Source organism: Odontesthes bonariensis, chromosome 13 (genome assembly GCF_027942865.1).
Source record: "Odontesthes bonariensis isolate fOdoBon6 chromosome 13, fOdoBon6.hap1, whole genome shotgun sequence".
In the NCBI taxonomy this organism is placed as follows: Eukaryota; Metazoa; Chordata; class Actinopteri; order Atheriniformes; family Atherinopsidae; genus Odontesthes; species Odontesthes bonariensis.
Window position 1 is genome coordinate 1,417,487 of NC_134518.1, and position 72,089 is coordinate 1,489,575.

Consider the following 72,089-nt stretch of genomic DNA (forward strand, 5'->3'; position numbering starts at 1 on the left):
GTTATTCCTTTAACTCTCAGCAGTGATGATTTCATGAGCTTCTTTATCAATAAAATTGTTTCTATCAGAGAGAAGATTGATGGAGTCCTTCCCACTATTATCAGTGATGTATCATCAAGTACAGCAGCTTTAGAAGTATCTTTAGAACCTGATTTGTATTTAGACGGCTTCTGCCCAGTTGATCTCTCTGAACTAACAACAGCAATAGTCTCTTCTAAACCATCAACTTGTGTTTTAGACCCAATCCCAACCAGACTGTTCAAGGAGGTTTTCCCATTAATCAATACTTCCATATTGGATTTGATCAATCTGTCTTTGTTGACAGGATATGTACCTCAGATTTTTAAGGTTGCTGTAATTAAACCTTTACTTAAAAAACCTACTCTTGATTCAGAAGTGTTAGCTCATTATAGACCTATATCCAATCTCCCTTTTATGTCTAAAGTTCTTGAAAAAATAGTTGCAGCTCAGCTTTGTGATCATTTACACAGAAATAATCTGTTTGAAGAGTTTCAGTCAGGATTCAGAGTGCATCATAGCACAGAAACTGCACTGCTGAAAGTTACCAATGATCTCCTCTTAGCCTCTGATAGCGGACTTGTGTCTGTGCTTGTCCTGTTGGATCTCAGTGCTGCATTTGATACAGTCGATCACAGTATCTTATTACAGAGACTTGAACATGTTATTGGGATTAAAGGAACTGCATTAGGCTGGTTTAAGTCATATTTATGTGATAGATTTCAGTTTGTTCTTGTAAATGAAGAATCTTCCTCACACACCAGAGTAAGTCATGGAGTTCCTCAGGGTTCTGTGCTTGGACCGATTCTTTTCACTTTATACATGCTTCCATTAGGTAACATTATTAGACAGCATGGCATAAATATCCATTGCTATGCTGATGATACTCAGCTGTACTTATCTATAAAACCAGATGAACCCAATAGGTTGGTCAGACTACAAGCATGTCTTAAAGACATAAAGACCTGGATGACTCAGAACTGTCTGCTTCTAAATTCAGACAAAACTGAAGTCGTTATCTTTGGACCTGAGCGCTTCAGGGAGAAATTGTCTAGCTATATAGTTACTCTAGATGGTATTTCCTTGGCTTCTAGTTCTACAGTGAGGAACCTTGGAGTTATTTTTGACCAGAATTTATCATTTGACTCGCATATAAAACAGGTTTCTAGGACTGCCTTCTTTCATCTTCGTAATATTGTTAAAATCAGGAACATCTTGTCTCAGAGTGATGCAGAAAAACTAGTCCATGCATTTGTTACTTCAAGATTGGACTACTGTAATTCTTTATTATTGGGCTGTCCCACATATTCTCTGAAAAGCCTCCAGCTAATCCAAAATGCTGCAGCCAGAGTTCTGATGAGAACTAACAGGAGAGGTCATATTTCTCCAGTTTTAGCTTCTCTTCATTGGCTCCCTGTTAAATTCAGAATAGAATTTAAGATTCTTCTCTTTACATATAAAGCTCTTAATGACCGAGCTCCATCATATCTTAAAGATCTCATGGTTAGATATTTTCCTAACAGAGCACTTTGTTCCCAAACTGCAGGTTTACTTGAGGTTCCCAGAGTTTCTAAAAGTAGAATGGGAGGCAGAGCCTTCAGTTATCAGGCCCCTCTATTGTGGAATAAGCTGCCAGTAAATGTTCGGGAAGCAGACACCCTTTCCACTTTTAAGACCAGGCTTAAAACTTTCCTTTCTGATAAAGCTTATAGTTAGGGATGGCTCAGGTGATCCTGAAACATCCCATAGTTAAGCTGCTATAGGCCCAGACTGCTGGGGGGCCTCATCTGTCACACCTTTCCTCACTTTACTCTCTTTATGTATATGTGACGTTATTGTGGTCATTAACTCGTGTTTCCCTGTTCCAACAGATATCCTTTGATTGGTGTTACAGTGCCCCCCCCCCCGAAAAAGAAAAAGGTTTCAGTGCAATCTGTTGGTTTCCTTAGCTAGGAAATTGTTTTTGAATTGGCTCTATATGAACGAATTGGATTATTTTATGAATAATTATGATTACAATTAATTGAATTCCAATTGGCTTGAATTGGACTTTATTATCTAAGTGCCTTGAGATGACATTTGTTGTATTTGGCGCTATATAAATAAAAATGAATTGAATTGAATTGAATTGAACTGTGGATCAGTTCCACCTGCTGCTGTGCAAAGGGAACAAACAACAGGTGGAACTGAAACAGGCCGGTACACCAGGAGACAGGCCGGCACACCAGGAGACAGGCCGGCACACCAGGAGACAGGCCGGCACACCAGGAGACAGGCCGGCACACCGGGCTGGTGTACGCACTTTTCTGCAGCTGTTGATTCTTTGGCGACACCTAAGGTCATGTTGGGAAACTGTTATTATAAATAAATGTGAAAACAATTAGACCTCAGGCAGTGATGTGCACATCTGAGACACATGAACAATTAGTAATGATAAATAATTAACACACCCATGTGTCTGCAATTACACGAGTGGATATAAAAGCAGCGCAAAGTGGTGCAATGCATACCATTAAAAACAATGGCTGCTTTAGCAGTATTAGAAGACTTTGCAAATGGTGCAATTCGAAGAGAGCGTGTGTTCAGAGACAGAGAGGATTTGCTGGCACATGATGGCGACTGACTCATTGGCCGTTTTGAGGGAAATCCTCCTGGAACTGTGCGCAGAGCTGCGGCCGGCGTTGGAGCGCAACACAGCGAGGAGCCATGCGCTGCCTGTGCTCACAGGTGATGTGCACACTGGGGTTCCTATAGCAACCGGGGCATTCCAGAAGGAGCTGGCCAACCGATTGGGACTGTGCCAGTCTACACTGAGCCGAGCCATGCCAGCTGTGTGGGACAGAATTATCCGCATCTCAGCCACGTATATCAAATTCCCACAATGCAGTTGAACAGGCCAACATTAAAGTTCAATTTGAAGCGAGAGCCGGTTTTGTAATGGGAGCTATCGACTGGACACACATTGCTATAAAAGCGCCATCACATGATGAATTTGTATGTTAACCGGAAACATTTTCATTTGATCGATGTACAGATCATATGTGATGCGTAAATGCAATTAACCAACATTGTGGCGAGGTGGCCTGGTTCAAAGCACGATTCATACATTCTGAGTAACAGCATTGTTGGGAACAGACTTGCAAGGTGGGACTGTGCGTGATGGTTGGCTTCTTGGTGAGAAACTTTATTGTGTAATTGTCCTAATATTATTCCCCCAATGTGCATTGAGCATGTGCGCCCCCAATTTCTATCCCGTCTTCACAGCATCATAGTCGGTGGTTAAAGTTAGTTTCTTGCTGTCTTTTGCTGGTTAAACTTCAGCTTAAGATCTTTCTAACAAGCCCCTGATCGTCTCTGTGGGCAAATGTTAATAACCCCGTGCCTAAAGTGTGAAATGTCTTAATCAGCCCCACCTTTTCCCCGGCGCACTTCTTCACGTTACTGTATGAACACGTTGTTGGGAGTTACACAAAAACATTGGTATTTACCTTGGGGGTAAGTGGGGCTTGTGCTCACAGCCCAACAGCGTGCAGGGTGATTGTTAGATTCTCCATTGGCGCCCTGTGCTCTTCAGGGATGAGAGCAGGTTCACACTGAGCACATGTGACCGACGTGACAGAGTCTGGAGACGCCGTGGAGAACGTCCTGCCTGCAGCATCCTCCAGCAGGACCGGTGTGGCTGTGGGTCAGTAATGGTGTGGGGAGGCAGTTCTTTGGAGGGCCGCACAGCCCTCCATGTGCTAGCCAGAGGTACTCTGACTGCCATTATTTACCGGGATGAGACCCTCAGACCCAGTGTGAGACCACATGCTGGTGCAGTGGGCCCTGGGGTCCTTCAGATCTTTATTAAAATGTAAAATTTATACTTAAATTCATTTATACTTTTATCAGTATGCCATAGCCTACCATATGTCTTTGTTAACAATATTACTGGGCATGTATTGTTGTAATGTTTTAAATACTTGAACGCAGTTTTTCTAGAGAAGATAATTGTTTTGTATATGGGAGTATCGTCCATTGACTCTTTTGGGCTTTCACATGCGCGCGCATACCAACAACCGGTAAGTGACATGCTGTTTATAAAGTTGTTTTGTAACGTCCCCATGCCAGTAATGTGAGAACCATGCATATGGTTTTGATGGTAAGGCTTGTGACTTTATTGTCGGATGGTTTATAAAGTGGTGTGACGTTTCTGCAGTGTGCAAGTTGTTGTTTTACGTGGAAGGTTTAGCACTTGCCCCTTAGCCACCACGTATTTGGCTAGCATGACAGGCTGCGCAAACAGCGCAATCGCTTCACAGGGAGCGCAGATTTGCACCGGTCTGTGTCCTACTATCAGTATTTGACAACCTCTAGCAATGGGATTGCGCTTCAAATGCCCCGGAGTTCCCCTTTAAGCCTGCTCAGACCATTTCCCCATAAATACATGTAAATAGCAACACTTTGTCGTCACTTTGTCCCATCTACTATTATTACTAAGACGTGTAAATTCTGCACACCATAATATGGTAATAAATGTCTCTTTTCTTGTATGGAATAAGAACTGTGTACACTGTGTACAACAGCACTAATTGAGATGTTTAATCTTTAATTAATAGTGTTAGTCCTGCAGCTTCATCTCCAGCTAATTGTCTTCCTCCCCTCTGCTCTCATCATTTAACACTGTGGCCTTATTTCCCAAAAATTTGAATTTATGGAATTTTAATTTTGTCTTTTAATTTTTTCAAGGAGTATCAAAGTATCTTTTGAGTTTTGCTTTTGATTTAAGCAATGTAAATGGGTCATGGGCCTTTAAAAAATAAAGTTTTATTTTTGTAATCCATATTTTGATGTCATGCATTCCTTCATCCTACCTTTTTCAGCTTTTATTAATCAAGGCTTTCCTCAAAATACCTGAAAAACTGAAACTAAGACTAAAACTAAATAAAAACTAAACTAAACTAGTCAATTCCTCAAAATAAAAATACAACTAAAACTATTTAAAGACATGGTAGGTAATCCTGTTCAGAAACACATTTTGTAATACTGGGTGAAATGGTCCGTCTATCCTGAGAGAAATCTATACAAGATGTATTTAGAAAAAGGGACGAAAATAATCAGACCTCTGTGGCAGCTGCAGGACTGAGAAAAAGCTGACCAATCCGAGATCAGCGCTGATCTCGGATTGGTCGCCTACAAAAAACCAATCAGATGCCTCTGCTTTCTGCCTACGCCCCCCTCTGCCGGCTCCCTGCTCCATGTGCGCATGCGGTTCCACCGGCTTTGGATGAAGCACTGACGGAATGGGGAGGGGGGGGTGGAGCTTAGAGGAGTGGACACTTTCGAATCTTGCTAGCTCTCTTGCTAGCTCTCTAGGATTACCTACTATAGCTTTAAGCACTCATAAAACTAACTAAAACTAAACTTAAATCAAAACAAAACTGAAAGACTAAATAAAAATAAAAACTAATGAAAATTTCAAAACTATAATAACCCTGCTGCAAACGGCTTTTAATCTTCGGTAACGCAGGAGTACTCTAACACGTTACTTTTATTAATAGGTAACGCTATAACGTAACTGATTACTTTTAATTGATAGTAACGTTGTAACCTAATTAACTGCTTTCCAAAGTAACTATACCCAACACTGATTATGTCTATGGTGTGGCCCATGTGAGCCTTTTGAAACCAGGCGGCCATTTTAGGTGAGTTGGCTTGTATGGTCTTGTATTTGCTGACATTTTTAGTGACTGCAGTTGGTGAGAGGCTGGGGTAGCTGGTGGTTGTGGAAAAAAAAAAAGAGATGGTTGTTGTGGTGTGAGGAGCAGTGATGGCTGGCATTAGGGGAGTGACTCTGGGACGCCAGTGATCACTCTCTAGCCTCCTGGAGGTGTCGTGGGCCCAACTAGATGAAACACTGATGAAAGGAGGTTCCCACCTGATGACCCCAATGACATGTTGGTCAGAACTGCTCACTGATCTATATTATAGGGAGTATAGGGAATTATTTACTGAGTATGGTCCTTCTTTTTTTTTTTTAGCACAAGTTTCTTCAAACTTCAAATACAGTAAGACAAACACTGATGAATACAAGTTAATTCTGGAGAAAGTTAGTTAGGAAGTAATTGATCCCGTGTACCATGATGATTCAAACAATTCACCTTTCATTTCTTTCTGGTTCTTTTTGATGTCTATCTCCTCTGTCACTCTTCATGCCTTTATTCCAAATTAAGGGTGAAGGCTCTCATAATCTTAGCACATTGCACACTAATGATCTGCAGGAGGCTGCACCGCCCACCAGAAAAAAGGAGAGAAAGGCGATTGAATCAGTGTCTGTGCACAAGTGCCTTTGTGTAAAAGTGTGCCTCTGGGGGTTGGGTGGGGGGTGATGGGGGGATTGAACAGGATTTGTGAGAAAGTGTGGCTATATGTGAGTGTGGGTATCCCCGATGGAGGATGGGCTAAAAGGTCAGAGGTCACCTGTGGCCTAACAAAGGAGCCTGAGTCCTCAACAAAAAGTCATGTGGCTGGGAGGAGAAAGATTATTGCCAAAGGCACTTGCCTGGCCTCTAACAATGATGGCTCAGCATCTGTACATCCCGACCCACTGACACTTATCCCTCAGTGTGAGAGAGACGGCGGCGGAAGGCACCAGAGGGAGAGGAGGGATTGTTGGACATCTGTAGATATGTAACAGCATGTCGCTACCCTGAGCAGCGCAGGCCGTCGAGCATCAGCAGATTGGCTGATTTAGGCTGCCTCCCATCTGCATCTCATTGAAGCTAGTCATTGAGTTCAATTGGAAAAAATGACCTTTTCCAGTAAGAGGTGAAGGGCGAGAGCGACACGCACCCGCAGATGAACAGGTGCAAAGTGCTGAGTTCAGCCTTTGTTAGTTTGAGTCTGCAGTTCAACACACAACAGGATGCACTGATATTTAAATATTATCCTGAACAACACCATGTATATGCACTCTCTTTGGAGTGTTACAGTTTTTGGGTAACAATGGAAATGGTACAATGAAATACATTTTTTTCACTTTTACTTTAGCATTAAGCTATTTCAATTTCTCAACAGGAGATTCATTCTCTCTCTTTTTTTTTTTCCCTTGTCCTGTCCAGCATTATGGCAGCAGAATTGTAATCTGAATACCGTTTATGCTAAACACATTTGCTATGCCAAGGTAAGCTTTATGAATGTAAAGCTCCCCTTGATGCCCATCAACTCCTCATTTTTATTTATTTATTTTTGTTACAATATTTAACATGATATGATAATAGTGCCGAACCGGACCGGGGGACAGAGAGAGAGGGAAAGCGAAGAAGAGAAAAAAGGAAAGAAAAGAGGAACAGAAACATGAAGAGACAAACATAAAAAACAATGAAAAATCCGACAACCAGCTGCTACACCTGTAAAAACAAAACTGAAGACGATTCACGGCTTTTGTGGGGAATCCAACCTTAGAAGCACCAGGAGCCACCTGTAAGCAGACAAGCAGAGAACAAACACACAGACAAAAAAACAAACAAAAAACACAAGTAGCAGCAATCTCATATAACCAGGGTTGGGGAGTAACGGATTACATGTAACGGCGTTACGGTAAAAGGATACAAAATAAAAGTAACTGTAATCCGTTACAGTACAAGCAAAAACGATGTACTCAGATTACAGTTACATTCAGTGAGAATGGGGGTTACTTAACAGGATTACAATTTGTGCGAGGTTGCAGTGACAGAAGTACAGAGCGGCAGGGTCGGACTGGGGAAAAAAATCGGCCCTGGCAATTTTCCCCGGGACCAGCCCCCCCTCAGTATTAATTAGTATCTCCAATCTAATTAAATAAAAATAAAAAAAACGAGCACAGACCGCTCATACAGTCAATGGCATGTACCCATAGAAAAAATACACACTCACACACACATCACACAACCTGACTATCGACTGCTAACAACCATGATCAGTAACCTACACAAACCCAGACACATAATGGCTCGGCGGCCAGCAATCGGATAAACCAATGAAGTGAATCAATCCTGTGAAAGAATGAAAACAAGTGAATGAAACCTGCACTCACCCATTATGAAGTTAACTCTGCCAGCTTCATACTCTTGCCCCTGCTCAGCCAACTCCTTGACGTCGGGTATGGTTGGTAACGTTACGGCGGCTAGCATTAGCAACGAGGCTGCTAGGCTTGCTAAATCGGTAAGCATTAGGCTACTGAAGAAAGCTAGTCTTTTTAGCTACGTTATATTATCATCTTTCTTCTCGGCTATAAGTTAACCTTTGTTTACGGCCACTGGCCCTAACCTGACGCGCTAGCTGTCAAATCACCGGAAGTTTTCACCGGAAGTACTGGCGCACACACACAAGCAAGGGTGTGCAAAGAAAAATAAAATGTGATGTAAAAGTCTTACTTTGCTTATTTATTACTAAAGTAGAGCACTTCATTGTCATTGCACATGTATTAATGAAATGCAGTTTGGCATCTTATCAAGTGTAATGCGTGCAGATTGTATAGCATGCAGTATTTAGAGATAAAATGCAGTTATTTACAGCTAGTGTAAGGAAAGATGGTTAATAGATATGTGCAGAACAGATCAATTACCTAGGGAAATGCATGTATGTGCAGAGAATGTATAATGTAGTTATGGCAGTACAATGAAAAGAAAAATAGCATGGTATAAATAAATTTGATAAATACAGATGGAATCATACAGATAATAGGCTATACAGATTATCCTATACCATAAATAGGTCAAAGTAATCCAAAAGTAATCCAAAAAAGTTACACTACAATTACATTTTAAACAAGGTAACTTGTAACTGTAACGGATTACATTTTTAACCACCAACAGCCCCCAAGGAGCACAGAACCCGGGAAGCCCACCATAGGGACGACCACGCATCCCCCCAGAAGACAGCAGAGGAAGCCCCCGGACAGAGCCCCCACAAGCATCGGGCAGAGCCCCCCCGGCGACCAGAGGTGGCAGCCTACCAGCCCCGCCAGGCCCCCACCACCCAGACATGGGCCGCGCGCCGGAACCGGCCCCCGCGAGCCCAAGTGCCACCAAACCCCCCGGCAGGGGCCCCGCCCAACACCCGAGAGGGCCAGGCTCCCCAGACAGCCAACCGCAGTGGGCCAGCGCACGCCCCAGTGCCCCTGGGCAAGCACCCCGGGAGTCAAGACGCACCCACAGGTGGGTGAGGCCGCGAGCAGCGGGGAGAAGCAATGCCCCCCATTCTCAATAGCAAACTCGTTAAGATGGAATCAGTCTTCTGAGACATAACTGCACTGGAAATGATTGAGATTTAGTTTGGGATTCTTGTTCAGGCACGCTCAGGACTAGCCTGGGCGAAAGCCGACTGTTGACTCCGTCAAACAGTCTGGAAAAACCCAAGAGGAATCCGTTTCCATGGAGGGTGGGACCTTACTCAGCAACTTAAATTCATTGGAGTTCCCTTAACCAATCAGTAATGTTTAGAAAGGACGTAGGTTATGCGCCGAGGTTCATGCTTACTCTCGCGAGGCTCTAGCTCGTGAATCACGCTTCCCACATCCGCTTTCATTATACCGGTACCATTTGATAAATCAAACTTTTCCCAAAGCCAGTTGGAAGGAGAGCTACGACATCCTTGCCACTAACAAAGTTGACGAGGCATTCCTCTTGCTCTTGTTTTAATTGTGTAATGCTCTCCAGAGTTGAGACAACTTCATGGATAGCTTCTAGCGTTCTTCCGTCGCCATGTTTATTTCCGCTGCGGTTGAACTACAATTACATGGACTACAATGGACTCCGCGCGTGAGTTCTGCGTCACCACTCGCAACTGTTTGCTGATTGGCGAAACACTGAGCGAACCAAGGTAGGGGGATTCGGCCAGACTATGTGCGGAGCCAAAATCTTTGGGCGGAAGTACGTAGGATGGCGTCGCCAGGCTAGCTCAGGATGGGAGATTGGACCGAAAACAAAGTTTCAGTGCAATCTGTTGGTTTCCTTAGCTAGGAAATTGTTTTTGAATTGGCTCTATATGAACGAATTGGATTATTTTATGAATAATTATGATTACAGTTAATTGAATTCCAATTGGCTTGAATTGGACTTTATTATCTAAGTGCCTTGAGATGACATTTGTTGTATTTGGCGCTATATAAATAAAAATTAATTGAATTGTTCGCAAACCTTTGAAGTTACTTGTTATCATTGACCTAATTGTCATGCCATGGACTCATGACATGTGTTTTTTAGATCATGTTTGGTTTTTAGATAATGTCTTTAGTTCTTAGTTTAGATCATGTTTTTGGTTCAGGTCTTGATTAGTTTCATTCACGTCACCTGCACTCATTTCCTTCAGCTGCACCCCATCCTTAATCACCATCCACAGTATTTAGTTTCCAGGTTTCCTTTCAGTTCTGGTGAGATCCTTGCACCTTTTACGTCACCCTCCATGCCACGCCACGCCACGCCACAGCTAAGTTAAGTTAAGTTTTTTTCCATAGTATGCCAAGTGTTTTGTTTTGTTGTAATTTTTCCACAGTTCAGGTTTTTCTATCCGGCTCAGCCGCGCTTTCCTTTTGATACTTTGTTTTTGTTAAATAAATCTATTTTACTTTTGGAAAATCCGCATCCGTGTCCTCCCTTAAAAACCCCCACTGACACTAATATTACTATCTTGGACAAGAAAGATGGTAAATTAAATTAAATAAAATTCAGTTTGTAATAAAATTTGATTATATATGAAGATGTGAGGGTGGTCTTACAGTTCTGACTTGTTATCTCGTGCTACCAATGGATGGATTAGTTTGCAACAGATGTCATTTGAAAAAGGCTCTACAATGGATGAATTCAGTTCTCCCCTTCACTCAGACATACTCATAAACTTCAGTAATGTATGACTGGATTAATGAAGCACTTTCATTTGTCTGCTTCACATTTTCATACTGGCAAAAATTAGCATGTGAAATTCATCACAAACTATGGAATAATTCTTTACACTAAATTTAATTCCAGAAAATGATAATGTGTTTTCTATGAAGTGTGGCAAAAGGAAGAAGTGACTACCACCTTAGCAAGTAGAAATGTGCCATCGCTGAAACAAAGTTTAGTGCATTTAGGTTCATATATTCATGTAACTAAGAATAAAATAGCTGATAACACAATACCATGACAAAGGCAACATCTGGCTAACACTATCCACCAAAGACTACGACAAGGCTGGGAAACAGAGTTAGATCAAGTATCATGTCTGGAACATCATGAACATGTGAACTGTTCTCCAAGCCTCAGTTCTGAACACCTAACCAATACCACAGCAGAAAGTGAGTCAAGAAGAGGCAAAATGGAGAAAATCCAGAGATATGTTTCATTTGTTTTTCCTCTGATACAGAATTTTTAGCAAACCGTGATGAAAATAAATTGCTTCACTGTTTTATGCTTTCCACAGCATTTGCTTACCCCAGCGCTGCATCTGAATCCTCAAAATGAATCCCAAATACAACTCGCAGTGTAAGCTTGGTTTAAACTGCCAACAATCAGCAGGGCATCGAAAACCTGAATCAATACTGAACAGTGGGCATCCGTGAGATTGCATAGAACAAATATGGTGGTCTTTGTGAAGAGCTTTTACTCCCCCTATCCTGCTTTTATAACTCTGGAGGAAGAGTAGAAATGTTAGGGCACACAAAGCTGTGTGTGCTGGGACCATTGAAATCAACGCAGGTGATGTAATTAGGAAGCATTTTCATAAGCTTAAACACAACTGGGCACAAAAATACTTCCGGTTCATCCCTGTCTCTCCAGCCGAACCCAGCACACAATTCCTCCTGGAAGTACTGGATTTGTATGAGCCTTAAAGTTTTCAATAACAAAGCTGCTGGGTGGAATGATTCCAGGTAAAAAGAAGTGAAAAAAAAGTGTCAGGAGAAGCCAAACAGAGCTCACAACACACTAAATCAGATCATCAGGGGATTTTTATTGCGTGCAAGACTGATTCAAAGTGATAATGGATAAGACTGTTAACATGCACTCAGGAACTCAGTCCTGTATGTGCTCACCATGACTGGATGACGAATGCAAATGATCTCCCTCCGCTGTCCCATCCCCACTTTTTAGTCCCCTGCATGGTTTCTGAAGAAGCCTGTCACAAAGTGTCTGTGGCTGTAATGTGAATTTGTGGCAGCTGAATGTGTTCCTCCTGTTCCCATTCTGGCCCTCAGCAAAGCGCTGCATCTTCCCCGTGTTTCAGCCATGTGATTGGACACACAGACTCGTGTTGGCTGTGCCCTCCAGCTGCTCGTGCACTTCCCTCAGTAACTGGAAGTGAGCCTGTCTGGAGAACATTAGCTCAGCTGATGCCAAGAGACTCTTTAGCTGTCAGAAAAGCATGTTTACTTTTCCTTTTTACCCACTCTGGGGCTTTCTCATTCCTGCTCCACACTAAAACTTCTCCCCTGCCTATTTCCTTTAGTGACTCAGACCAACTGGCATATCTGAAAGCCAACTTGAACAAATATACACTTGCAATTGTTTATAAGCCCTACATGTATCTGGGAAGAAATGGTGTGTGCAAGTGTTTGGCAGAGTAATGCTGTGTGATTGAAGAGATTTCTTTTGGATCTTCAGACATCGAGCTGCATTTCCTAAAAAAACGGAGCCTCTAATGGGGCTGAAACAAAATGCAGCAGCATACTGAGTTCATTAGCCAGTTAAATGTAGAATTCTCCAAGTTTCCTCCCTTGGCCAAAGCTGGAATGTGTTTAGATAAAGCACATTGGTCTGAGAATCATTAGGACTGGAGTGCTTATGAGCCGTGTAATAAGAAGAGCAGTCCTGAGGAGCGTCCCCCCCTTGGGCCACCAGGATAAACATAAGCCCTGTTTTCACTGTCTGGACCTTTTAATTAAGCTCATAAAACAAGATCCTGCAGTGATAACTAAAAGAGCTGCAACAGCCAGTAACTGTGAGGGCCGGAGAGGTTACTGTGGCAGGCAGCTTTAAACGAAGCTGCATCAAAGAAGCTGCATCAGAGAAGCTGCTGCAGAGAAGCTGCATCAGAGAAGCTGCTTCAGAGAAGATGCATCAGAGAAGATGCATCAGAGAAGCTGCATCAGAGAAGCTGCATCAGAGAAGCTGCTGCAGAGAAGCTGCATCAGAGAAGATGCATCAGAGAAGCTGCATCAGAGAAGCTGCTTCAGAGAAGCTGCATCAGAGAAGATGCATCAGAGAAGTTGCATCAGAGTAGCTGCATCAGAGAAGATGCATCAGAGAAGCTGCATCAGAGAAGCTGCTGCAGAGAAGCTGCTTCAGAGAAGCTGCATCAGAGTAGCTGCATCAGAGAAGATGCATCAGAGAAGCTGCATCAGAGAAGCTGCTGGAGAGAAGCTGCTTCAGAGAAGCTGCATCAGAGAAGATGCATCAGAGAAGCTGCATCAGAGAAGCTGCTGCAGAGAAGCTGCATCAGAGAAGCTGCATCAGAAAAGCTGCTTCAGAGAAGCTGCATCAGAGAAGCTGCTGCAGAGAAGCTGCATCAGAGTAGCTGCATCAGAGAAGCTGCATCAGAGTAGCTGCATCAGAGAAGATGCTGCCAAGAAGCTGCATCAGAGAAGCTGCTGCAGAGAAGAAGCTGCATCAGAGAAGCTGCTGCAGAGAAGAAGCTGCATCTGAGAAGCTGCATCAGAGAAGAAGCTGCTTCAAAGAAGCTGCATCAGAGAAGCTACATGAGAGAAGCTGCATCAGAGAAGCTGCATCAGAGAAGCTACATGAGAGAAGCTGCATCAGAGAAGCTGCATCAGAGAAGCTGCATCAGAGAAGAAGCTGCTTCAGAGAAGCTGCATCAGAGAAGCTGCTTCAGAGAAGCTGCATCAGAGAAGCTGCATCAGAGTAGCTGCATCAGAGAAGCTGCATTAGAGAAGCTGCATCAGAGAAGCTGCATCAGAGTAGCTGCATCAGAGAAGCTGCTTCAGAGAAGCTGCATCAGAGAAGCTGCATCAGAGAAGATGCATCAGAGAAGATGCATCAGAGAAGCTGCATCAGAGAAGCTGCTGCAGAGAAGCTGCTGCAGAGAATCTACTGCAGAGAATCTACTGCAGAGAAGCTGCTGCCGAGAACCTGCATCAGAGAAGCTGCAGAGAAGAAGCTGCTTCAGAGAAGCTGCATCAGTGAAGCTGCATCAGTGAAGCTGCATCAGAGAAGCTGCATCAGAGAAGCTGCATCAGAGAAGCTGCATCAGAGAAGCTGCAGAGAAGAAGCTGGTTCAGAGAAGCTGCATCAGTGAAGCTGCATCAGAGAAGATGCTGCCAAGAAGCTGCATCAGAGAAGCTGCTGCAGAGAAGAAGCTGCATCAGAGAAGCTGCATCAGAGAAGAAGCTGCTTCAAAGAAGCTGCATCAGAGAAGCTACATGAGAGAAGCTGCATCAGAGAAGCTGCATCAGAGAAGCTACATGAGAGAAGCTGCATCAGAGAAGCTGCTTCAGAGAAGCTGCTTCAGAGAAGCTGCATCAGAGAAGCTGCATCAGAGAAGCTGCATCAGAGAAGCTGCATCAGAGTAGCTGCATCAGAGAAGCTGCATCAGAGAAGATGCATCAGAGAAGCTGCTTCAGAGAAGCTGCTTCAGAGAAGCTGCTGCAGAGAAGCTGCTGCAGAGAAGCTGCTGCAGAGAATCTACTGCAGAGAATCTACTGCAGAGAAGCTGCTGCCGAGAACCTGCATCAGAGAAGCTGCAGAGAAGAAGCTGCTTCAGAGAAGCTGCATCAGTGAAGCTGCATCAGAGAAGCTGCATCAGAGAATCTCATCAGAAAAGCTGCTAACGGGAAGCTGCATCAGAGAAGCTGCTTCAGAGAAGCTGCATCAGAGAAGCTGCATCAGAGAAGCTGCTGCAGAGAAGCTGCATCAGAGAAGCTGCTGCAGAGAAGCTGCTGCAGAGAAGCTGCTGCAGAGAATCTACTGCAGAGAAGCTGTATCAGAGAAGCTGTATCAGAGAAGCTGCTGCAGAGAATCTACTGCAGAGAAGCTGCTGCCGAGAACCTGCATCAGAGAAGCTGCAGAGAAGAAGCTGCATCAGAGAAGAAGCTGCATCAGAGAAGCTGCATCATAGAAGCTGCATCAGAGAAGCTGCATCAGAGAAGCTGCTGCAGAGAAGAAGCTGCATCAGAGAAACTGCTTCAGAGAAGCTGCTGCTTCAGAGAAGCTGCTGCTTCAGAGAAGCTGCTGCATCAGAGAAGCTGCATCAGAGAAGAAGCTGCTGTAGAGAAGCTGCATCAGAGAAGCTGCATCAGAGAAGCTGCATAAGAGAAGCTGCATCAGGGGCACTTTACACGGAAACGAAAACGGGTTAAAAACGCAAAACCTTTTTGTGGATGCACTATATCGTTTAGATGGTAACGGCGTTTTGGAGGCATGAAAACGCAAAAAAGTGAAAGCGCCCTCCAGAGTGGAATTCTTGAAAACGCTCCACTGTCGCGCCACCGTGTAAAGGATGAAAAACGCAAAACTGCGTTTCTCGTCACATAGAAACTACGTGACAAGCATAATAAAGTGCCAGGAAACCGTGGGAAACACATAAGTAGGCTATCAACATGTCCGTCCCTGCGGACTTTCAACTCGCCTTAGGCGCGGTAATTGACGTTCAAGAGTCATTTCATCAGATAACACCAATGATGAGCGAAAGTAGTAAAGAACAGACCAAACTTGGTCTTGGTAGTGTTGCCACCTAGCCATCTGGCATGTTTACTGCATCGATAAATATGAAACGTCACACAATTTTGCGTTTCCGTATGCACGCAGATTTTCACCCTAAAACGCTCGACTAAATGCACATTTAAAAGTGAAAACGAAACGCCACTTTTGCGTTTTGGTTTCAGATCGTTTCCGTGTAAAGATAGCCTCAGAGTAGCTGCTGAAGAGAAGCTGCATCAAAGAAGCTGCATCAGAGAAGCTGCTGCAGAGAAGCTGCATCAGAGAAGCTGCATCAGAGTAGCTGCATCAGAGAAGCTGCTTCAGAAAAGATGCATCAGAGAAGCTGCATCAGAGTAGCTGCATCAGAGAAGCTGCTTCAGAAAAGATGCATCAGAGAAGCTGCATCAGAGAAGCTGCATCAGAGTAGCTGCATCAGAGAAGCTGCTTCAGAGAAGATGCATCAGAGAAGATGCATCAGAGAAGCTGCATCAGAGTAGCTGCATCAGAGAAGATGCATCAGAGAAGCTGCATCAGAGAAGCTGCATCAGAGAAGCTGCATCAGAGAAGATGCTGCCAAGAAGCTGCATCAGAGAAGCTGCTGCAGAGAAGAAGCTGCATCAGAGAAGCTGCATCAGAGAAGAAGCTGCTTCAGAGAACCTGCATCAGAGAAGCTGCAGAGAAGAAGCTGCATCAGAGAAGAAGCTGCATCAGAGAAGCTGCATCATAGAAGCTGCATCAGAGAAGCTGCATCAGAGAAGCTGCTGCAGAGAAGAAGCTGCATCAGAGAAACTGCTTCAGAGAAGCTGCTGCTTCAGAGAAGCTGCTGCTTCAGAGAAGCTGCTGCATCAGAGAAGCTGCATCAGAGAAGAAGCTGCTGTAGAGAAGCTGCATCAGAGAAGCTGCATCAGAGAAGCTGCATAAGAGAAGCTGCATCAGGGGCACTTTACACGGAAACGAAAACGGGTTAAAAACGCAAAACCTTTTTGTGGATGCACTATATCGTTTAGATGGTAACGGCGTTTTGGAGGCATGAAAACGCAAAAAAGTGAAAGCGCCCTCCAGAGTGGAATTCTTGAAAACGCTCCACTGTCGCGCCACCGTGTAAAGGATGAAAAACGCAAAACTGCGTTTCTCGTCACATAGAAACTACGTGACAAGCATAATAAAGTGCCAGGAAACCGTGGGAAACACATAAGTAGGCTATCAACATGTCCGTCCCTGCGGACTTTCAACTCGCCTTAGGCGCGGTAATTGACGTTCAAGAGTCATTTCATCAGATAACACCAATGATGAGCGAAAGTAGTAAAGAACAGACCAAACTTGGTCTTGGTAGTGTTGCCACCTAGCCATCTGGCATGTTTACTGCATCGATAAATATGAAACGTCACACAATTTTGCGTTTCCGTATGCACGCAGATTTTCACCCTAAAACGCTCGACTAAATGCACATTTAAAAGTGAAAACGAAACGCCACTTTTGCGTTTTGGTTTCAGATCGTTTCCGTGTAAAGATAGCCTCAGAGTAGCTGCTGAAGAGAAGCTGCATCAAAGAAGCTGCATCAGAGAAGCTGCATCAGAGTAGCTGCATCAGAGAAGCTGCTTCAGAAAAGATGCATCAGAGAAGCTGCATCAGAGTAGCTGCATCAGAGAAGCTGCTTCAGAAAAGATGCATCAGAGAAGCTGCATCAGAGAAGCTGCATCAGAGTAGCTGCATCAGAGAAGCTGCTTCAGAGAAGATGCATCAGAGAAGATGCATCAGAGAAGCTGCATCAGAGTAGCTGCATCAGAGAAGATGCATCAGAGAAGCTGCATCAGAGAAGCTGCATCAGAGAAGCTGCATCAGAGAAGATGCTGCCAAGAAGCTGCATCAGAGAAGCTGCTGCAGAGAAGAAGCTGCATCAGAGAAGCTGCATCAGAGAAGAAGCTGCTTCAGAGAAGCTGCATCAGAGAAGCTGAAGAGAATAAGCTGCTGCCGAGAAGCTGCATCTGAGAAGCTGCATCAGAGAAGCTGCTGCCGAGAAGCTGCATCTGAGAAGCTGCATCAGAGAAGCTGCTGCCGAGAAGCTGCATCTGAGAAGCTGCATCAGAGTAGCTGCATCAGAGAAGATGCTGCCAAGAAGCTGCATCAGAGAAGCTGCTGCAGAGAAGCTGCATCAGAGAAGCTGCTGCAGAGAAGCTGCTGCAGAGAAGCTGCTGCAGAGAAGCTGCATAAGAGAAGCTGCATCAGAGAAGCTGCATCAGAGAAGCTGCATCAGAGAAGATGCATCAGAGAAGCTGCATCAGAGAAGCTGCATCAGAGTAGCTGCATCAGAGAAGCTGGATCAGAGAAGCTGGATCAGAGAAGCTGCATCAGAGTAGCTGCATCAGAGAAGCTGCATCAGAGAAGCTGCTTCAGAGTAGCTGCATCAGAGAAGCTGCATCAGAGAAGCTGCATCAGAGAAGCTGCATCAGAGTAGCTGCATCAGAGAAGCTGCTGCCGAGAAGCTGCATCAGAGAAGATGCATCAGAGAAGATGCATCAGAGAAGCTACATCAGAGAAGCTGCTGCAGAGAAGAAGCTGCATCAGAGAAGCTGCTGCAGAGAAGCTGCATCTGAGAAGCTGCATCAGAGAAGCTGGATCAGAGAAGCTGCATCAGAGTAGCTGCATCAGAGAAGCTGCTGCAGAGAAGAAGCTGCATCAGAGAAGCTACATCAGAGAAGCTGCTTCAGAGTAGCTGCATCAGAGAAGCTGCATCAGAGAAGCTGCATCAGAGAAGCTGCTTCAGAGTAGCTGCATCAGAGAAGCTGCATCAGAGAAGCTGCATCAGAGAAGCTGCATCAGAGTAGCTGCATCAGAGAAGATGCATCAGAGAAGATGCATCAGAGAAGCTACATCAGAGAAGCTGCTGCAGAGAAGAAGCTGCATCAGAGAAGCTGCTGCAGAGAAGCTGCATCTGAGAAGCTGCATCAGAGAAGCTGCATCAGAGAAGCTACATCAGAGAAGCTGCTTCAGAGTAGCTGCATCAGAGAAGCTGCATCAGAGAAGCTGCATCAGAGAAGCTGCATCAGAGAAGCTGCATCAGAGAAGATGCATCAGAGAAGCTACATCAGAGAAGCTGCTGCAGAGAAGAAGCTGCATCAGAGAAGCTGCTGCAGAGAAGCTGCTGCAGAGAAGCTGCATCTGAGAAGCTGCATCAGAGAAGCTGCATCAGAGAAGCTGCTACAGAGAAGCTGAAGAGAAGAAGCTGCAGAGAAGAAGCTGCATCAGAGAAGCTGCTGCAGAGAAGCTGCATCAGAGAAGCTGCATCAGAGAAGCTTGCATCAGAGAAGCTGCTTCAAAGAAGCTGCATCAGAGAAGCTGCATCAGAGAAGCTGCATCAGAGTAGCTGCATCAGAGAAGCTGCTGCCGAGAAGCTGCTGCAGAGAAGAAGCTGCATCAGAGAAGAAGCTGCATCAGAGAAGCTGCTGCAGAGAAGCTGCTGCATCAGAGAAGAAGCTGCATCAGAGAAGCTGCTGCAGAGAAGCTGCTGCAGAGAAGCTGCATCTGAGAAGCTGCATCAGAGAAGCTGCATCAGAGAAGCTGCTGCCGAGAAGCTGCATCTGAGAAGCTGCATCTGAGAAGCTGCATCAGAGAAGCTGCATCTGAGAAGCTGCATCAGAGTAGCTGCATCAGAGTAGCTGCATCAGAGAAGCTGCTGCCAAGAAGCTGCTACAGAGAAGAAGCTGCATCAGAGAAGCTGCTGCAGAGAAGCTGCTACAGAGAAGCTGCATCAGAGAAGCTGAAGAGAAGAAGCTGCTGCCGAGAAGCTGCATCTGAAAAGCTGCATCTGAGAAGCTGCATCAGAGAAGCTGCTGCCGAGAAGCTGCATCTGAGAAGCTGCATCAGAGAAGATGCATCAGAGAAGCTACATCAGAGAAGCTGCTGCAGAGAAGAAGCTGCATCAGAGAAGAAGCTGCATCAGAGAAGCTGCTGCAGAGAAGCTGCTGCAGAGAAGCTGCATCTGAGAAGCTGCATCAGAGAAGCTGCATCAGAGAAGCTGCTGCCGAGAAGCTGCATCTGAGAAGCTGCATCTGAGAAGCTGCATCAGAGTAGCTGCATCAGAGAAGCTGCTGCCAAGAAGCTGCTACAGAGAAGAAGCTGCATCAGAGAAGCTGCTGCAGAGAAGCTGCTACAGAGAAGCTGCATCAGAGAAGCTGAAGAGAAGAAGCTGCTGCCGAGAAGCTGCATCTGAAAAGCTGCATCTGAGAAGCTGCATCAGAGAAGCTGCTGCCGAGAAGCTGCATCTGAGAAGCTGCATCAGAGAAGCTGCATCTGAGAAGCTGCATCAGAGTAGCTGCATCAGAGTAGCTGCATCAGAGAAGCTGCTGCAGAGAAGCTGCATCAGAGAAGCTGCATCAGAGAAGCTGCTGCAGAGAAGCTGCATCAGAGAAGCTGCATCAGAGAAGCTGCTGCAGAGAAGCTGCATCAGAGAAGCTGCATCAGAGAAGCTGCTGCAGAGAAGCTGCATCAGAGAAGCTGCTTCAGAGAAGCTGCATCAGTGAAGCTGCATCAGAGAAGATGCTGCCAAGAAGCTGCATCAGAGAAGCTGCTGCAGAGAAGAAGCTGCATCAGAGAAGCTGCTGCAGAGAAGAAGCTGCATCAGAGAAGCTGCATCAGAGAAGAAGCTGCTTCAAAGAAGCTGCATCAGAGAAGCTACATGAGAGAAGCTGCATCAGAGAAGCTGCATCAGAGAAGCTACATGAGAGAAGCTGCATCAGAGAAGCTGCATCAGAGAAGAAGCTGCTTCAGAGAAGCTGCATCAGAGAAGCTGCTTCAGAGAAGCTGCTTCAGAGAAGCTGCATCAGAGAAGCTGCTTCAGAGAAGCTGCATCAGAGAAGCTGCATCAGAGTAGCTGCATCAGAGAAGCTGCATCAGAGAAGATGCATCAGAGAAGCTGCTTCAGAGAAGCTGCTTCAGAGAAGCTGCTGCAGAGAAGCTGCTGCAGAGAATCTACTGCAGAGAATCTACTGCAGAGAAGCTGCTGCCGAGAACCTGCATCAGAGAAGCTGCAGAGAAGAAGCTGCTTCAGAGAAGCTGCATCAGTGAAGCTGCATCAGAGAAGCTGCATCAGAGAATCTCATCAGAAAAGCTGCTAACGGGAAGCTGCATCAGAGAAGCTGCATCAGAGAAGCTGCTTCAGAGAAGCTGCATCAGAGAAGCTGCATCAGAGAAGCTGCTGCAGAGAAGCTGCTGCAGAGAAGCTGCTGCAGAGAATCTACTGCAGAGAAGCTGTATCAGAGAAGCTGTATCAGAGAAGCTGCTGCAGAGAATCTACTGCAGAGAAGCTGCTGCCGAGAACCTGCATCAGAGAAGCTGCAGAGAAGAAGCTGCATCAGAGAAGAAGCTGCATCAGAGAAGCTGCATCATAGAAGCTGCATCAGAGAAGCTGCATCAGAGAAGCTGCTGCAGAGAAGAAGCTGCATCAGAGAAACTGCTTCAGAGAAGCTGCTGCTTCAGAGAAGCTGCTGCTTCAGAGAAGCTGCTGCATCAGAGAAGCAGCTGCATCAGAGAAGAAGCTGCATCAGAGAAGAAGCTGCATCAGAGAAGCTGCTGTAGAGAAGCTGCATCAGAGAAGCTGCATCAGAGAAGCTGCATAAGAGAAGCTGCATCAGGGGCACTTTACACGGAAACGAAAACGGGTTAAAAACGCAAAACCTTTTTGTGGATGCACTATATCGTTTAGATGGTAACGGCGTTTTGGAGGCATGAAAACGCAAAAAAGTGAAAGCGCCCTCCAGAGTGGAATTCTTGAAAACGCTCCACTGTCGCGCCACCGTGTAAAGGATGAAAAACGCAAAACTGCGTTTCTCGTCACATAGAAACTACGTGACAAGCATAATAAAGTGCCAGGAAACCGTGGGAAACACATAAGTAGGCTATCAACATGTCCGTCCCTGCGGACTTTCAACTCGCCTTAGGCGCGGTAATTGACGTTCAAGAGTTATTTCATCAGATAACACCAATGATGAGCGAAAGTAGTAAAGAACAGACCAAACTTGGTCTTGGTAGTGTTGCCACCTAGCCATCTGGCATGTTTACTGCATCGATAAATATGAAACGTCACACAATTTTGCGTTTCCGTATGCACGCAGATTTTCACCCTAAAACGCTCGACTAAATGCACATTTAAAAGTGAAAACGAAACGCCACTTTTGCGTTTTGGTTTCAGATCGTTTCCGTGTAAAGATAGCCTCAGAGTAGCTGCTGAAGAGAAGCTGCATCAGAGAAGCTGCATCAAAGAAGCTGCATCAGAGAAGCTGCTGCAGAGAAGCTGCATCAGAGAAGCTGCATCAGAGTAGCTGCATCAGAGAAGCTGCTTCAGAAAAGATGCATCAGAGAAGCTGCATCAGAGAAGCTGCATCAGAGTAGCTGCATCAGAGAAGCTGCTTCAGAGAAGATGCATCAGAGAAGCTGCATCAGAGTAGCTGCATCAGAGAAGATGCATCAGAGAAGCTGCATCAGAGAAGCTGCATCAGAGAAGCTGCATCAGAGAAGCTGCTGCAGAGAAGAAGCTGCATCAGAGAAGCTGCATCAGAGAAGAAGCTGCTTCAGAGAAGCTGCATCAGAGAAGCTGAAGAGAATAAGCTGCTGCCGAGAAGCTGCATCTGAGAAGCTGCATCAGAGAAGCTGCTGCCGAGAAGCTGCATCTGAGAAGCTGCATCAGAGAAGCTGCTGCCGAGAAGCTGCATCTGAGAAGCTGCATCAGAGTGGCTGCATCAGAGAAGATGCTGCCGAGAAGCTGCATCAGAGAAGCTGCTGCAGAGAAGCTGCATCAGAGAAGCTGCTGCAGAGAAGCTGCTGCAGAGAAGCTGCATAAGAGAAGCTGCATCAGAGAAGCTGCATCAGAGAATATGCATCAGAGAAGCTGGATCAGAGAAGCTGCATCAGAGTAGCTGCATCAGAGAAGCTGCTGCAGAGAAGAAGCTGCATCAGAGAAGCTGCATCAGAGAAGCTACATCAGAGAAGCTGCTTCAGAGTAGCTGCATCAGAGAAGCTGCATCAGAGAAGCTGCATCAGAGTAGCTGCATCAGAGAAGATGCATCAGAGAAGCTACATCAGAGAAGCTGCTGCAGAGAAGAAGCTGCATCAGAGAAGCTGCTGCAGAGAAGCTGCATCTGAGAAGCTGCATCAGAGAAGCTGCATCAGAGAAGCTACATCAGAGAAGCTGCTTCAGAGTAGCTGCATCAGAGAAGCTGCATCAGAGAAGCTGCTGCCGAGAAGCTGCATCAGAGAAGATGCATCAGAGAAGCTACATCAGAGAAGCTGCTGCAGAGAAGAAGCTGCATCAGAGAAGCTACTGCAGAGAAGCTGCTGCAGAGAAGCTGCATCAGAGAAGCTGCATCAGAGAAGCTGCTACAGAGAAGCTGAAGAGAAGAAGCTGCAGAGAAGAAGCTGCATCAGAGAAGCTGCATCAGAGAAGCTGCATCGGAGAAGCTGCATCAGAGAAGCTTGCATCAGAGAAGCTGCTTCAGAGAAGCTGCATCAGAGAAGCTGCATCAGAGAAGCTGCATCAGAGTAGCTGCATCAGAGAAGCTGCTGCCGAGAAGCTGCATCAGAGAAGATGCATCAGAGAAGCTACATCAGAGAAGCTGCTGCAGAGAAGAAGCTGCATCAGAGAAGAAGCTGCATCAGAGAAGCTGCTGCAGAGAAGCTGCATCTGAGAAGCTGCATCTGAGAAGCTGCATCTGAGAAGCTGCATCAGAGAAGCTGCATCAGAGAAGCTGCTGCCGAGAAGCTGCATCTGAGAAGCTGCATCTGAGAAGCTGCATCAGAGAAGCTGCATCTGAGAAGCTGCATCAGAGTAGCTGCATCAGAGTAGCTGCATCAGAGAAGCTGCTGCCAAGAAGCTGCTACAGAGAAGAAGCTGCATCAGAGAAGCTGCTGCAGAGAAGCTGCTACAGAGAAGCTGCATCAGAGAAGCTGAAGAGAAGAAGCTGCTGCCGAGAAGCTGCATCTGAAAAGCTGCATCTGAGAAGCTGCATCAGAGTAGCTGCATCAGAGAAGCTGCTGCCGAGAAGCTGCATCTGAGAAGCTGCATCAGAGAAGCTGCATCTGAGAAGCTGCATCAGAGTAGCTGCATCAGAGAAGCTGCTGCAGAGAAGCTGCTGCAGAGAAGCTGCATCAGAGTAGCTGCATCAGAGTAGCTGCATCAGAGAAGCTGCATCAGAGAAGCTGCTGCAGAGAAGCTGCATCAGAGAAGCTGCATCAGAGAAGCTGCTGCAGAGAAGCTGCATCAGAGAAGCTGCATCAGAGAAGCTGCTGCAGAGAAGCTGCATCAGAGAAGCTGCATCAGAGAAGAAGCTACAGAGAAGCTGCTGCAGAGAAGAAGCTGATGGAAAAAGTGTTCACTGTTACAGAAAATAAATCTGGTGATACCCCCCACACACTCTTCAACTGTGATAGAACATTATTTCTAAAAATTTTAATACATGTGATGCCATAACGTGTTGATTGCCTCTGCCGTGCCGTGCTGATAACATTTCAGCCAAAGGCAAAGGGCAACAGTGCACAAGAGGGCAGATAAATCAAGGAATTTCAGAGCAAAGATGAAACCAAAGAAAAAAGGTTTAGAATCCATATCACAACAAAGGGAGGGCGTCGAGAATGCTGATCCAGGCATCTGAAAGTTTCCACTGAAATGGCCTAAAATTGAGAACACGTGGTGCTTTAACAAGACAGATTCTACCCCCACCCAAAAACAAGAGGGAAGTGAGACAGAAGATAGTGCCTGCTTCACATCTGCCAAGACAAACAGAAGAGTAGACGAGGGGGCGGGTGGGCAGCTGGGGGTAGTAAATCTTCAGCCTAATGAATGAGCACTCCCAAAAATATGTCACCCACTGGGCCTGCACGTGGTTAACATCCAACTGCAGCCACACAGGAGGCTTTTGTCTGCTGGCTTCTCCCCCACTGACATTCGGGTGAATGCAGTACAACTACTTTTGTCCTCACTATTGTCCTGCTGGCATACGTCACCAACAACTCTCACACGTTAAAAACCAACAAACAAAAAAAGCCCACAGAGTTGGTACTTTCCAAGTCTATGAGAAAAACATGAATTTAGTCCCCCTCCCTCACCCTCTGCTCATAATCTAGTTCACTCGGTGACTTTTAGCAAATAATCCGTTGCTTTAACGGCCTGCGTACGCCAAGCTGACGTGGCTGTCGGGCTTGTCTGGAGCATTGGAAACTCCTGTCTCTCTTGTATCGTCAGTGCACCGTTGCCATTGTCAGACTTTTTTTTCAGCCAATTCAACATTTACAATCTGTGTAGGATCTGTTAGTGAGAGATCTCACTCTGATTGGCTGTTCAGCATAGAGAAAAATGTAGAAAAAGGCAGACAAAAGTGACAAACAGCTAACTTAACAAGTCACATACTGTCTCAAAACAAGCAACATTTTCACAGCAAGGAGTAAAGAAACCGACTGATTAGCACGATTCAAGAGACACGTGCTGCCATAAGTGATAAAGCAATGTGTTCCTGAGCAGGCATGGCTGATACATCCCAGCCAACAGGTGGAAGGTTGGAATGTGTTGCTGGAACACGAAGGAGAAACGGCTGATTACCACCCATTCTTAATGTAGTTTTGGTGTATTGTAGATCTGAGAGACACTTAAAAACTTGGTTTTTGTGGGGTAAATGTGTAGCAAGAAGAGTTTTCTAAATGGAACCCGGAGTTGGCAACTTTGAAAGAAAAATTGTAAAATGAGGGTGCAGGTAGATGAATGAAACAGAAGATTCAGAAGTTACTACACTGACGAAAACCCATCTTATCCCAGGGATACGAAATCACAAGAGGGCGTGAAGCAGCAGAGGCTACTGTGAAGGTTCCAAAACAAGTGATCGGGTAACAGCACAGCATATGCCAGACGTGTGTCCGTCAGAGTGGAGAGCTCCTGCTCTGCCACAACATTAAAGGGCTTCCGATCATCCAAACAGGCCTGCACTGTTCCTGCCTGAAACTGAACACGTTGTTGGAGGCGAAACACAGAAATCAATTTGCCTTCGGGCGCACAAACCAGCCAGGGGAGTGACTGCAAACAGATACCTTTGTGTTGTTCGAAAGGACAGAACTCAGTCTACTGGGATTACTCGCTGCCTGCAGACAGTATCCAGTAGGTGCTTTTGATTTTGAAGCTCATTAATATTCCATGTATGAAACAATTTCAACAAGAGCCTAGTTTACAATCCGTAACGTCAGAGCCGAGGCCACACATTTGTGTAAGGCCCTCTGTAGGTGTGTATGTCTTCTTCCCACATATAGAGACTGTGTGGTTTCCGTGTGAAAGCCGCTCCTCAAGGACAAGATTGTAGGAACCAACAGCACTTATCTGACAAGACAAGGGCCTTATAGCTCAGAGAGCCCATTACAAAGTTAAGGAGCTCCTTCAAAGCCTCCAAATGTGAATGAGTCCTGAGTGCAGTTTACAGCTCGGATGGATTGGTCATCGCAGTGAAGACGATCAGAGCTGATGGGAGACAACAGGAGAGCAAACCAGCGTTGCAGTACAGAACCGCTCAGCATTAACACTGTCCCAGCACCAGGATACAGACATTACAGCAACCTGAAATATACATGCAGAATCCTTCACTCTTTCTCTTTGCTTCTTTTCCCATATTAGCACAGACACTTTAAAGCACAAATGATTTGACTCTGATTGCTGTTATGAATGATCCTGATTCTAAGCTTTTTCTCTACAACTATGCACATAAAAGAGTACATAACATTCTTTATACATGCATTGGACTGCACTGGTGCATAACTGCCTGCGAACAGAAATATTTTCATTTCTTTTTTTAAAAAGTATTTATAGTCAGGAACTTAATGCAGTCTGACATGAAGCAGAGCACAACTCTGCCTGCAAAGTTTGTTTTTTTATTCTCTTTTTATTGCCTTTCCAACAGTTAACAGCAGTAACAAAAAAAGGTACATTTCAATATGAATATATATATCCAGACAGAGAGTAAACATTTCCATCTTTCACATGGCCGGAGCGCCCACCCTATCCCCCACCATCACATTGTCTTCCGTATTACTTTACTATCAGACATTTGTCTCAATAAAAACATGACATATCATACAGACCATCTACATAATCTTTAAGATAGAGAGACAGCGTCAGTCCCTCATGTATTAGCCATTCATTACTGTATTGATGTAGAGGCCCCATATTTTCAAAAATACCCCGTGTCTATTATTCACCTTCAAGATCAACTGTTCAAAATGAGCTATTTTGGCCATTTCCCCTAACCATTCATTAAATGGAATGTTGCTTCTTGTTTTCCAGTGTCTCAGGATAATCCTATAGTCAGAGCCAGTTCCCACCCTCCGTTATTATACCTAATATACAGAGTGCAGGGCTCCGTAATAACTCTATTCTGAGTATTTTATTGAGGAGCATTATTATATTTTTCCATAAATCCCATGTCAATTGGCATTCATATAGCATGTATTTAAGCGTAGCTCTACTCCTATCACATCGCCAGCACAGATCTGATTCCCTGCCATCTTACAGGGGGTCCAGTACCTCCTATGAATGACCTTATATATAATTAACCGTGTCTCTACTGCTGTAACGGCCTGCTCACTGGGCTCTAAACGGGCTGTAAGACAGCTGCAGTACATCCAGAACGCTGCTGCTCGAGTCCTGACTGGAACCAGGAAATACCACCATATTAGTCCAGTGCTCAGGTCTCTGCACTGGCTTCCTGTCGCTCAGAGAATAGACTTTAAAACAGCTCTGCTTGTGTACAAGTCTCTTCATGGTCCAGCACCAAAGTACATCTCTGACATGTTAGAGCCATATGAACCAACTCGGGCTCTGAGAACCTCAGGGAGGGGTCTCCTGCCCCAGGGAGGGGTCTCCTGCTGGTGCCCAGAGTCAGGACTAAACAAGGTGAGGCTGCGTTTCAGTTTTATGCTCCTAAAGTCTGGAACAGTCTTCCAGAAGATGTGAGACAGGCCTCAACTCTGACAATGTTTAAATCCAGGCTGAAAACAGTTCTGTGTAGCTGTGCATATGACACCTGAAAGTATTTTATCTGCACTCTTCACTTTTAATTTATTGATTAATGATTCTTTTTCATGCCTTCTTGTGATTTTATGTAGCTGTAAAGCACTTTGAATTGCCTTGTGTACAAATTGTGCTCTACAAATAAACTTGCCTTGCCTTTGTCCATTTGATCTGTGGTGCCTTGTGATGAATACAACTTTTGGTAAAATACTCTAAAAGCTTCATTAATCTCCACTTTGTCTGTCACTAAGACCCCGTTCTACTTCTCAACTGTGGTTATTAATGTACGATCATATTGTTGCTTTACCCTCTGGGCTAAAGATCTCCCTGCTGCCTCCCCCTGCTCATAGTACTTCTGTCTGCACTGGCACACTACAAATTCTGCTTTCTTCTGCAGTGTAGAATTCAATTCAAAAAGTTTGTTTAACTGTGAGAAAACCGCTGGGTTTAGCTGGGATGTATTCATTTTTTCGTCCAATTCAACTACACATCTACTGGCATTTTTTTTCAAATAAGAACAATGTTGTATCAGACGACCCCTCAAGAAGGCTTTAAATGCATCCCACTCTAGACCGTGATTAGAAGTTGACCCTTCATTAAGTTCCCAGTATTCCAGAATTTTCTTTTTAATAAAATCACGAGATATCTCATGTTGGAGTATAGAGATATTGAGTCTCCATCGGCATATATTGCCAATTGATGCATTCACAGTCATACCCACTAGTTGTTTCGATTTTAAAAAGTAGTCTATCCTTGAGTATGTGACATGCAGGCTTGAATAAAAAGTATACTTCCTATCTTGTGGATGTAAGAGCCTCCATATATCAACTAGAGCTCTCCCTCCAAAGCATCAATTGCTAATTGGGATTTCTGAATCTGTTTTGTGTTTGTAGTATTTGATTTGTCTAAAGCTGGGTTTCTCACCTGATTAAAATTCCCTCCAATTATTACATATGGATTCCCCATTTGTGTCACACTGTTACAGATGTCAGTAAAAAAAACTGGAGAATCTATATTGGGAGCATATATATTAACAAGAGAACACCTGATGCCACAAAGGCCTACATCTGGTGGAGCCCATTTCCTTACCTAAAACATTTCTGGGATTATGTTGTACATGTGCAACAAGTTGGATTCAAAACCAGAAGATAAAGTAAAGCAAAAGAAAATTAATTAATACACACCCTTTTTTCCTTTTGATATATATTTAGTCCTTACTGTATGTCATTATACTCGCATCGAAACCCAGAACCAAAACTCAAAACTAGATGGGATCATAACATACTTCAAAACAATATTATCCAATTGTTAATCTACAATATACACCTGAGCCTCTCATCTGGGGGTATATAGAACAAAACAAACAGAAAAAAAGGGTAACCTCAAAATGCAGTAGCTTCCGTAAGCAATGTTACTTGTCAACAATGTCATTCAGTCCAATATGAGTAAGCTATCCATTGGTACATTTCAACTTGTAAATTAAAACCACAATGCTAGCCTACCTAATTGTTGAAGTTGCCTAACCCCGGGCAAGACTCGATGATCGATGATCTCCTCTCTAATATACAGACAGTTTTAAGAGGTCCTTATAGAAATAAAGTCTCCCGCCTCCTCTTGCGAAGCAAATGTGTGTCGTGTATTGTCGACCACAACTCTCAGCAAGGCCGGATATAGCATAGCATACCGCATGCAGTCCCTTCTTCTGTAGCCGCTGTTTCACTCCATCAAACTTCTTGCGCCTCTGAATGATATCCAGTGAGAGGTCCTGGAGGAGAGGATGTGTCGGCCTCTGCCACCTCGCTGACCGGTTTTGTGGGCGCGCTTGATTTCGAAATCCCGGGTCCCCTCGATATCCAGTGCTTCAGTAAGAAGCTTCTGCACAAACAACTGCATGTCTCGTTCTTCGGCTCCATCCACTCCTCCCACTATACGGACGTTGTTACGGCGGCCATTACTTTCTCCTGGAGCTGCGTCATGGTTTTTACCGCTGCGTCCAGTGTCCCTCCTCGGCTTTGGCCTTGACCTTGCAGCTTTGAAATTTGTGAGTCAGCTTCTATCATTGGAGCCCATGGCTTCATTATCGCAGATTGTACTGCATTCATGCCCGATTTCAGTCCACTCATATCCGTTGCAATGCCCTGTAGCAACATTTTAATACTTGCTAACTCCACTGCTGCGTCTTTCTGAGTCACCGACGTTTATTGAGACGCCATGTTTTCTTCCATTTCTTCGTAACTCCATCGCTTACTTTGACTTCTCAAACCGTACTGTGTAAGGGTTTTCTGGACTGTCTGCATTATAGTCTGTAGTCAAGTTCCCTCCCGCAACTATTTTTCTGTATTTAAAATATTAAAACAAGTATTTCTCTCCCCTATGCAGCCATCCCGGGTGCTCGCTCCACCGGAAGTGGCAAAGTCCTCATTTATACCACGGTCAGTGCCAAAGAAAAAAAAGAAGACTATTGATTTATATTTGAATGTTTTTTGCATTGACTCAAACATCCATCACAAGCCATAACTCGCTTTTGTTGTAAAAAATAATTAATGAAACTCATTCAGGTACATGCGCAGTTGAGCAAAGCTATGGTTGCAGGTCTTCTGGGCCATTTAATTGGACCACCATCCTTATCCCAATATACATCTATGGAAAGGGAATTGGATGAGTAACTGAATCTATCTGATGCACAACAAAGTGGACTGTGAGAGAAAAGGTTCATGACTTTCTGCTGCTTCTAACTTTCTCTTATGGAGATCATGGTACATACAAGTATAGCTGAATTCACAGATGTCTTTAAGTCACTTAAATAATGATTTTATCTGATAAAATTCATTATAATTGTTTGAGGGGCGAGACTCAGAAAGAAGGATTGCTGGTTGAGGCGGTGGATTATGGACTATGATTCCGATTAGAGAATCAAGGCACTTGGACAGAGAGATCTGATATGTCTTCTTTAATGAATGTTTTTGAACTTTAACATCATTGTGCAACATGTATGTGTGTGTGTATGTGGTCAGAAAATATATAAAAAAGCAATAAAATGTATCAGAAAATATGCTCAGAATATTATTTAACAGTTAAATCAGAATAAACATTCATAAATAAACTGCCATATGATTTAAATGCAATATAATTGGTGGAGGAAACTGTACGAATCAACATAACATTAGCAGGCAAAGCATGCTTAACAGCATTGGAGCCTTACATATCGAAGTAACCAAACAAAATACTTCCATGTAACACAAACTTGAACAGAATCATCAACAAAAAACTTTTTTTATTTTTTGAAGGGATATGTTTCCACCATATGAACTAAGTTTCTGGGGATTGCTGTACCCTAGTGGTGTAGTGTTATACTTTCTAAGTGGGTATACTTTGGCTTCAACCCAACAACTACTTTAACTTTTCAAGAACTGAGCATTATTGTCCAAAACAAGAGTGTTTGTGCTTCTGTGATTCCTGAGGATAGTCTGCGAATATAAATATGATTTGAGTTATGTTCTCCAGAAAGTGGAGTTTGATTCTAAACAACCAACATGAGAATTTAAAGCCTCTCTAAGGAAAGAGCACTTATGTGCACCAATGTTTAACAGTGTCTCATGCAGAAAAAGATGGAAGAATCAAATTTGCAGCTTGCATCGTTTCATATCTGTCACACGTTCTGTGTTAAATTTGACAAAATCTCCTCTTCAATGTCACAAGTTGACAAGGAAGCTATTTCCTCTGGAAGAATCAGGAAAACTGCTCGTGAAACTTGTGAAAAATAGTGAACATGACAGGCTGGAGAGGCATCCCTCTGTCCACAAGGGACATGAAGCTGAAGTAAACCAGTCAGCATTTGGAGAAACCCTCTTTTCTTTCACAGACTGAGAAAATCTCATGTCTGGCATTGAACATGGAGCAAAGCTTGTGAGCCGTTCATAGCCAACATTTCCATAGCTCACTATTTTTTACACTGAAATTTTGATGAGGGAGAACTACCTGGAATAGGTCTACTTCCTGGGGAACAACTGATAGCGGTGAGCACAATAAGGTATACATGTTTGGTGCCGTCATATTTTTTTCTAAACTGATTTGCACAAGCTCTGACATATCTAGATGCTGCACAGAATGTACTTATCAGGTGGATGTTTGCAAAGAAACCGCTAACAGCTGAAATCCAGAGAGCTCACAAAGTCTTTAAATGGGCTCAAATTCTTACTCCACATATCACACTGTATAGGCTCCTTTCGACCTTCTCTCTCGAGCAAGCCAACAGCTTGGTAATGAGATAGTGGCAGATGCTCGCGTGCCTTTACAATTCGTCTGACCTCCCGACGCAGGCCAAGAAAAAAAAAAGCCCTCTGCCTGATGGGATAGAGAACTTCCAAGGGCTGAAATAATCTGTTGGCTGACTGGATTTTATCTGGGCTGCTGCAGAACATTATATGGCAGGTTATATAGTATATATGAAGTATACATTATATTGTAGTTTACACTCCAGTTTTTACTTTCTTTTATCCTACCTTTGACTCCAGTCTATATTTGTGAATTGCGTCTTTTTTTTTTCCTGACTTGAAATCTAAGAAAAATAGGGAGTGTTTGTTTTTCCATGTAGTAAAAATGTGTGCGCAGGACCCCGGCCCCACTACCAGCACGGTGCCCCTCCTCCACCCCTGCCGCCCTCTCTCCACCTGCTACGCTGCCTTTGTCATGAGGATCTCATTTTAATGACAAAGTTGCTGAGACTCCCCCTAAAAGCACGCAGCCCTACACCCATCTCTCTGAACTCCTTTCAGTCATTTTATGGCCCCTAAAGGCAAAATCTCTGCTTCTACCATCACCCACCAACTGGCCCCATCAGATGCTTGAGGTGACGAGGAAGCTCCTTCTGCCTGTTCACACACACGTATACAGACAGATACATGTACGTATTCTTTCTTAGAGGACCCTGACCTTTGAAGTGTGACTGCAGCATCCTCCTCACATTGATTGTGTGCATCTGCGGAGCTGTGTGTGTCAGCCTGCATCAGGATCAGACTGAATATCCCCCGATGCTGCTCCACAGCAGCATTTCTGCCGGGATTAAAGAAGCTTCTTGGCAGAAATCAGTGTCTCGTCGAGCGTTTCCATTTTTACTCTCTTTTACAGAGGATGTTATGGCAGGGCAGCGTCAGCTCCACGCTGTCGGGATGCAGAAATGCTGCGGGACCCTTTCATCTGTCTGCTGTAGACTGGCCGGGGGACCCGCTCTCCTGGGAAACACCAGTGTTGTCGCTGCATTCAAGTTGGCCCACAGCCTAATGAGTCTATGAAGGCGGAATGGGCTGGATCAAACTGAAACTTTACAAGCGCTTCGTGTTAAAAAAAACGCAGCGAAATGTGACACTTACACCATCAGAAATGATATTCAGAGTTTCTGAACTAAAATTGACCATAATGCAAGAGTCTTCTCAGTGAAAAGGGAGGCCTAATGTCAGAGCACAGCATATGATATGGAGGACATAGGTCATAAAAGCATGGTCAAGATATTGATTTCTCCAATTTATATTTTGATTTATATTTCAAACTCATTCTCTGAACTCATTCATGGCGGAGGACCACACAGCTGCACGGCGCTCTGTGTCGAGCATCTTTAAACTCGGTCCCTGTGGACACCCGTCCCGGAGCCATGTGGCGTTAGCATGAGTCCACATATAGGTTAGGGTGCTGATGTCCATGTGTTTGCTCAGGGACAGATGGTGGCCCAGAGAGCCTGTTCCCACGGATCACACAGGAATTTGAAATGCAGAAAAAAATCAATCAAAAAGCGCACCCTGTCGAACAGCCGGTCCAGATCATTAGCTAAGCCCAAACCCAGTCAGCCAGTAACCTGTGGATCTGTGAGCAGGGGCTCCAGTTCCTGCAAAATGACGGGATTGAAAGAGAATCTACTAAACCTTCATATTTGTATGAATCTATGTTTTGGACTTGGACACGCTGATGAGAAGCGTCATGTTAGCGAAGCTGAACACTTTAACCAGTGTGAGAGCTACACGGATCATTATACACCAGATTTATCAGCTTTCTGATCTTCTTCCAGAAACATAACACAGCCAAAGAAAGCTGGTTCAAAGTGCGTGTTTGCTTTTTAGAACTGTGCAGTAAACTCATAGAAGTCAAGTTTACATGGCAGATTTGTGCAAAGCTGGAAGAAAGGAACATTATTTGATCTGTTCTGAGCTGGGGCTAACTCTCAGATTCTCTTCTCGGGGACGGCAGGGTCTGAATAGATGCTAATTGCTGGTTTGGATTGTCTGAGGCCTGAGCCAGATGGCCTGGTGTTGCTTTCAGAAAGCTGGCCTTGCCCACTTGTTTGCTCTCTGCAGCGTGATCAGCAGACGCAGGCTTCCAGAAAGCATTATTATGCAGCAGGGTGGGGTGGGGGTTGGTGTGTGGAGAAGCTGGGGGGCAGCTGCGTGGATGTTAACGCTCTTCCAATTCCTTCACCGTGGATGAGTGGGAGAATGTCTAGTTGTGCAACAGAATGGAAACCATGGATCTTCCTGGGTGTTTTGCAGACGCTCCAGTGTTTGTTGGTTATTGGTTGAACTGTTAACTGATGAAGGAATTATGGAAGCTGTTGGTCACAATGCCAAACCTTAGGCGCTTTGGTAAACTGCAACAAGCATAGTTTAAAAAAACTTGACCATTTCTAAGAATCAAAAGGACAAATGGAAATGAATATGATGGTGTAATAAAGCTCTGGAAGTTTTCAGCTCTGCTGAACATGTTGCAGGAATGTTTTACTTTTTGATCTTAAAGTGGATTTCCCCATCATATGAGCCCACTTCCCCATCATATGAGCCCACTTCCCCACTTCCCCATCATATGAGCCCACTTCCCCATCATATGAGCCCACTTCCCCATCATATGAGCCCACTTCCCCATCATATGAGCCCACTTCGCCACGGGGTATTTTCCATCATCCTGTCTGGTCTCCACTTTGAAGCTGGCAGAACTTGCCTTTGGGAAAATCAGATGGGTGGGTTGGCATCACGTGGCACATGGTTCTGCTTGTGGACACTTTTGGTGTGCGTTAATACGCACAGAGTTTGGAATTCCCCAAAACGAAATGTTGAGAGAATCAGAGTGACTTTTTCTTTTAATTGTCCGGAATTACATGGTCCAGTCAGCAAACCACCGTGGATTGATTTGCGCGTTCCCTTCCAGTTGGCTTTATTACCCTGAATGGGGCAACTTTTGGTTTTACGCAGACAGCACAAAGCGGCGGAGCTGGCACGCGCTGTGCGTGAGAGCGCAACAATGGAAGCCTGCCGGGGTTAGGCCCGCCTGCATTAAAAGTGGCTGAGCCCAGAGTAAGCTTTCTTCCACTCCATTGTTGCGACACACTTTGAATTCAGGGGTGTCGTCTGGTGCGGTGGGGGTGGGAGCGCGAGACAGACTGGGACCCCATGAATGGGCCCTCCTGTGCTGGTTGAAGGAGGTCATTCTGCTGATTTAGGAGGAGAGGGGGCAGATGCAGGAGAGGAGAGAATCTGTGTAAGGGTGCGGGGCGGGCCGCGAGAGAAAGGAGCGGTGAGCAGGCAGCGCGTGCGCGCACACACACTGCCTCCCCCCTCCCTCCCTCCCTCCCACACAGAGTCACACAGACTGGGAGAAAGCTGCTCCTTTCTTAGTGCAGACACTCTCTCACACACAAGCCGCGACGGACATATTTGGAAAAAGGGAACAGTTATTTCCACATAACAAGGAGAGTGCGATTTGCTTGTAATTTATTCGGATTTATTTATTTATCTATTTATTTATTTATCCATCTCCAAAGCTTTTGTTGTCGGACATCTGGAAGCAGCGGAGAGTTGAACATGCCAGACCTCTGAGGAGACACTTCTTTCCCCTGATTAGTCCACAGCGCGCTCACAGAAGATGGGGACAGCAGTCATCCACACCAAAGGGAATCTACTTTCCACGCTCAGTCTGCTGCTTTTGGTCGCGTTTCTGCAAAGCACCACTGCTAAGACTCTGAAATACAAAGTTTACGAGGAGCAGAAAGTGGGGACAGTTATCGCCCGGTTAAAGGATGATGTGGCCGGGATTCTATCCAAACTACCCAGTTCCCTGAGCTTTCGGTTCCGCGCCATGCAGCGGGGCAGCGCGCCGCTCCTGGCGGTCCGGGAGGAGGACGGGGAGATCACTATTGGCACCAAAATCGACCGAGAGAAGCTTTGTGAGAAAAATTTGAACTGCTCGATTGAATTCGACGTGGTCACGCTGCCGACGGAGTATTTGCAGCTGTTCCATGTTGAAGTGGAGGTGCTGGACATTAACGACAACTCCCCACACTTCTCCCGCTCCATAGTGCCCATTGAGATTTCCGAAAGCGCATCAGTCGGCACGCGCATCCCCCTGGACTGCGCCATGGATGCGGATGTTGGAGAGAACTCCCTGCATACCTACTCCCTGACACCCAACAACTTTTTTCGGATCGACGTGAGAACCAGGACAGACGGGGCCAAGTACGCAGAGCTGGTGGTGATGCGGGAACTGGACCGCGAGGAGCAGTCCAGCTACCAGCTGCAGCTCACGGCCTTAGATAATGGCGTGCCCCCCAAGTCAGGATCCACTTTACTCAAGATAAGTATCTCAGATTCCAACGACAACAGTCCAGCCTTTGATGAGCAGGCTTATATGATCAGCTTGCTGGAAAACTCGCCCCTTGGGACTCTAATCATTGATTTAAATGCCACAGATCCAGACGAGGGCACAAATGGGAAAATTGTCTACTCATTCAGCAGCCATGTCTCTTCCAAGATCTTCGAAACATTTAAGATAAACCCAGAAAATGGCCACATTACACTTATTCAAAAAGTCGACTATGAAACCACTGCATCATATGAACTGGATGTTCAGGCTCAAGATTTAGGCCCTAATTCCATTCCTGGACTTTGCAAAATAGTGGTGAAAGTTATAGATGTGAATGACAATAAACCCGAAATAAATATCAACCTGATGACATCTGGCAAAGAGGAAGTGGCCTACATTTCAGAGGGGGCCCCAGTAGACACATTCATAGCTCTGGTGCGTGTTGATGACAATGACGCAGGACCTAATGGGGAGGTGGTGTGCAGACTGCACGGCCACGGTCACTTCAGGCTCCAGAAGACCCACGAGAAGAACTACATGATCCTTACCAACGTCTCACTGGACAGGGAAAAGAGGTCAGAGTACAGCCTCACAGTCATAGCTGAGGATAGAGGTTCCCCCAGCCTCTCCACCATCAAACATTTCACTGTTCAGGTGCTGGATGAAAATGATAATCCTCCACGCTTCGAGAAGAGCCGCTACGAGGTCTTTAAATCTGAAAACAACTCTCCTGGAGCCTATCTGATGACTGTGGTGGCCTCTGATCCAGATCTGGGCACCAATGGTCAGGTTACCTACACCATCATTGATACTTTGGTTCAAGGGAGCCCCATTTCTACATACGTCACCATTGACCTCTCTAATGGGGCCATTTATGCACGCCGCAGCTTTGACCATGAGGATGTTAGCCGGATAGTCTTCACTGTTCAGGCTGGTGATGGTGGAAACCCTGTACTGTCCGCCAACACCACTGTCCAGCTAACTGTTCTGGATGAAAATGATAACCCACCCATTATCTATTCCCCCCCTATTCAGAATCACACAGCTGAGCTTCCTATATGGAAGTATGCGTCACCTGGTCAGCTGATCACCGCTCTTAAAGTCACGGATCGGGACTCTGGTGCCAATGGAGAGGTGAGCTGCGCTATCATTGGTGGGAATGAGGATGGGCTGTTTGTCATGGATGCACGACGGTGCGAACTCAGAACTAACGCCAGTCTGGAGCAAGCTCAAAGGGATGTGTTGGAGATTAGGGTGGAGGTGCAGGACAGGGGCAGCAGTCGGCTCAGCACAGGAGCCCTTCTCAGGCTCTCCCTGCAGGAGAACATGGATGGCCTTCCCCCTCTCTATCCCACTGGCTCCAGCCAGGCCTCACTCGACCTCTCACTCATTGTCATCATTTCTCTGGGTGCTGTTTGTGCTCTGCTGCTCATCGTCATGTTGATGTTTGCAACCGCTCGCTGCAGCTGTGAGAAAAAAGACCCCAGGCACAACTATAACTGCCGTGTAGCAGAGAACAGTTACCAAAACCACCCCAAAAAGCCTGCCAGGCAGATCCACAAGGCAGACATTACACTGGTGCCAACTGTCAACGGAACGCTTCCTGTCCGGGCTCACCCACGCTCCCCCCTGCCTTCCCCAACACCTGAGAGAGGCACTCTGGGGAGCAGACAGAGCCATCACAGCCGCCAGTCACTCAACAGCTTGGTTACCATCTCCTCCAATCACGTGCCTGAGAACTTTGCCCTGGAGTTGGCCCACGCCACACCACCTGTAGAGGTAAGACACCTTTTCTCCCTATTTACCTTACTTCGTTTATTTTTATTCAGATCTTAAATTTATGATTGCTGTTCTTCCCAAAGGTAGTGTCAACACAAATATCAGGCATTTATTATGATGAATGAAAAACAAGAAAAAACCAAATCATCTTATCTTAACATTTTTATTCATCTTTTATGTAGCATTTGTTCTGAATTTATCCCGTGCTCCCATATTCTTCCCTCAGTTATTTGTGTCATATGTGTATCATATTTAATAATCATATTTAGGAACAAATCACAGAGTCTTGTCATTTCCATAACCCCAAGTCCTTCCTTACAATGTACCCCCCCTTCCCCCTTCCCCCAACATCCAACATTGTCTTGTGGTCTTGCTTGTTTGACTCCATTCATTTTTCCCCCACTTCATTTTTCCTTTTATTTTTGTCTTTTTCTTTCTTTTTGTCCTTTTTTGTTTGTTTCTTTTGGGATTATAGCAAGTCTCACAGCTTCTGTCCATGCTCCATCAGGGCCAGTACCAGCCACGACCAAGCTTCAGAGGCAACAAATACACCAGGAGCTACAGGTAATGCAGCTCGGGAGAAATCTCTGGAATAGTTCAGCAAAGCACTCTCACATGATTGTGTCTGTGGTTCACATAGCCCCTAATATTCAGAAACAGAGTCAAACTGCATGCTCAGTATTTTCACATCTGCATAATTCTATGTCAAACACTCTGGCTCCACATGCACCTTAATATCCATCAATAGCATGTTTTTTTCAGTGTATCTCATTCCTGTCTGACTCTTTGCAGATATGCCCTGAATGAGATGGATAAGTTCAGTCTGAAGGATAGCGGCCGGGGAGACAGCGAAGCTGGGGACAGTGATTATGAACCTGGCAGGGAGTCCCCCCTGGATAGGCTCCTTGGTGAGGGCTTTTCTGAACTATATCCCCCTGATGGCCTGCACAGACCACATGCAGGTACAACCCCCCCATATATATATATATATATATATATGTTCAAAATAGATCAAGAAAAGTTTAAAGACACTGGAACCACTGAGTGCCTATACTTCTAAATGTACTTCTGCATAGAAGTCCTAACTTGGTCAAACACTGGCCCAGGTTTCCTTTCTTTAATCCTTATAAATAAAATATATTATTATTATATACCTGAGCTCTGCTGAATCCGGACCTCGGGGTTGCAACCCAATCCAGAGGTGATCTAATGAGCTCAGAAATCTCTTCAGCTCCACTCCACTTCAGGGGTTTGTTCATTCACTCAGGTTCATTCTTCTGTTGCAGGCAGTACTACAGTGTGTTCAGCTCCCCTTCCAGTCACTCGTGCTGCCAGTCCGCCTTTACATTCCTGCTGTAGTCAAAGAGAGGCGCAGCTTAAAATGGCAGACACACATAAAAAGCTAAATGTGTGCAGGCAGAGAAGTGAGTGTGAGTGAGCAGCTCCTGTGAGAGACCACTTCCCTGCAAACTAAACTAAGCCCTGAAGTCTTTCCTTCCCAGACCAACAACTAAGCACAGAAAGACATTTGCTCATGCAAGGCTTCAGCAGCTGAACCAACAGTGGACGGTCGTCCAGAGTTATGGTCTATGCACACTATGCACAGTCTTCCTGCTTAGTTTACAGTTTACAGTATTACTAAGGGGGAACTCCACTTATGTTTCACTTAACTTCTTACATTGAATATCAATGACAGATCATCCATCTCAAGTTGAATACAAACTGAATTCAGACTTTTTTTCTAGCAATCTAATCTGCTGTTAATTATTTCAAAATGATCTCAGAAATCCAGGCATGTGTGTTTTATTCTGCACTGGATTTGCCCTGGAGCATTGTAAATGATATTGCACAGTAGTCTCTATACTTCTGAGATATTGCCCCGGATAGCTCTGTGATGCCCTGTTACAGGCACCATCTCTTCTTTCTGCTGCCACTCTGCGGGGCCTGTCCATCCTCCCCACAGCCCAGTTAACAAGCAGCAACTTTCAGCCCTTGTTGAGTGACTCAGTGCACTTTGAAATATTCTACCCCCAGCATCAAATATCCCAAGTTCTACAGACGAGTTAATTAGGAAAATACTCAGTCTCTGAGCCCGTCTGTCTCTGAGCCCGTCTGTCTCTGAGCCCGTCTCTGAGCCCGTCTGTCTCTGAGCCCGTCTGTCTCTGAGCCCGTCTGTCTCTGAGCCCGTCTGTCTCTGAGCCCGTCTGTCTCTGAGCCCGTCTGTCTCTGAGCCCGTCTGTCTCTGAGCCTGTCTCTGAGCCCGTCTCTGAGCCCGTCTCTGAGCCCGTCTCTGAGCCCGTCTGTCTCTGAGCCCGTCTCTGAGCCCGTCTGTCTCTGAGCCCGTCTGTCTCTGAGCCCGTCTCTGAGCCCGTCTGTCTCTGAGCCCGTCTGTCTCTGAGCCCGTCTGTCTCTGAGCCCGTCTCTGAGCCCGTCTGTCTCTGAGCCCGTCTGTCTCTGAGCCCGTCTGTCTCTGAGCCCGTCTGTCTCTGAGCCCGTCTGTCTCTGAGCCCGTCTCTGAGCCCGTCTGTCTCTGAGCCCGTCTGTCTCTGAGCCCGTCTCTGAGCCCGTCTGTCTCTGAGCCCGTCTGTCTCTGAGCCCGTCTCTGAGCCCGTCTGTCTCTGAGCCTGTCTGTCTCTGAGCCCGTCTGTCTCTGAGCCCGTCTGTCTCTGAGCCCGTCTGTCTCTGAGCCCGTCTCTGAGCCCGTCTGTCTCTGAGCCCGTCTCTGAGCCCGTCTCTGAGCCCGTCTGTCTCTGAGCCCGTCTGTCTCTGAGCCCGTCTCTGAGCCCGTCTCTGAGCCCGTCTGTCTCTGAGCCCGTCTGTCTCTGAGCCCGTCTCTGAGCCCGTCTCTGAGCCCGTCTGTCTCTGAGCCCGTCTGTCTCTGAGCCCGTCTGTCTCTGAGCCCGTCTCTGAGCCCGTCTGTCTCTGAGCCCGTCTGTCTCTGAGCCCGTCTGTCTCTGAGCCCGTCTCTGAGCTCGTCTCTGAGCCCGTCTCTGAGCCCGTCTGTCTCTGAGCCCGTCTCTGAGCCCATCTCTGAGCCCGTCTGTCTCTGAGCCCGTCTGTCTCTGAGCCCGTCTCTGAGCCCGTCTGTCTCTGAGCCCGTCTGTCTCTGAGCCCGTCTCTGAGCCCGTCTGTCTCTGAGCCCGTCTGTCTCTGAGCCCGTCTCTGAGCCCGTCTGTCTCTGAGCCCGTCTCTGAGCCCGTCTGTCTCTGAGCCCGTCTGTCTCTGAGCCCGTCCCTGAGCCCGTCTCTGAGCCCGTCTCTGAGCCCGTCTCTGAGCCCGTCTGTCTCTGAGCCCGTCTCTGAGCCCGTCTCTGAGCCCGTCTGTCTCTGAGCCCGTCTCTGAGCCCGTCTGTCTCTGAGCCCGTCTGTCTCTGAGCCCGTCTCTGAGCCCGTCTGTCTCTGAGCCCGTCTGTCTCTGAGCCCGTCTGTCTCTGAGCCCGTCTCTGAGCCCGTCTGTCTCTGAGCCCGTCTCTGAGCCCGTCTCTGAGCCCGTCTGTCTCTGAGCCCGTCTGTCTCTGAGCCCGTCTGTCTCTGAGCCCGTCCCTGAGCCCGTCTCTGAGCCCGTCTCTGAGCCCGTCTGTCTCTGAGCCCGTCTGTCTCTGAGCCCGTCTGTCTCTGAGCCCGTCTCTGAGCCCGTCTGTCTCTGAGCCCGTCTCTGAGCCCGTCTGTCTCTGAGCTTCTTTTGTCACGCCTCCCCTCTCCTCCTGCTTCTTTCCTGCTTCCCACACAGCCATCACTCCATGCTGCATTTAAGCTACATTCCAATTAAAGTCAGCCCAGACGGGCAGTCAGTGTCATCACTAACAGCCCCCTCCCTCACTTTGTGGAGGGGTTCAGCTCATTAGTCGCTTTCCTTTTTCCCCACCTTCAAGCCTTCCCTTTCAGCCGATGAAACTGAGCCCCACTATGCTCCTCTGATGGAACAGCCCCTGGATTGCCATGTAACAAACAGTTGCTATGCAGTCAGTGCTGAGTTGCACTGTTGAATGAGAGCATAATTACACCTCAAAGCTTCCCTTTCCCCCGTATGTTTAGCTTGCCTCCCGCACACATGTCCATCACTACATGGATCATTTTGAGCAAGATTTAGTTGCCTCTTTGTCAGTATAGCTGGCTATAAAGACCCCTCAATCTGCTGAATGTGGCAGAAGCTGCAGCACATCGGAAGACTGTCTGTCTGTCTGTCTTAGTACATAAAACTGCTAAGCTGACTACTCACATCTGCATGTTCTGCATGGTACCGGACAAAGAGTTGAACGGGCAGCCCCAATCTCACAAGTAAACAAAGGAGTCAATTTTTCCTTAAGACCTGAATAAAGTAGGCAGATTATTTATTGGAAAGTAAATGAGTCAGTTAGATTGACACACAGCCAGGCCTCCACTTCCTGTTTGCTTGATGCATTCTTCTTCTCATTTTCACACCCACATCAGTAAGGTTTTTTACCCTTTCATCAGTGGGGCATCCAATCTGCCTCTGCCTGCGCAATGATTTTTCTTCCCCCTCCCACTGCACCCAAATGCACTTTTCATCTGCTCTAAGATGTATAATAAATGTTCCTTTCATGTTAATGAGGGGATAATGAAGTCCCTCAATAGCACGGCTGAAAAGCGCTGCACTCCTTTAATGAAGGCTTTCAGTTGGCATATTTGATTTGTCTAATTAATTCTTCAGAGATTTTCTATTTGAAGATTTAATATTGAAAAGAGTGACTTGGAAGGGAAAAATACAGGGCTTTATAAAGGAGGAGTATTTTGAATGTGCAATCGGCATTGATGGACCCAGCTGAATTGTGTCTTTGTGGTGAGAACATTGGAAGGTAGCAGGCAGAGCTCCTGCTGTAAGACTAATTAAGGCAGATTTCCAGTTAGAGACAATGGAGAAAAAAGAGAAGAGAAAAACACCTAGGAACCGGCAAGCACATGTTAGCTTGATAGAAAAAGACATGCTGGTTTTTTTCATTTTGCTAACATGAAGTAGGGTAAAAGGCTCAGGAACAAGACCATTCTTTTTTTTTGGGGGGGGGGCTTTTTATGCCTTTAATGATAGGACAGTTGGAGAGAGACAGGAAGCAGGGGGCAGAGAGAGGGGGGAGACATGCAGCAAAGGGCTGCTCAGTGCGGGACTGGAACCGGAGCCAGTTGCATCGTTTAGTTAGGGTTAGACCAAGGTAATAGATGGCAGTAAAAAAATGAATATCAGCTCTTTACCCGCAGACACATTTCACTTAGCATTTCTTTTATAGAATTAGCACATTTTCATCTCAGTATTGGGAGTTACTGACGAGTGTTTGCTTTTTTCTGTTCAGCTATGAGGTTCTGCACAGAGGAGTGTCGTGTTCTGGGTCACTCAGATCAGTGCTGGATGCCCCCCCTGGCCTCCCCTGCCTCATCCTCCTCTGACTACCGCAGCAACCTATACATTCCAGGCGAAGAATCCCGCCAAGCAACGGACATTTCTCCGGAAAAGATCCCTCAGCCTTGCTCTGACACCTGCACTGTCCGGAACCAGAGCTTTTCCACCTTTGGTAAGGATCTCTGTGGGGAGGATGGTGGAGAAGAGGAGAGGAGTGAGGGTAGCACCAGCGAGACCAGAGATGAAGACCTGTGTGGGACCACGTCACTGCTGTCCGAGATGAGCAGTGTGTTCCAGAGGTTGCTACCACAAGGTATGGACTCTTATGCCCCCGTTAACGAGAACCAAAAGGGGACTAGTCTGAGTGGGCTGGGTGTACCCATGACTGGTTCTTTAGATCGCAGGAGGGGTCATCTACCAGGTAAGCCCAACCCCTCTGTCCACCAACAGGGTGTGGCAGCCTGGGCTGCCAACACTCACTTCCAGAATCCGGGAAGCAGCATTGGCCCATCTGGCCAGCTCCAGGGTGGCACCTACCACACCCTCAAACCAAACACCAAGCTAAGCTCCCAGAGTAACAACCACAAGGGATCACAGGCACCCAAAAACTGCCCCCAGAACAGCAACCACAGCTCCAAACTCCACAGCTGTCCTCTGCTCACAGCGCTGGTCAGCCCAACACTGGGGCAGCCCTCCCTGGCTCTCGCCCCATTGCCAGTTCCGCTCAACGGGTCCTCCTCCAAGTGGCTGCCAGCCATGGAGGAGATTCCAGAGAACTATGAGGAGGATGATTTTGACTCGGTGCTCAGCCATCTTCAGGGCAAACGCAGTGACAGTCGACATGAGTTGGTGGATGCGAGTGAGCTGGTGGCTGAGATCAACAAACTCTTACAGGATGTCCGGCAGAGTTAGACCCCAATCTTCTTTATTTATTACTACACACTCACTGCTTCCTTTTCTGGGGGATAAAAGTGAGAGTAAGTGGGTGTAAAAACAAAGAAAATGAACTCCAATAAGACAAAAAATAAGACCTGCAATTGTCATTAAAGTTGCATTTCTATTGAAATAATTGTGTTTTGTGAATGCTAAATATCCCAAAAAAAGTTTGTTAATTGTTAGTTTGGTACAAAATGTACAGTATGTGACTGTATTTATCTTTGTATTTTAAAAATACATTTCTATACTTATATTTATATTTAAAAAAAAGTGTACATAAAATTTATTTTTATATTTGAGTGCATGTTGAGTACAAAAATGCTGAATCAAGACTTTGACATGTAAACTGTGCTTTGTATTGTGACTGTTTTTTTCTATTTATCACTCTTATATGTTTACATGAATATATTATTGAATAAATGCACACTTGTATTTGTGATTTATTGTGAGGAAAGGGATGTAGACCAATAAAACAATGATACACAAATATCCAGGTGTCTACTTACATTTGTGTCTTTTTTTGTGGTAATTAAAAGTTTTTTTGCCATTTCAATTTTCTTAATATTAAATGAATATGATGTAAATGGTGTAGGCATTTAGATTTAGAGGATTTACTCCTTCATTTTTTAATCTTCATCACTTTATCCAAAGGCAAATACACCCAATTCAGTTTAACCTACAAGTAAAGACGAACAGAATCAACTGTTTGAAGTATGAAGCAAGTTGCTTCTGCAGCTATTAAAATGTCTCAAAACATCTATCAAGTGTATCAAACTGGACTTTTCAATCAACAAAAGCTACAAAAAAAAACTGTTACGTACCACTTAGTTCAGAGTGATGAATGGACTTTCAACATGAATGAAATAGGAAATTGCATAAAACACCATTTATCAAGCCAGAATCAATAGTTTGATCACACTTTTCTCTCAAAAATTAATATATTTCGAGGAATGTGATGGCCATTTTGTCATATCACTACTTGTCAATAGCTGCAGCCTGAGTCTTTTGGTAAGAATGTTGGTCAAACTAAACACTGAAACACAGTGAGAGCTGTTGAGACAGGTTTACTACATGCTAAAGCAATCACAAGACTGCCTCTTTGTATCAGAAAATAATTGTTTGGAATTTGGTTGACACAATGCTGCACAGATGAGAAAGCGTATTCTCTCACACTGAATATGTTAATGCAGGCTTTCAGTAGCCTGCTAAGCACAGAGATGCTGCGTAATATCAATCTCTGAGCCTGTTGAAATCATATAAAAAAAGGAACAAGAGCTGAATGTGTTATGGCTGATGGGAGAAAAACCTGGCAGATGAAAGTAGCTGCTGAGGTGACACACAGAGCAGCTTTGATAGTTTCATGGTGGGCTTTATTGGATGGATACCCCTCTTATAGCTGATGTCTTAACAGCAAGATATGGAGTGCCATCCAGAGGCTCAACATGTAGACTTAAAACAAATGATTCTAACACCCAATTTTTATCACCAAATTACTACTACTGCAACTGCAAGCAGCAACAACCAGCACTGTTATGAAACTGGAGGAGCAAAGAGACTGAGTTTATGACCAAATAGTGCCCCCTGGAGGAGTTACTGGCACAGCACACCTTTCAAAGGACACAGCTGCACCGGAAACCGGAGACATCTCTCTCCAACACAAAGGAATAAGAACTATAAATAAGACCATGAACCTATGTCAATAGTGTAGCTGTTAAATGAGCAAAAGTTGATACAATAGTATTTTACTAATTTCTCTGGAGGACCACATTTTAATGCAGATTATGCATTATATTGATTATTAATTGTAAAAAAAAACGTTCATATCACTGTGCTTATTTTTGCTAGTTATGTCAACAGGCTACTGTTGAACTTGGTTATGCACTAATGAGGTAAACCATTCTTTTGAATTGGGTGTGTTGAGGACAAGGACTTTGTTTGAACAATAGTTCTGCCAAAGTTGGAAAAAAAGAAAAACACAGCACATGTAGGGGATGGTATCACTATATCACACTGTGTATGATGATATCCATCCATCCATCCATTATCTTCCGCTGGTCCGGGGATCGGGTCGCGGGGGCAGCAGCTTGAGCAAAGAGACCCAGACGTCCCTGTCCCCGGCCACTTCCTCCAGCTCTTCTGGGGGGACCCCGAGGCGTTCCCAGGCCAGCCGAGAGACATAGTCTCTCCAACGTGTCCTGGGTCTTCCCCGGGGCCTCCTCCCAGTGGGACGGGCCCGGAAGACCTCACCGGGGAGGCGTCCAGGAGGCATCCTAACCAGATGCCCGAGCCACCTCATCTGACTCCTCTCGATGCGGAGGAGCAGCGGTTCTACTCCGAGCCCCTCCCGGATGACCGAGCTTCTCACCCTATCTCTAAGGGAGAGCCCAGACACCCTGCAGAGGAAACTCATTTCGGCCGCTTGTATTCGCGATCTCGTTCTTTCGGTCACTACCCACAGCTCGTGACCATAGGTGAGGGTAGGAACATAGACTGACCGGTAAATCGAAAGCTTGGCCTTCTGGCTCAGCTCCTTCTTCACCATGACGGGCCGGTGCAGAGCCCGCATCACTGCAGACGCCGCACCGATCCGTCTGTCAATCTCCTGCTCCATTCGTCCCTCACTCGTGAACAAGACCCCGAGATACTTGAACTCCTCCACTTGGGGAAGGATCTCATTCCCGACCCGAAGAGAGCATGCCACCCTTTACCGGCCGAAGACCATGGTCTCAGATTTGGAGGTGCTGATGGTCATCCCAGCCGCTTCACACTCGGCTGCGAACCGCTCCAGTGAGAGCTGAAGGTCACGGCCTGACGACGCCAACAGAACCAAATCGTCCGCAAAAAGCAGAGACCCGATTCTGAGGTCGCCAAACCGGACCCCCTCAACGCCCTGGCTGCGCCTAGAAATTCTGTCCATAAAAATTATGAACAGAATCGGTGACAAAGGGCAGCCCTGACGGAGTCCAACCCTCACAGGAAACATGTCCGACTTACTGCCGGCAATGCGGACCAAACTCTGACACCGGTCATACAGAGACCGAACAGCCCATATCAAGGAGTCCGGCACTCCATACTCCCGGAGCACCCCCCACAAGAGTCCCCGAGGGACACGGTCGAACGCCTTCTCCAAGTCCACAAAACACATGTAGACCGGTTGGGCGAACTCCCATGCACCCTCCAGGATCCTGCGGAGGGTATAGAGCTGGTCCACTGTTCCACGGCCAGGACGAAAACCACACTGCACCTCCTGAATCCGAGATTCGACTATCCGGCGGATCCTCCTCTCCAGTACCCCCGAAAAGACCTTACCAGGGAGGCTGAGGAGTGTGATCCCCCTATAGTTGGAACACACCCTCCGGTCCCCCTTTTTAAAGAGGGGGACCACCACCCCGATCTGCCAGTCCAGAGGCACTGCCCCCGATGTCCACGCGATGCTGCAGAGGCGTGTCAACCAAGACAGCCCCACAACATCCAGAGCCTTGAGGAACTCAGGACGGACCTCATCCACCCCCGGGGCCTTGCCACCGAGGAGTTTTTTGACCACCTCGGCAACCTCAGCCCCAGAAATGGGAGGTCCCACGTCCGAGCTCCCCAACTCTGCTTCCTCATCGGAAGACGTGTCGGTAGGATTGAGGAGGCCCTCGAAGTATTCCCCCCACCGACTCACGACGTCCCTAGTTGAAGTCAGCAGAGCCCCGCCCTCACCATACACGGTGTTGACGGTGCACCGCTTCCCCCCCCTGAGCCGCCGGATGGTGGACCAGAATCTCCTCGAGGCCGTCCGGAAATCGTTCTCCATGGCCTCCCCGAACTCCTCCCAAGCCCGAGTTTTTGCCTCAGCAACCGCCGAGGCTGCGTTCCGCTTGGCCTGTCGGTACCCATCAGCTGCTTCCAGAGTCCCACTGGCCAAAAAGGCCCGATAGGACTCCTTCTTCAGCTTGACGGCCTCCCTCACCACTGGGGTCCACCAGCGGGTTCAGGGGTTGCCGCCACGACAGGCACCGACCACCTTGCGGCCACAGCTCCGGTCGGCCGCCTCAACAATGGAGGCACGGAACATGGCCCATTCGGGCTCAATGTCCCCCACCTCCCCCGGGACATGGTTGAAGCTCTGCCGGAGGTGGGAGTTGAAACTCCTCCTTACAGGGGATTCCGCCAGCCGTTCCCAACAGACCCTCACAATACGTTTGGGCCTGCCAGGTCTGACCGGCTTCCTCCCCCACCAGCGGAGCCAACTCACCACCAGGTGGTGATCAGTTGACAGCTCCGCCCCTCTCTTTACCCGAGTGTCCAGGACATACGGCCGCAAGTCCGATGATACGACTACAAAGTCGATCATCGAGCTGCGGCCTAGGGTGTCCTGGTGCCAAGTGCACATATGGACACCCTTATGCCTGAACATGGTGTTCGTTATGGACAATCCGTGACGAGCACAGAAGTCCAACAACAAAACACCACTCTGATTCAGATCGGGGGGGCCGTTCCTCCCAATCACGCCCCTCCAGGTCTCACTGTCATTGCCCACGTGAGCATTGAAGTCCCCCAGCAGGACGAGGGAGTCTCCCGGAGGAGCACTCTCTAGTGCCTCCTCCAGGGACTCCAAAAAGGGTGGGTACTCTGAACTGCCGTTCGGTGCATAAGCACAAACAACAGTCAGGACCCGTCCCCCCACCCTAAGGCGGAGGGAGGCTACCCTCTCGTCTACCGGGGTGAACCCCAATGTACAGGCGCACAGCCGGGGGGCGATAAGTAAGCCCACACCTGCTCTACGCCTCTCACTGCGGGCAACTCCAGAGTGGAAGAGAGTCCAACCCCTCTCGAGGAGGCTGGTTCCGGAGCCCAAGCCATGCGTGAGTCCGACTATATCTAGCCGGAACCGCTCAGCCTCGCGCACCAGCTCAGGCTCCTTCCCCAGCAGAGAGGTGACGTTCCACGTCCCAAGAGCCAGCTTCAGTAGCCGAGGATCAGACCGCCAAGGTCCCCGCCTTCGGCTGCCGCCCAGCTCACATTGCACCCGACCCCCATGGCCCCTCCCACGGGTGGTGAGCCCGTAGGAAGGGGGACCCGTGTCCTTTCTTCGGGCTGTGCCCGACCGAGCCCCACGGGCACAGACCCGGCCACCAGGCGCTCGCCGGCGGGCCCCACCCCTGGGCCTGGCTCCAGGGGGAGGCCCCGGTGACCCGCGTCCGGGCAAGGGAACACGGCGTCCAAAAGTATCACTCATCATAGGGGTCTTGTGAGCTGTTCTTTGTCTGGTCCCTCATCTAGGATCTGTTTGCCATGGGTGACCCTACCAGGGGCTTAAAGCCCCAGACAACATAGCTCCCAGACTCATTGGGGCACGCAAACCCCCCCACCACGGTAAGGTGACAGCTCAAGGGGGAGTGTGATGTATGATGATATTTAGCAAAATAATGCAAAGTTCACACTTTATGTAAAGATAGACTCAAAACATAGCGTGAAAACAACCCTGAAGTTTTTTTTAGATTTTGAACATAAAAAATAATTGATTGATGCTTTGATGATGTCATGGGTTCTTGTGACAGTCTTGTGTTTTTTTTTTTTTTGTTTTTTTTTTAAATGGATCTTTGACAAGGCTGCACGGTGGTGTGGTGGTTAGCACCGTTGCCTCACAGCAAGAAGGTTCCAGGTTCAACACCCAGCTGGGGCCTTTCTGTGTGGAGTCTGCATGTTCTCCCCGTGTATGTGTGGGTTCTCTCTGGGTACTCCACTTCCTCCCACCATCCAAAAACATGCATGTTAGGTTAATTGGTGTCTCTAAATTGTCCTTAGGAGTGAGTGTGAGCGTGCATGGTTGTTTGTCTCGTTTGTCTCTATGTGGCCCTGCGATGGACTGGTGGCCTGTCCAGGGTGTACCTCGCCTCTCGCCCATTGACTGCTGGGATAGGCTCCAGCCCCCGCTGCGACCCGACCGACGGATTCAGCGGTATAGAAAATGGATGGATGGAAATTTGTAACGCACTTTTCATTAGCAAAATCTCAAAGTGCTACAAAGTACAACTAAAATCAGGGATAAAATCAACATCATAGAAATCATGTGGCGGCAGAATAGGCTTGCTTAAAAAGAAAAGTCTTTAAGCCTCTTTTGAAGTCGCCCAGTGGTTGCGGAGCTCTCAGATAGACCGGGAGAGAGTTCCAGAGACTGGGGGCAGCCACAGAGAAAGCCCGATCTCCCATGGTCCTTAATCTGGATCGAGGAAGGTGGAGGAGGTTGCAGTCTTGTGATCGTAGAGATCTGGTGGATGAATGTGGAATGAGAAGGTCCTTCAGATAATCTGGTGAGGTTCCGTTTAAGCATTGATGGGTGATGAAAGCAATTTTGTACTGAATTCTGTAAGTGACAGGAAGCCAGTGAACATCATGGAGAATAGGTGTAATATGGTCAGATTTACGAGCTCTCAATAGAACCCTGGCTGCACCGTTCTGAATGTATTGAAGCTTCTGAAGGTGTTTTCTGTGGATTCCAACAAACAGAGAATTACAGTAATCGAGCTTGGAGGAAACAAAGGCATGGACGAGAGTCTCGGCATCAGAGAAAGAGAGAGATGGACGAATTTTGGAGATATTACGAAGATGAAAGAAGCAGGTTTTAAACAGATACTTAATGTGATTTTCAAATGTAAGTTAAGAGTCCATTCTTAGGATCTTGTGAGATCCTTACCCGTCAACATCCTCCATGCCATGCCACGACCAAGTTAAGTGTTTATTCTCCTTGCTATGTCAAGTGCTTTGTTTTGTTAAGTAATTATCCCACAGTTTAGGTTTTTTTTTAAATCCGGCTCAGCCGCGCTTTTTGTTTGAACTTTGTGTTTTTGTAAATAAATCAAGTTTGCTTTTTTGAATATCCGTGTCCTTTCATAACCCCCCAAACTGACACAACAAACACATTTATTCAAAACACAATCTCAACAGAACTATATAACATGCACACACACTGGTAACAACTTAAACATTCCCTTTCAATAACAATAAATAACTTAAAGCAATTCTATGTAACATTTCTACCTTAAAATAATAGCTTGAAAAAAATTGTGCGGCTAGAATGAGTTTTAATATTACGATTGGCCTGTCTCCTATGCCCTTCAGGGTCTGAGTTGGAAAAACTGCGCTATGTAACTTTGCTGGAGCGGCCCGGGAGCTGAGCGGAAGTACTTCGACTTGCTTTCTGGCACACCTACCGCAAAAACATATAGACCCCTCTCACGCTCCCAGGTATAAGGCTAAGCTAGCGCAACATTGTCAGTACGATCATCATGGCAGAGGCACCGAAGAAACAGAAGAAGACGTTGATTGATGAAGCAAGGAAGAGAAAGAGAGAGGCTGACAAAGCAAGAGACCGGACTAGAGTTGCTCTCGGAACAGCTTTTACTCGTTGGCATACATTACCTCCAAGCCTGTAGGGGGAGCTCCATAATGGGCTATTTGAGAAGTTACATAGTATTGCTTTAACTAACTAACAAAATAAACACTCAAAGAACCATTAACAATTATGAACCAAAAAAATAAATTAATTAATAAATCACTATCACTAATCCCGTACGACATCTTTAGAGATGGAAATGGTTTCGTCCATCCCTGTTAGTGGGAAGCTCTTGGCCTCAAAGTCCCCATCACGGCACTTCGGGCAGCTGGGCTCATGGGCCACCCACTGCTCAATGCAGACCCGGCAACCTATCAGGCTGCAGCAGCATGAGCTGGCAACAGGGTGCTTCATTGGATCTGCAAGAGTCATGAAAATTGATCATCAGTATCTTCATGTCAATATTCACTTAAATCTTGTTAATGCGTAACAGAGCTTATTACCTATTAAATATAGAAAATCCACAAATTCATGCAGGGATGGCGCAAAATTTCAAAAATTCACCTATCCCCATAATCACTATAGTTATATGACTATGTACATTACCTTTAATTATCAGTGTCTGTTGTTTTAAAATCTGTGGGGCAGAGACGTGAGCTGCTCAGTGAGTACAACAGACACTGATAAAGGAAATTAACCTACTCATATGACTATAGAGATTATTGTAATAGAATAATTTGCCAAAATGTTGAACTATGCCTTTTATGTTTTATCTTACACACCTGTGCAGATGACGCACTTGAATGTGGCCTTAACAGATGCCACCTCCCCATCTGTCAAGGCAATAGTGCTAATTTTATTGGCCCTGGCAAATTGTCCGAGGTCCTGGGGGGCTTTGCTGATGGCTGGCAGCTCTTCTGCTGCCAGGACCAGCTCCTCCATGTTCGCCACGGTGCGCTCGTCTGTGACACTAGTGGAAGAAGGTGAGATAAAACAAATTAGCTGATGAGACTTGTGATTCTCAAATTTCAACTTGCCGACACTGAAGTTAGTCATTAGTAGATAAGCAAGCAGCTACAGTATTTAGATCACTTGCTTGGACTTGCAATTCAATTAAAGGCAGTCTAGTTGTGAGCTCGTTAAAAGGTTAATGTCTTTTACTGTAAATGTTTTAATAAAGACAAATCTTAAAAATCCAGGAGCAAGTCACCGCACTCACGACCAGAACATGCCAAGGTGTCAGAAAACCACGATTCATACAATAAAAACAAATCTAAAAAAAACATTGTAACACTGCAGTGGCGGATCTAGGATATTTCTGAGTAAGGGGCCATTAAGGGGCCACAGTGTTCATAGAGGGGCCAAGTATTTGTCCAACACCCTTGCACACAATTCCCTGTTTTGGTAAGGTACAGTATATACATTTCATCAGTCACACCATGTTCAAACACTTAATTAAACACGTAATTTAAAAAAAAAAAAAACTCCTAACCAATTTTACATGCATTTTTACTGACAAAATACTCTCAAACACACACAGTATGTGAGAAAATCCAGCATTTTATTTCATTTTTTAAAACCTTTTTACTTTTTTACAAATACTGTCATTTTAAAACATCTCTCTCACAAACATACACAAAGTTGCATGTGGGTGACTACTGTACATTTCACTCCTCTAAAACAGCATTATTCTTCGGTTTTTGTGATGGGAACTGAACCGGACAAAAGACAGATGAGTGACAGGACAGGGGCCCGTCAGGGGGCCAATCAGATTTCAGCTGAGGCCAATGCCCCTGTGGCCCCGTCCCTAGAACCGCCCCTGTAACACTGCCATCCATATGCCATGTGCTTCCCTTTTTTACAATGTGCATGAAAAGTCAAATTTGAAATCAAGCATAGGTGGACACATTACAATTCATTACAACATGGTGAGAACTCCCCACTCAATCAGGCAGATATTTACTGCTGTATCTGGAATACCTGAGGTATTTACTTGTTTTGGATAAAGGAAATTCTTCTTACCTGATCTTCCTCTTCTTTCTCCTCTGCAGCTCCTCAAAGTCCGTTTTGGGGATGGCAACAATTTCAGAAAAGATACAAACGTGATTATTTGGTTGAAGGAAGGGAATCACGTATATGAATACTTGTGATAATAGGTAGCGAAATGTGTCATGGAAAAAAATCTCCCTTGCTTCCTAATACCTCTGATGAGAAATGAAATATAGAAATCTCTGTCGTTTTTGCCGGCCGGCCACGTGTTTATTCTCTTCTGCAGAAGGGTCAGTCAACACCAGTCAGCGTTCATGGTGGAGAAAAGACTCAGGACAAAGGAAATCAGTTGCATTTATACAGAAAGAGGGAGTTCTGTCTTTTCAGATGCGTATTCTTCAAACGTCACCTTTTGACCGGCATTACTGGCATACACATGAACATACGTGGAGGAGATTCAATATAAACACAAGAAACTTGTGCTAAAGAAAATAAAAAATAAAATAAATAAAATAAAGGACCAGACTCAGTGAATAATTCCCTACACTCCGTATTATATAGATCAATGAGCAGTGCTGACCAACATATCATTGGGGTCATCAGGTGGGAACCTCCTTTCATCAGTGTTTCGTCTAGTTGGGCCCACGACACCTCCAGGAGGCTAGACAATGACCACTGGCGTCATTGTCTAGCCTATATATATTACCCCTACCCGAACCAGGGTTTAAATCATCTTTGTTATGAGCACATCAAACAGCCATTTTAACACGCATGGAATTAAGATGCAGAGCAAAAAGATTACAATTATTAAAAACCGTGCTGGCCATCCTTGGCCCTAAGATTTTAGCCTAGAAAGTCATTCACTGCTGGTGGGGGTTGAATGGCATCTTGCATATGTTTGATGATGTTGGTAATGTTCTCATATTCATCAGAGTGGTTGTCTTCAGTTCCAGAGGCCCGCTTGACCGTCTTAAAATTTAACAGCATGTTAAGTTGGGAGTCATGTGTGTCGGGTGGCCCATTGACTATAACTGAGTTGTTTGTACATATCCGAGCTTGGATATTTAATTCCACACCAATGCGTGCCATGGTGTAGTTTGTTGAAACACGTCTAGTTGGCGTTTATTGAGTTGATTCCTTGCGTCGTCCTCTCTGGCGTCTGTGCGTCCTTGCACCGTTCGTTCCTGATGTCATCCATCTTCCTTGGCGTCTGTGCATCCTTGCACCATTCGTCCTCGTGTTGTTCATCCTTGTCGTTCCGGTTGGCAGCTTGGCTCCTCCGTTGGCTCGGGGATCTTCCTTCAGTGGTTGGCGTGGACCCGCGTCGTTCTCTGCAATCTTCACAGCGGTATGCGTCATCAGAAGGCCCTGGAATGGATCTCGTTACCATTTGGAATGCCGGTGTTTCCTTCTCAGGCCCTTCACCCCCACTCAGTCGTCAGGCTGGAAGTCATGGCGTGATGTGGAAGCTGATGGTGATTTTACCTGCTGACACAGAGAGACAGAATAAGTTTTGCAATATTTTAACATATTTCCTTGTGTTTCTCATAACGTCAACAAGTGGCCCTCCCCGGAGGCCGCGCTCCCTCAACGGGGACCCTTGCTCCCCACCCCAACTAGGAAGCGTCGTACGCCTAATCTGCCTGCTTCTTTTTTCTTAAGTTCCCAAGCAGTAAAAACTACATTACAAACACATTCACTCCGGCCTCGTTTGTCTTAAGTTCCCAAGCAGTAAAAACTTTGCCACCTGCTAAGATCATGAGAAATGGAAATGCTATAACCCAAATTTGAAATAATAATTTAGAAGTCAATATTTCAGTACTCACCAGATGGTTTTTCGCTGAATTATGTCCGTGGAATCTCAGCGGCAACGATTTAGGACACTACACGGTTAGCCCTCCCGTCTTAAAAACTAAACAGACGTTCGGAGGCTGAATTATATAATTCAGGACGGCCAATCGCTTCCCGTGTCTCGTCCCGAACGATTGCGCGTGAGTCCTGCCGACAACGCCAAACTGTCATGGAAAAAAATCTCCCTTGCTTCCTAATACCTCTGATGAGAAATGAAATATAGAAATCTCTGTCGTTTTTGCCGGCCGGCCACGTGTTTATTCTCTTCTGCAGAAGGGTCAGTCAACACCAGTCAGCGTTCATGGTGGAGAAAAGACTCAGGACAAAGGAAATCAGTTGCATTTATACAGAAAAAGGGAGTTCTGTCTTTACAGATGCGTATTCTTCAGACGTCCCCCCGGGGACGGTCTCGCACTTTGGGGAAATGCAGAATCTGGTAACAATGGTCATTTAAATGATTATTATCCCTGTGTTAATCAACAGACACATGGTCTGCAGACATTGGGTTTACAACAAGGTGTCATTTAAAAGACAAGTGGTTAGCAGACATCGAATTTACCATAACAAATGACGCTCAAATGACGCTCAAAAGGAACTTTTCTATGGTTAACCAACTACATTGCTTGTAAACACTCGAGCTACAATTTCAAAAACGTTGTTTTACGACTTTCGCAGCACCTTCACATGCATTGACCAATTACTCCATGTAAATAGCGACTTTTCCCATGTGCTTTTATAGCAGAAAACAACTACACATTGCCACCATGTTTAAACTCACACAATACACCAGTTATCACAACCTAAAACGGTTAAAACAGTTAAATTATGGCAAAAAAATAGAGGAGCTTACATTTGTGTGGTGCTCTCTTTGCTGCTTCTGCCATGTTTAAAAACACTCGAGTTCTCCCGGTAGTCGCGTTGTACTCTGGGAAATATATCATACCCCTTCGAACGGAGTCTGCCTGGCCGAAACCCTCCGTTTGAAGGGCTACAAAGCCCTTAGCCCTTAGCCCTACCCCTCTGCCGACGAGAATTGGGACACCCCTACCCCTACACGTGAATGCGCAAAACGGAGGGGAAGGGGAAGGGGTAGGGCCAAGGGGTGAACTGGGATTGGGCCTAATTGTAAGCGAATCTTGATGAGAATAACCTACAGTGCGCGGGAATTCACTTAATTTATTAAGACCTATGTGACGTCAATACCTGTTGCTTACTGACCGCCAAAATACGTACCACGTCGCATTTCCCCGTGGAAATTCAAACTCTGTCCCGCCTACAGATTACAGACGCACACAAAGATGGCCCTTGATGCGCACATTGATTTAACTCAAATGAAATTTCTAATGAGTTGTTTTCGATGGGTTTGGAGAAAGGAGTGTCGGTCCCGAATATAAAGAAATTCTGCGCAAAGTACAACCTAAAGAAAAATGGGCTGGTGTCAAAGTCGCAGTTGGAGAGCGCAGTTGTGGACGCTATTCAAGAGGTAAGATAATATGAAGTAACAAATACATTTTTAAATTGCCAGTCAGATATCAGCAAGATTTGACTCAGGCTATTCCTCATCTATTTCAGTTTGAAATAGGCCACTGCAGAGAGTAACAGTGCTATGATAGACTACTCATGATGTGTTTCTACTAATCAAACTTGTATCTGGATACATTCACTGCAACTAGCTATAGCTTCACTACATTCTAGGAAACTGCTATACTTTTACAGTAGGCTACAGCAAATTGCTTGCTTACTGTAACTCTGCTGCTACCTCTACTGTAAGTTAGTGTAAATTCAGCTGACCATATGAATTTTTCAATGACTTCTGACGCCGAAAGTTCGCGTTATTGGTTGCTGAGAACATAGTGATTGGAGGATTGACTGATATTAGTTTAACCACAGCCAATGTATCTTTATGATACTGTTATGTGTCCAAACCTCAACTTTTGTACGCTATTTGTGTGTTTTTAACAACTAATACCTTATATTCTGACTTTTTTAGACAGGACCGACTTATGGTCGGAGGATGATGAAGGGATACCTCCATAGCAAAGGCATCCATGCCTCAGAAAGGAGAGTTGCAGGTGCACTGCAGGCTGTTCAGCCTCCTTATCATGAGACCCGTCGCCAAGTAAGTATGCAAACTCCTCATTTGTCTACTTTGAATTCAAAAGAAACATACTGTGGTGTAGTCCAGCCTGTAATCCAGACCAGACTAAAGCTTTGTTCAACTATGCACTTTGATGTACAACTGTAGTGACCTTTCTTTGCACAAAGCAAGCCGTTTACGGTAGCTAATGCATGACTGTAATAAGCAAAAAAATATGCGTTCAAAAGAGTAATACATTTGCATCACAAAATCGTTCTCGATGAAAAAGTCAGACCTCACTTCGCTTGGCGCTATTTTTGCTTCCCTTGATATCAATGCGTCAAGCCACCTAGCGATAGCTGCACCTTTTGCGGTGTTTGCTGCTCGGAAGCAGGGGACTGCTCGGTCTGCTCTTCGGTCTGCACAGTTTACATTGGACGCATTGATATCAAGGGAGGCAAAAATAGCGCCAAGCGATGTGAGGTCTGACTTTTTCCTGCACAACGATTTTGTGATGCAAATGTATTACTATCCCTTTAAGTTGTTTTTATCTTTTATTTCCCTTTTCATTGATTAAGCAGGAATGCTGTTGTGACCTATGGCCTTTGGGACCAACTGAGGGTGGACCATGGAGGAGAATTTTATCTCTCTCTATACATACAGGAAAAACTGTCAGGGTACAGGTTTCGGCCAGACAGGGCACCATATAAGCAGACACCATCAACAAAGGTATTTAAAAGTTTTTCTAATAATTATTTCTCTCAACATGATATATTGTGTGTGGGGTATGTATTTTTCAGTACTTGGACAGTGCAGTGTCTGGGTGGTTGTGTATATATATTACACAGTGGTCGTGAAATGATTTCCATTTCCTTTCCCACATTTTTTCCGAGTTATATGGCATGTACAAAAAAAGATAATTTTGGAATAATATTCTATAATAATGATCAAAATCTTGAATGCTGACCTATAAATAAGAAAAAACCTGCATTTTTACAGAACCACAGGATCTAACGAGTGTGGCCTGCAGTCAACAACAGAATCATCTATCCACTGAAGGCTGCCTTGGTTCACCTGGTGGACCAAGAGCAGCTAGACATGGAGGACACCACAGTCAGATACTGTGTGTCAAACCTGACCTGTCAGGTAGCCAGCATCGGAATAAACAGATTTATCGATGCTTGGAATTCGCACACAGTTTCAGGTATTTGATCCATTTTAGCAGTTGAATCCCCAAACACAAAAATAAATTTCACTTAGGAGGGTTCTTGCTATGAGGATTACTTTCCCCTTGACAACACCTGGCAGCTTGCCCTTATGCTTTCTCAGGTCCCACTGAGCATTTTCAATTTCAAAATATGTAAAGTAGATCGTGTAAATACAGTACACCTGAAACGTATATAGAGCTTTCAAATGAAAGCATTTTGTTGTGTTGCAGACTTAATTTAAATAAATAGTATGGCATTAATATTTTTTCTCATTAATCAAAACAAAATAACCCCTGTCTTCTGACAATTTAGGAGCATTTAAAGATAGATTAGATTAGTTTACATTTGACTTTATTCATCCCACAACAGGGAAATTCACTTGTTACAGTAGCAGCAGAAAGTGTAATATACACTAGAGAATTGAAATCGAAAGGGCAAAAAAAGAGAAAAATACAAAAAACAGACAGAAGTAACCTACAAGATACAAGAAGAAACAAACAAAAGTACAAATGCCGCCCTGGTGAGTTAGTAGTGAGGAGAGACAGAAACTACAACATTATCAGGTGTTGCAGGTGTTGTAGAGTCTGACAGCGGTCAGGATGAATGACCTGCGGAACCTCTCCTTCTTACACCGTGGGTGTAACAGTCTGCTGCTGAAGGAGCTGCTCAGGGACCCCACAGTGTCAAGTAGGGGGTGACAGGTGTTTTCCATGCTCTCGTTTATTTTGTTTAAGGTTTGTAGATGTGCAATGTTCAGCTGTCAGAAATGGAAGGCTAGCCTCATCTTTTGTCATATTTAGCTGTGATCACTTTTTTGTAGCATATTATAATTTTATATTTTATATAGGCTATCACGTTCTCCCAAACAACCAGCTGTTGTATTTTCACTTAACTAAAATAAATGCAGCCTACTACCTACAATGGGTGTATAAAAAGCAGTAAATATGTTTGATATTAAATTAGCACGCTACTTTTATTTTGGCGTTACTTCCGCTTCCGGTCTGCCTGCCGTCATGTTCGAATGTAAGAAACGAAAAATGAAAAAAGTAATTTCCAAAAACCAAATTTGGTCCGTTATTTTGGTTTTTTAGCTTTTCTATGAAGACCGTTTTTTCGTTTTTGGTTTAAAACGAAAAATGGAAAAAGGACAGGCAGAAATGGTACGTAGTCCACAGGTACGACACAGACCCCGGTTTAAAGAGCAGGCAGAAAAACTACTTTGTTCAGCGATACCACACAGATCCCGCTCACAATCAGCGCAGTTCCCAGCAAAAGAGAGACAGACTGGCTGCAAATCCTTCACTTCGCATTCTTTACAAGTATCGGTGTGCCCTGAGAATAAGGAGGAAATACAGACACATCACAAGAACCTGCCAGCAAATTGCACAGCCTGTGGTCAGTGATGTCATACAAGCTGCCATATCTGCTTTCAGGGAACAAATTAAGGAAGGACCAACTCTGATCTGTACAGTGTGCCACAGAACGCTCTTCCCAAATCAAGAAAAGCATTGCAACAGATCAAATTATTTAATTAATGTACGAACAGTGGCTGCTTGCTTGACAGGAACGTATGCCCATGTATGCAACACTGAATGCTCAGCTCCTTGTCTAGTCAGAAGAGGCTGGCTCCTTGGTATAATTTACAGCTGCGTGCTTTAAAGCAGACTGCAAGAAAGCTGGAGAGACAGTGGCGTTCCTCTAATTTAGAAGAGTCTCAGTTAGTCTGGAAAGATAGTTTAACAATGTATAAGAAAGCCCTTCGTAAAGCTAGAACTGCTTATTATTCATCATTGATAGAAGAGAATAAGAATAATCCCAGGTTTCTCTTCAGCACTGTAGCCAGTCTGACTAAGAGTCCGAGCTCTGCTGAGCCAGTTATTCCTTTAACTCTCAGCAGTGATGATTTCATGAGCTTCTTTATTAATAAAATTGTTTCTATCAGAGAGAAGATTGATGGAGTCCTTCCCACTATTATCAGTGATGTATCATCAAGTACAGCAGCTTTAGAAGTATCTTTAGAACCTGATTTGTATTTAGACGGCTTCTGCCCAGTTGATCTCTCTGATCTAACGACAGCAATAGTCTCTTCTAAACCATCAACTTGTGTTTTAGACCCAATCCCAACCAGACTGTTCAAGGAGGTTTTCCCATTAATTGACACTTCCATATTGGATTTGATCAATCTGTCTTTGTTGACAGGATATGTACCTCAGACTTTTAAGGTTGCTGTAATTAAACCTTTACTTAAAAAACCTACTCTTGATTCAGAAGTGTTGGCTCATTATAGACCTATATCCAATCTCCCTTTTATGTCTAAAGTTCTTGAAAAAATAGTTGCAGCTCAGCTTTGTGATCATTTACACAGAAATAATCTGTTTGAAGAGTTTCAGTCAGGATTCAGAGTGCATCATAGCACAGAAACTGCACTGCTGAAAGTTACCAATGATCTCCTCTTAGCCTCTGATAGCGGACTTGTGTCTGTGCTTGTCCTGTTGGATCTCAGTGCTGCATTTGATACGGTCGATCACAGTATCTTATTACACAGACTTGAACATGTTATTGGGATTAAAGGAACTGCATTAGGCTGGTTTAAATCATATTTATCTGATAGATTTCAGTTTGTTCTTGTAAATGAAGAATCTTCCTCACACACCAGAGTAAGTCATGGAGTTCCCCAGGGTTCTGTGCTTGGACCGATTCTTTTTACTTTATACATGCTTCCATTAGGTAACATTATTAGACAGCATGGCATAAATTTCCATTGCTATGCTGATGATACTCAGCTGTACTTATCTATAAAACCAGATGAACCCAATAGGTTGGTCAGACTACAAGCATGTCTTAAAGACATAAAGACCTGGATGACTCAGAACTGTCTGCTGCTAAATTCAGACAAAACTGAAGTCGTTATCTTTGGACCTGAGCGTTTCAGGGAGAAATTGTCTAGCTATATAGTTACTCTAGATGGGATTTCCTTGGCTTCTAGTTCTACAGTGAGGAACCTTGGAGTTATTTTTGACCAGAACTTATCATTTGACTCGCATATAAAACAGGTTTCTAGGACTGCCTTCTTTCACCTTCGTAATATTGTTAAAATCAGGAACATCTTGTCTCAGAGTGATGCAGAAAAACTAATTCATGCATTTGTTACTTCAAGATTGGACTACTGTAATTCTTTATTATTGGGCTGTCCTACATATTCTCTGAAAAGCCTTCAGTTGATCCAAAATGCTGCAGCCAGAGTTTTGACGAGAACTAACAGGAGAGATCATATTTCTCCAGTTTTAGCTTCTCTTCATTGGCTCCCTGTTAAATTCAGAATAGAATTTAAGATTCTTCTCCTCACATATAAAGCTCTTAATGACCGAGCTCCATCATATCTTAAAGATCTCATTGTAAGATATTTTCCTAACAGAGCACTTCGTTCCCAAACTGCAGGTTTACTTGAGGTTCCCAGAGTTTCTAAAAGTAGAATGGGAGGCAGAGCCTTCAGTTATCAGGCCCCTCAATTGTGGAATAAGCTGCCAGTAAATGTCCGGGAAGCAGACACCCTTTCCACTTTTAAGACCAGGCTTAAAACTTTCCTTTTTGATAAAGCTTATAGTTAGGGATGGCTCAGGTGATCCTGAAACATCCCATAGTTAAGCTGCTATAGGCCTAGACTGCTGGGGGGCCTCATCTGACACACCTTTCCTCACTTTACTCTCTTTATGTATATGTGATATTATTGTGGTCATTAACTCGTGTTTCCCTGTTCCAACAGATATCCTTTGAATGGTGTTACAGTGCCGCCGTCGCGGTGGCCCCCTGCCCCCTCCCCCCCCCCCCTTTTTCTGTCTTCTCAAACCCCAGCTGGTCGAGGCGGATGGCCACCCTTCCTGAGTCTGGTTCTGCCAGAGGTTTCTTCCTGTTAAAAGGGAGTCGTTTCTCTCCAGAGTCGCCTCAGGCACGCCGCTCAGGCCGGGAGATTGGACCGAAAAACAAAAAGTTTTCAGTGCAATCTGTTGGTTTTCTTAGCTAGGAAATTGTTTTTGAATTGGCTCTATATGAACGAATTGGATTATTTTATGAATTATGATTATTATTAATTAATTGAATTCCAATTGGCTTGAATTGGACTTACTATCTAAGTGCCTTGAGGTGACATTTGTTGTATTTGGCGCTATATAAATAAAAATGAATTGAATTGAATTGAATTGTACCGTTCCATCAGAGAGGATTCAGGAGTGGATCTGCCACAGCTGCAATGCTCATTTGAAGAGGGGGGAAATGTCTTCCATTGCTGTGGCAAATAATTTGAAACTTGCAACCATTCCACCAGAACTCAGTGAATTAAATGTATTAGAAAGACAATTGATTGCTAAAATATTGCCATTTGCCAAAATAGTAGCATTGCCAAAGGGACGACAGAGAGTGGTACATGGTGCTGTGGTTTGTGTTCCATCAGAGGTGGAAGCAACGGTAAACTGCCTCCCAAGACCCAGGCACGAGGCCCAGCTGTTGCAAGTTAAACTAAAACGACACATTAAATACGAGGGGTATCAACATTTTTACACTGTTAACATGAAGAATGTGTTGGCTGGGTTATTGAAACTGAAAGAGACACATTCAGAATACAACGATGTGTCAATAGATGAGGATGCTACCTTTAAAAGTCTGATGGATGATGAGATGGTTCCTGAAAACCCAGATGCAGAAGAGGAGAATGCAGCATCCATCGTCCAAAATGACCAGATGGAGCCACAACAACCATCTGCAGGTGGAAGTGATCAACAGCCACAACCCACAGAGGCAGAAAAAGAAGATTTCCGTCCTGGTCTGGCCCTGGACACCTGCATGCAGCCCTCTGACATCGCGCAAGAAATTCTGTCTTATGGTGAAGGAATATTTAGCGTCGCACCTGCCCAAGGAAATAAACCTGTTGGTTTCTTTTCAACACCAAAACTTGAAGCCAACGCCTTCCCTGTGCAGTTTCCTACTGGGAGTAACACCTTATGTGAGGCCAGAGTAGTTAAACTGTCCCCCAGTATGTATTTTAATGTGAGGCTCTTCTCTGCAGACACTCGCTTTGCAGTTGACCAGAGTTATTTATTCTTTGCACAGTTTGCCACAGAGACACGCATAGCCACAAATAGCATGTCCATACAGATGCATGAGAGTTAACCGGTTACCAGAGATGGACGCATCGTTTCAAACCGGATGCTTCAGGACAAGGACGAAGTGGAAAAACTCATCAGCAACCGAGACGCAACTCTTCATGAAACCACTGAGAGGGACGCTGGCTTACTGGGAGAAAACACTTAAGGATCTCCATGCCATGGTCAGACAGTTGGGGAAACCCACTTTCTTTCTCACATTTTCAGCTGCTGAAATGAGATGGCCCGAGGTTATAGAGGCAATAAAGGCCCAACAAGGAGAACGGGTGGACTTTTCACAGCTCGACTGGAATGAAAAATGTGAGATCCTCAGAAGCAATCCTGTCACAGTCATGAGACTGTTTGAGAATAGAGTCGACGCTTTGATGACTCATCTGATTCTTTCTCCAGCTCAACCAATTGGCGAGGTTGAGGATTACTTTTACAGGTTTTTCAAGCCAGAGGAAGCCCTCATATCCGCACGTTGGCCTGGATCAAAAACGCCCCAGCAGATTTGGGTTCCCAAAACTCCCCGTGGACTACACAATGATCACCTTCCCAAACCTCAGAGAACTGGAAGAGATGCTGGGTGATGGGCAGCCCAGCACAAGTGGGGAAAAGACCCATCCATTCATCCATTTACTATACCGCTGAATCCGTTGGTCGGGTCGCGGGGGGAAAAGACCAAAAAAGGGAAAAAGTCTAAAAAAAGAGACTTTGGTAAGCAACAACGAGAGGCCAAAGAGAAACTGAAGCCAGTGAGAGATATGCTGTGTGACCCATTTATTTATCTTTTAAAAAATAGGCTACGTTAGAATTTAAGTCTGACATATGGGGAAATCTATAGATTGCATGCTTGCATTTAAATAATAATAATAATAAAAAAATATATAGACTACCACTTTAGAATTTAAGTCTGACATTCATGCGGAGTAATCAGAATCCACTTGCGCTCATTGGCTGCTGCAATGAAATGGAACGTGACGAATTTGTCAGGCACTAAGGAGAATCTCCTTGATATCGATTGATTAGGGAAAAGGCGTCCTGGTAGCAGACTTTTTGAACCTGTCCAACACAGCGACCATTCACTCCGGCGTGAAGTGAAGTGAGCCTTACATTTTTATCCTCTGTCTGGAAGCATAGAATGTCACACAAATGTGTATGCCTTTTCATCTAATAACGTGAAGGGGCGTCTTTGAAGGGGTGTTATTAGCACTTGTGGTCACGTCTGTCGTTTTGCTAATGTAGCCAGCCATTAGTTCGCTAATGGACATAATAAACTGTAACTGTTCAGCTGGATTGATTCTTTACGTTCGTGTTTTCAGGGGGTGATCTCCCGTGATGGGGAATCCAAGTTGTCTTGTCAGCTTGTCTAGCTAGCTATCGACATACAGCCACTGTATAAGACATCTTAGTCTCGTCTTGTCAAGTTGCTTGGAAGTTCTGGAACCAATGGCACCGATGTTATACTAGCACAACTTATACCTAGTCACTACACAGTTCACAACTCGCAAACGAGCTGAGCTCAGTCAGTTCGCGAACGATAAGCCAGTCAACCAGCCTGCCACTCTGGGCGCATAGCAACGGTTTCCATGACAACGAATAAACAACTTCACGTGGCAGAGACTTGAAGGCATTAATAGTTCTCCGTTTTGCCTTGTTTATCCTTGCTGTAGAAAGCTCAAGTAGGACAATGTCCAAGAAATAAGCCATCCACTGCTGCATAGAAAGTGAGTGTGGTGGCAACCATCTCTGCACTATCATTTTTTTGGCCGCTGTTGACCCCGCAAGCCAGATTTTTCTCTGTTTTCCAAACAGCTGAAGTTTGGAATCATCATTCAATAACCAGATGTTGGGGTCAACAGGAATTGGGCGGTCTATTAAACCACCTATAGTCTCTGCTATTTAGTGCCAAAATTCCTGTACTTCTTCACACTCCCAGACCATGTGTAGAAACGTCCCAGTTTGTTCTGGTTTACAGAAAGTGCAATGGGGACTTGGAATGGCTTTTGTAATGTACCTTTTCTGAGGAGTCCAGTATGTCCTATGACAGATGTTAAAGTGAATATATTGGTGATTTGGGTTTTTAGAGCATTGAAAAATGTTCTCCCACACTGCTTCCCAGTCGATCATGTCGTTTTCAATGTTTAAGTCTCGTTCCCATATTTGAATTATTGGAAGTTTCCCTGTAATTGCCTCCATCATTGTCTTATAGACGGTAGATGCCACTCTCTTTACTGGAAAGTAAAAAAATAATTACCAAATGGGGTGTGTATCAGGTGAGGTTCCCCATGATATATCCTGACTTTTCAGGGCTGATCGTATGCATAAATACATGTAGAAGGTAGTTTTAGGGATATCAAATTTGGTTTTAAGTTCTTCAAAGCTCAATAAACCTTTTTCGTTAACAATATGGTCCAATGTATACACACCCCTCTCACTCCACAGTTTGCATGTAAAGGGTTTATTACCAGACATTAAGTGTGAATTGTGCCATAAAGGTGTATGCTTATGCCATTTATTTGTGTAGCCCAAAAGTCCCTCTGCATGTCTAAGATTGGATATTGTGTTTGTGATGATAGGGCCATAGCTTAAAGAACATTTTTTCAGACTAACACATGTAAAGGCTAAGTCCTCTATTCTTACAGGATGAATAAGTTGTTGTTCTATATCTTTCCATGGAACAGTAGCTAAGGGGTCCATCCATATCTTAAGAGCACGTAACTGAAAGGCCAGATGGTACACTTTAAAGTTGGGAAGAGCTACTCCTCCATTACTTGTGGTGCGTTGCAAAGTTAAAAATTTTAGTCTAGGTTGTTTATTGTTCCAGATGTATTGTCTGATAAGTGAGTCGAGTTTCTTCCAGTATTTTACCGGTGGTGCTAGAGGGATCATTGTGCTCAAAAAATTCACACGGGGCAGAATATTCATTTTAACCACTGCTACCCTGGATCTGAATGATGCTGGTAGTGCAGCCCAATTTTTCAAATCTCTCTGCACATTGTTTAACATAGTCTCATAGCTGTCTTGGACAATTTTATTCATAGATGTATGAATTGTGACACCCAGGTAAGTGATTTTGTTTTGTAATGGAATTGGATGATTAACTGGCCTATTAACTGGTACATTGTTTAGTTTAAACATATTAGCAAGTGTCAGTTTTGAAAAGAACTGTTCACAGCAGTACATTGTCCCAAACAGAGATGCAAACTTCAGCTCTACCCAATTTGGTGCCCTAGGCGAGATTACTCCCTGGCGCCCCCCCATACACACACACACACACACACACACAATTCACTGACAACAGCCAACTGAGCAATCACAACAGTTTAATTTGAACAACAACAAATTTTCAAGTAACTCTTTCCAGCGTGTCTTTCAACTACAGTTCAACTAAAATTTTACATGTATGGCCTTCCTTGCAGCAAAGGCAGCTATGGTATCATCAAATGACACCTGCCTAGACACCTCGCGGTTGATGCTTATCAGTGCAAGTCCATTTAAACGCTCTTGAGACATGGTGGATCTCAGGTATGTTTTGATCAGCTTCAATTTGAAGAAGCTCCTCTCTGCAGCAGCAACTGTCACGGGAATGGTGACAGCAATCCTCAGGGCCACCCACATATTAGGGTAAATTTCCTTCAGTTTCTTCTCCTGTAGGAAGCTGAGAATTTCAAAGGTTGTCATTTTACCTTTTTGCAAGTCTGGGAAACTCTGCAACTCCTGTGCCAGTTCCTTCCAGTCCAGTTCTGACTGCCCACTACAGCTTAGGGTGTTGCTGAGTGTTTCACATTGTTTTCTTAGCTCTTCACTGGGCAGCTCAGGGAAGTTGACAAGTACACCAAACTTCTTCCACACTTCACCCAATATCTGAAATCTTTCCTGCAGTGACACAATGGACACATCCACGACCACATTGAAAAAGGAAATTTCCATTTTCTTTAGTGCATCTGTCATTTCCTGGTCAGGAACCTCATAGGAGAACTGTCTCTTAGTTTTTCGTAATCCCTTCTGTTTAAGGACAGCCTCTACATTCATCTTCTCACACATCTCCTTGGCAGACACTTGAGCAGAAGCAAATCCACTGTCTCTGTAGGCTACAAGGGAGGCTTCAGTTTTCCTTAGAAGATCAACTGCAACATCCATTTGCATTGTTACTGACTGCAATAATTTGCTGACATGATGAATGTTAGTCAGGATGTCATACTAGACCACAGTACAGATTGAGAATCTGTAAGATCCAACCTCTTCAGCTAGAGATTGTGCCTCGATTTTTATAGTTGGGTCTGTGGCGTTGTCCCTCACCTCTAAAAGTGCATCTCTGACTTCTGCAGCCTGGTATCTCACAGCCTCTACACTGTCGATTCGACTCTCCCATCTTGTATCTGACCAGGATTTCAGGGTTGTGGTCACATGTTTTTTTAAGATGGACCATCGCTGAGTGGAGGCAGAAAACAGTGTGAACAGCTTCTGCAGGTAGCCAAAGTAGCAAGTAGCATCTTGAGAGCTTTTTGCTGCATCAGCTACCACCAGATTCACTGTGTGTGCTCCGCATGGCACAAATAAAGCCTGGCTTGGACTCCTTTCCTCTTCCCTTTCATATTTGCTCCATTATCATAAGACTGCCCTCTACAATCTTCAAATGGGATGCTGAGTTCTTCAAGTCTCTTGAGAATGAGGGTTGAAAGGCTTTCTCCAGTGGACTCCTCTGCCTCAAGGAACCCCATAAAATGCTCTGTTATTTGTGGGGTGTCCTCAACTGCAGCATGTCGAATGATGACCGAAAGTTGCTCTTTATGGCTCAAATCAGGGGTGCAATCCAAAATGATTGAGAAGTATTTGTTCTGTCGAATTTCTTTGACCATTGCCTCCACAATCCTTCCACCAATGCAATCAATGAGTTCAAGTTGAATGTTTTTTCCTAAGTAGGATGCATGGATCGCGCGTCTTTCCACGTCAGCAACATGCTGCTTCAATACTGGATCAAGCTTGGCCATGAGCTCTACTTCTTTCAAGAAGTTGCCGTTATTTGGTTCATGAAGTTTGTCTGTGGTTCCCCTGAGAGCAATATTTCGCTCTGCCAATGACTGTATGATGGCCACCAACCTGGTCAGGACTTCATGCCACCTCCTCCTTTCAGCTTCTATTAGTGCCATCTCAGCTCTGTCTATTGTTTGGCCCTTGTCGAGACGAATTTCGAGTTCTTTCCATGAGGCCATGTACTTCCAATGATCTGGACTGTTCTCATGAGTTTTTAGTAAGTCGCTGCAATTTTTCCAGTCATTTAGTCCATCACTGATTAATTTGTGTGTTTTCTGTGAGAAGAGTTTGCAACAGAAGCAGTATAAACTGTTGTTTTTAATGGAATATACCATCCAATTCCTCTTGATCCTTTCTCCATTGGTTAACTTTCTATTGAAGTAGTGGTGATGGCAACTTCTCCCATCTTCTCTTTTCGGGAATTCAAAGTCTGATGTTAGCTGATATGGCCCTCTGTCGACTAACTCCACCCTCACCTTATCAGACAGGGATGGCCAGTCAGCAGGGTCTAAAGGTGGTGCCTTGAGAGACTCCTCGTGTACCTCGGAATTTGTTGACAAGGTGTCCTCAGGCTGTTGAACAGCGCATGCTGTGCTTGTTCCTTCACCTGCAAGAAAATCAAACACACATGCAAATATAGATATTAATCATTCAGTATTAGTAAGGTCACACAATGATTTACAAATTACAGGGCATCAGACAATAAACACATCTGAAGCATAAATTATGAATAACAGTAGTATTGTTCAGTAATGTGACTGCAGCCGTAACATGCAATGACAGAACTCACCTGCTTCAAGCTGACTTTCAGAGGTGGGTGGTGTGGTTGTCGATGTGGTAGTGCTGCTGCTGCTGCATGATGCCTGACTTGTAGCTGTGTTCAAACATATAGTTCATCCATACTGTAATACCACTGCATTAAGTTTGTTGTGTCATTCTACTTCACTTAATAAATACACTTTATTTTATTTGACTAATAACTACATTACTGTAATTACCATTCAGTAACAACAATACCAAAAAAATAGCAGTGTGTCAGGGACCACATATAATTGGCTAAACTTACATGCTTCAGAGAGTGGTGTTTGTGTGGACGTTTCATCAGAAGGCCCCTCTCCAGCAGCTGTTTGGGGCATCTGTAAATATTTTCTGAGTGCATCTAGACAGATATAGAGTAGATAAACTTATTACTGTACAAGACGAAGAATACAAAAACAAAAACTGCTGCAGCTTGCATTTTCTTGGCTACTGAAGTTCAGCCCATTATCAAACGTAAGTACAGTAGGAGGAGGAGAACTAAGCAGCAGCAACAGTGTCACTGGGCACAAAGTTGTTAATAATATTAATGGTAATTTTCAACTTTACCAAACATAATGACCGTGTTGAAACTGTAATGAAATACCAAATCAGACCGGACACACAGGCAGGGATAATAACTGTCCTATTATATAACGAATGAACAAACTTTTACATTCTTCTCATCAGACATAAACAGGGCAGAGGCAGTGCATTTCACATTAAACAACACAGAGTACAGCCAGCAGAAAGGTGTGTTTTATTATATTTTAAAAAAGGAAGCCAGATACACAAGCGAGCTGATCATTTTCGGCCCAACCCCAGCTGACCGGCGGCGCATACGGGAGATTTGGCCTCTACTTTGATCCCTCTTATGATTTATTAATCCTTCTTAGTAGCTATCAGTGTCATTATTTAGCATGTTAAGCTATTCAGCTTCTCTGGCGTTGTTTTATAGCGAGCGAGCTAGCACAAATAAAACGTCTTCACACAAAACGGCATTAAAAAAAAAAGATGGCATAATGTTACCTTTATATTGCGACTTCTTCTTCTCCTCCTCTTTTTTTCTCTTTCGGTTCTGCGCACCCGAGGGCTTGGACAGCCTTTTCATCTCTCATGTAACAAAACCATCACCTGTCTGTGACTTGACCTGACCTCTGATCCCTCTGACCCTGAGGTCCGCACCCAATAACAACACGTCACGTGACCACACGATTTAGGAACATGTCATTGTTTATTTATTTGTTAATATTTATAATTTTCTAACCAACACACTAAGTGAGGGCGCCGATGGGCATCGAATTATTATTTTATATATATATATATATATATATATATATATATACATATATATATATATATACATATATATACATACACACATATATATATATGTGTATATATATATATATATATACATACACACATATATATATACATATATATATATGTGTATATATATATATATATATATATATATATATATATATGTGTGTATGTATATATATGTATATACTGTTGAATTTCATCCTTAAAGGGGCACTCCACCCATTTGCATTAAGCTTTCCATTGTTAGAAACCCAGTTATAGTGTTGAATGGTCGTGCAGCACTCTCTCACTGTCCCCTGACACGGAAGAACTTTGTATTTTTCTTTTATTTGATGTTGGTGGACACAGACGTAAGGAATTAAACAGATTTCGATTATCAGAATTATATTTACGTTATTGATAGGAGTGTGCTTAATGTGTCACTTTATTTATTTTTTTACTTGTTTTTCAGTTGGAGATGCTGGCATCTCGACCACCACTGGCCTGGACAACTTCAAAGACGGAAGGTCAGATGCAGATGGTGAGTTTAATGATGTTTATTATGAAACTCAGAAAAAAAAACCTCTTGGTGAATAATGCATGTGGTTATTTTTCATATTTAAACAAAATCCAAGATGGTGTGACTGTATTTCTCAAGTGTTTAAAGATACCCAGTGAAATTTTATTTTGGTTATAAAAAAGTCTGATATTAATGTGGATGAATCTACTTTACCCACACTTGAGCAGCTCGGTGTCACTAACCTCAGTATACTGGTGCTCAATGCCTGTCTCACACTTAGGGTTGGGTATCGAGAACCGGATGGAACCGGTTCTAACGTTTCAATTCCATCAGAATTGTTATTTTCGACACCTTGAAACGCTGGTATAACAATTTAGGAATCAAAATGAGGGACCGGAATCCCAACGATACCCTACTCAAACTCCTGACCGAGACTCTGTTCTCAGTGAAAGCTAGGCAG

The 72,089-nt window shown here is 44.9% G+C and overlaps 1 protein-coding gene across 3 annotated transcripts; it reads left to right on the forward strand.

The window, feature by feature from the left end:
- The first annotated feature begins 35,334 nt into the window (after nt 1-35,334).
- On the forward strand, nt 35,335-44,837 carry pcdh18b (protocadherin 18b). Of its 3 annotated transcripts, none has more exons than XM_075480450.1 (4): nt 35,335-38,097; nt 38,573-38,661; nt 38,890-39,059; nt 43,403-44,837. In XM_075480450.1, the coding sequence occupies exons 1-4, from the start codon at nt 35,602-35,604 to the stop codon at nt 44,359-44,361; spliced, it is 3,714 nt and encodes a 1,237-aa protein (XP_075336565.1). In that variant the 5' UTR covers nt 35,335-35,601; the 3' UTR covers nt 44,362-44,837. The 3 variants fall into 3 exon arrangements, with proteins under 3 accessions (XP_075336565.1, XP_075336568.1, XP_075336566.1); XM_075480453.1 differs by having other exon boundaries at nt 38,890-39,005; XM_075480451.1 differs by having other exon boundaries at nt 38,606-38,661.
- Nucleotides 44,838-72,089: the final 27,252 nt, after the last annotated feature.

Excerpts from the sequence above, each read along its gene's own strand:
- pcdh18b (XM_075480450.1), top strand. The coding sequence starts at position 35,602 with ATGGGGACAGCAGTCATCCACACCAAAGGGAATCTACTTTCCACGCTC. Across the intron at positions 38,098-38,572 it reads ACGCCACACCACCTGTAGAG|CAAGTCTCACAGCTTCTGTC; the intron begins GTAAGACACCTT and ends TTGGGATTATAG. Across the intron at positions 39,060-43,402 it reads CCTGCACAGACCACATGCAG|CTATGAGGTTCTGCACAGAG; the intron begins GTACAACCCCCC and ends TTTTCTGTTCAG.